Raw genomic sequence first — 63,055 nt, forward strand, 5'->3', positions numbered from 1 at the left:
GAAAACATGCTGTATTTATAGCAGGCCAGTGATGAGTGGTTATTGAGCACAGGTGCGACAATTGAGGGGTGGATCCAATCCAGGAGTAGGGGGAGGGTTTCTGACTAGATGACTTTTGAACAGTGCCGGAAATAAGAGTAGGGCCAAAAGTGTGACATGACGTGACGGACTGACGGACAGCCGGTGGAGGTTTTCATAGTAACTGCGACTAGCACATCTTCAGTGGTTGGAACTTGGAGCGTGGAGAAGTTTCGATCATGGCGTCGAACAGGATGCCTACTGGGTGAGAAGTAGTACTGCCCAAAGCTCATGAGTGCAGTAAGAGCATCAGAGGCGGGTAACCTGAACAGGATAGGAAAGTGCCAGGAGTTCATATTATCTGCCCTGGCTGGGTAACTACCTTACATGACTGATATTATCTGTATTGACATGGCTGATTATGTGCCTGATCTCCTGTAATATCATGCAATAACTTTTGAACTTTGAATGAACTTTCACATCATCATCACCCCTCACCCCGAATGCTTCAGAATACCTCCTCCGCACTTGTAACCGACATCCGTTGGACTTTACGCTAAAGCAAGATTATGTATTGATTTAGATTTAGATATCTATCTATATCTATGTACATTTTTATATATTGACTTAGTGAGTTTTAATATAGATAGATAGATACTGTAGATAGAGAGAGTATCTTTCAAAAATATTCCAAATGTTTCCATTTTTTCAAGATCTTTTGAAAACAGCAGATCTATAAGCTCACAACACGTCACATTGCAAAATAGCAGATCTATAAGCTCACAGCATGTCACATCGCTACACGTTATGAGCTTGTCAATTGGCTATTTTCAAATAGCTGATGTATAATAGGTTTAAAACATATCATGATTAAGGCCAAGCATAATTGCGACCGTTAGGTCGCAGTTACTATCAAAACCTCCACCGGCTGTCTGTCAGTCAGTCTGTCTGTCACGACACACTTTTCCTCTACTCATATCTCTGCCACCGTTGCCCCTATCCATGCCAAACTTTGCACACACAATCCTTGGCTGCCAAACCACAACCTCCACCCCTCATTTCTCACATGCCCCTCTTGTAGCGCCACCATGAGGCCGATTCTTGCAAAACACATTTTTGGACACTGCTCCTACACATTTTGCCCTAAAATCACGCAAAGTGGTATATACAGTATGTCTAGAGTCATGTCATCAACATGTATCTGTCCCATTTAGCGCCACCATCAGGCCGATTTTAGCAAAACACATTTTTGGACACTGCTCCTACAGATTTTGCCCTAAAATCACGCAAAGCGGTACACAGTATGTCTACAGTCCTGTCATCAACATGGATCTGTCCCATTTAGCGCCACCATGTGTATACATGTGACCTGAAGGTCGCTTATCTCCCGATTAGGGAATCTTACTGGTATTTCTAGAAATTGCTACAAAACCTGTGGATAGCCTGCATTTGGGGCACAAACTAGAAGTTGAAGGGTAAACGTTGATGGTCTGACCAAGTTCAAAACTTCAAATCATGTATACATTTTTCAAAGAATATTTATTCTTTATTTCAAATTTTGTAAACATTCTACTGTACTTCTATACCCCCTGGAACCCCCTCAAGGATCACTGGGGGTCCCCGGACCCAACTTTGAGAACCAATAGGCCATCAGCCTATTGATTGATTGCCACCTTTACGTTACATGTTGATTGACTGACTAGTAATTGCCACATTATTACATGTACAGTAACTGCTGCTACACGGTTGTCATCCCAGTGACAAGTGATTTATTTTACAGCAATGACACATTGCCTGGGGCCTATTTTTTTTTTTCTTTTTTTCCTCTGACCAAAGATGATGACACATCTTCCTTGCAGAGTGAGTGCTGCCTGACCTCACGTAACTCTGAAAAGTCTTGCCATTGTGATGGTGTGTTTACAGTGGTGCTGGAACTATAAGTACTTTTACTCATGTAGCCTACTTTTACTACAAGTACATTTACTTAAGTACAAGTTTGAGGTGTGTTTGGGGTATTTCCAATTTTCAGTACTTTAACTTCTACTGTACTTTTACTCCGCTACAATTAGCCTATTTGAAAACTAGTCACTATTTACATTGGAGATTTTTATTGTTATTACAAAACACACCACTTCAGCCCTATTCATTTATTTTTTTAAATATTTTCATACAGTTTATACATTTGAAAATGTGTGAAATGGGACATTCTGCACAATGAGTAGGTCTACTTTCTACTTTTGGTACCCTTTAAGTACATTTTGATACCAATACTTTTGTACTCAAGTCAATTCTGGAATCCTGGACTTTAACTTGTAACAGGGTTATTCCCAAATTGCAGTAGGTACTTTTACTCAAGTAAACCATGTGAGTCCCCCACCCCTCCACCACCACCTTGCCATCATGGTGGTGTTGATCAAACAAACACAGCGGGTATGGGATGGGGACTGACTGGGGTTAACTTTCACCTCATCATCATCCAGCAGGATGGTGAAACGTGCAACATCAGATAAGCGGCCAGCCAATGGGAACCCCCGGGCGCGTGGCATCAATTTGCCCTCGACCAATTGCTTTAAAACGACGTCGGAAGAGGATAGAGAGTCAGAGTAGAACGGAGCTTTCGGGTAGAGGAGGCTGAGCCTAAAACCAGAAGAGAAGCCACTACCAGCAGACAGCCAGCCAGCCGATCGGTGCTCGAACTGAACATCACGAGCGTTGAATTAAAAACCTCTCCGTTTCTCCTATTACTCTCACACGGTCGGTGGCCGCTTCGGACCGGGGACTCTCTAAGAACTCCGTGCGTAATCGTCTGAAAGCCGGATCGACGCGTAAAAATACGGTGAGTGATGTTTAAAAAGTGTACATTTTGTACAGATGTTTGTCTATTTGCTAGCAGCGACCGCATGCATATAGGGTCGTTGTTGGGTGGAAACCTTGTATGTCCAAAACCCGTTTCTCTACTAATATATAATACATACCGTATAGACCTATATATATTTTTTTTAATAAACGATTTGAAACTGAACATAAAATAGCCAATCTGCAAGCACACAAATCGCGAGGCGTTGTGTGCTTGCAGATTGGCTATTTTCACTACTTTTGTGCGATCACTAGCTCTTGTATGATGAATTAATGGCTTTAATTTACGAAAACACATTTTAAACTTGGAGATAAGAGGTTGATGCCCGACAGGGACGATATGTAACAGACTCGCTGTATGTTATGTATGTGTATGGCAGCAGCCGGTTAACCCTCCCTTCCTCTCGCTCTTTTTCTTTTTTTCCCCCCAAGTTGTGTAATGCTTGCCTGTCGCCCCCGATCTCCAAGCTCAACCCGCGTCGCTTCCTCGACGCGCGCTGGGCTTGGAGATCGGCTATTTTAGGTAGCTGGCTCTGGTTATTCGAGTTAAAGCGTAACGTTAGGTTTTACAAGGCAGCCTGAGGGCAACACATGATGGGAGGAAAAAAACCGTTGCGTTGCACTCATTGTTGAACTTGGGCGTTTTAAATCTTATGCCGTGCATGATCGCACAGGGCTTACATTATATCTCTGCAGGCTTAAATTGTATTTTTAGTTTGATATTTGTCTAATTAAACCATCTCTTCCTTTCCACCTTGTTTGCTGCTGCGCCACCAACAGTCCAGAATCTTCTTCTCTTCTCCTTTTTTTGGACGGTAAAAAAAAAAAAAAAAAAAACAGAAAATGACGGAAACCGAGGCCAGGGACCACAACGCCAACAACAAGCAGCAGCAGCAGAAGCAGCAACAGAACGGAGGAGCAGCAGTCGTCGACGCCACCGCCACCATGGTGACAAATTCAACATTGATGACGGACGACGTTTTCGACGACACCTACAAGGAGAAGCAAGGGCCCAAGCCGGCCAGGAGGCTGGTGTGGAGGAACATCATCCTGATGTCCGTCCTGCACTCCCTGGCGCTCTACGGAGTGGTGTGCGTCCCTTCGTGCATGCCTCTGACCTTAGCCTGGAGTAAGTCCAAAAGTATTATCCTAAAAAGTAGCAGCCTAAAAACCTATGCTGCGTTCTATTTGGGGCGGTTTCGAGCGGTGCTAGCTAGCCGCTCCAACAACTGACCCCTGTGTGTACGTCTGTCCATAATATCTGTACGTACTACGTACGGCTTCAACAGCTGCAATACCGCTGGGTCGCCAGCCTTCCGGTGGCGCTGTTGAGCAGCCTTGAAGTGTTGGAAGGTGTGCTGTGGTTTGGTATCTAGGCTACTGGTTCCCAAACACTGGGTCCCTTGTTTTTTGTTTCCCCACATTTAGATTTGAATTAGCCTATTATTATTTCAAAATAGTAATTTCATGAATGAAAAAAAGAGAAATCTAAGATTCCATAAAATAGAAAACAAATGTTTGAGAAGTAGCTAAAAAAAAAAGCCAATCTACAAGCTCACAAGGCGGCACAAAGTGACGTGTGAGATTGTAGATCTGCTACTTTCATTAGTCGAGTCCTTTCACAACGGACAACTCTCTTGCATCGCCCGGGCAGCCTGGGAAAAAAAGGACAGAACAGAATGTGCTGATCTAGTGTGATGATTGCAAAGTAGGTGCAGGCTTGCAGGCGTTTGGAACAGTGTTTGAATATCCATGGGCCACTACTGGGGTTGTTCGCTTGTTCAGTGCAAACGGGCTATACATTACATGCAGTTCATCTCGGTCCACCACACAAGAGGAACTAAGTCAGATGACACGGTGAACTATTTGATCTGTAATTTCATGTGATATCCTAAGTTAGCTGGGCTCTTGCCATATGAGCGCAAAAAAACTCCAGCAGATGCCCAAAACTTGCGGAATAATTCGAATTTCAGCCCAGTGAACATAGCTGGACTGCTGGGAGCATGACTCGAATTACTGAGACAGTCTGAACTTTGTTTCCATTGTGGCGCACTTGCATAATTTCCCCCCTCGTTGCAATGCTGAACTGCATATTATTTCACTGGGGCAGACAAAGCACAATCACCGTTCCAATAGACATCCCATTGTGAGCTGCATGGCACTGCAAACAGAAAGTCCTTTGCCCTCTCTCGCTTCTCACATCCTTGGCACTGCCTTCGGCCCCGCACATAGACACACATTCAGCACTTTTAGAACAAGTTGTGAGAGCCGAGTAGACGTGCGTACCTCCCACATGTGACATATCTCTGTTCGTAAATAACTCCCCAACAACACTGAGGGGAAACGGGACAGTTTGTCCAGTGGATACGACTTTGCGTACAGCCGTGTGTCCTGTCCTTGAGTGTTAGATAAGCCACTTTCGGTAACATGGGAACGTCATTATGAATGTTGCCTTTATTTCTCAAAGGCGCTTTACAATGTTGCATTGACTTCTCTCACACGCACATTCACACACCGACTGCAGAGGAAACCACGCAAGCCCCCCCCCACCTGCTCATCGGGAGCTTTTTAGGGGTTTAGTGCCTTGCTCGAGGACACTTTGGGTACACTTTATTATGTATCATTATTTTATGCTTTAACTATTGAAAAATAGCAGATATACAAGCTCACAGCGCGGCACCGAGTGCCGCGCTGCGAGCTTGTAGATCTGCTATTTTTGAAAAATCGTGAACATTTCAATTTTGACCCGATTCTTTTGAATCCATCGAAGTAAAAAAAAAAAAAAAAAAAAAACATGTTTCTATGTAAAAGAAAAGGTCCTTTTCATTTAACTGGAGCTCAGTAAGTCTGTTCTTGAGGGACTACTATGCCAGTGGTTCTCATAGTTTTCATGTGAAGGACCCCCAAAATGTTATTTATTTGGCCACGGACCCCATCACAAAATATTTAGTTCCAGGGACTCCCCAGAAGCAAAATTTGAGTTACAAATGTTCGCTTTAAAAATACATACAAGTCAAAGATTGGCGCACATTTTTATGACTTTTTCAAAAATAGCAGATCTACAAGCTCACAGCGCTGTGAGCTTGTATATCTGCTATTTTTCTATAGTTAAAGCATTCAATAATCTCAGGCCTAAATGGGTTAAAATTTGCATATTTACAAGCATTGTGAGCTCCCAAATATGCCATTTATGACAAGGGTGCATGTTTTCAGTAGTGAAAATACCCGCCCCTTTTTTCATAAACGGCATATTTAGAAGCTCACAACGCATATAGGGTTTACATTTTTCCTTTTCCTGTGACTGTCAATGGAGTGTGATATGTGCAGCGTCTTGTTACAGGGATTTCCCTGCTCATAACGGTGTCTGACCAAGCCTTTTTCCTTTTCTCCTTTTTCCAGCTGCTGTGTGCTTCGTCATCAGTGCTCTTGGCATCACGGCCGGTGCGCACAGGCTCTGGAGCCACAGGTCCTACAAGGCTACCTTACCTCTGAAGGTTTTCCTGGCCCTCGCCAACTCCATGGCCTTCCAGGTATTAGAGCAGGGTTGATTTTGACTGCAAAGTTTTATTTAGTTTTAGTTGTAGTATTTGAATAACATTTTATTTAGTTTTAGTGTAAATGTTTAGTCATACTTTTAGTCGAAATATCATGACTTTTATCTACAGTTCAGTTGATTATGTCGACAAATCTATTTTGGCGGGCCTTGATGGCGTTGCAATGCCTGGTTTTACTCTTGGTTGCTTGCTGAAAATGGCTGATCTACAACCTCACAGCTGCGATGCGCTGTGAACTTGTAGATCGGCTATTTTCAGAGCCCGAGCGCAACCAAACATAAAATGACTTGTCTTTTAGTTCTACTGGAGTTCTACTCTTCACCACTAGTCCCTCCCTATCATTTTATTCTAGTTTATTTGACGAAAATTGTCAGTATCTTAAGTCTTAGTATTAGTCACCAGTAAGACTCCCTAATCGGGAGATAAGCGACCGTAGGTGGCTTATCTCCACAAATAGGGCAAAAATTTGTTTTTCCAAAATCTTCCTGATCCATGTTGATGACATGAGTGTAGACATGCTGTGTAGTGATATTCGTGATTTCAGGGCAAAAACTGTAGGAGCAGTGTCCAAAAATGTGTTTTAAAAATCGGCCTGAAGGTGGCGCTAGAATAGGGCCATGTGAGAAATGAGGGGTGGGGTCTCCGCGTTGCCTTGGCGGACGAATAGGTACCGGCCCCGGCTCTCCCGGACGCTCCTAGGCCGAGTTAGGGCATTTTATGTGCGCTGCAGTGGCAGGGGGTCCTCCACTGGGGGCGCCACCACTTTTGCATCCGTTCTGGAGCACCAGGAGTCGGTGGTCCCCGGGAATTCCCTGTGAGCAGCCCCGTTGGGGTGGTCATTTGGTCATTTTTGCACATTTGGTCAGCTCCGGGGGTCCTTGGAGGTTGTAGTTTGGCAGGCAAGGAGTGTGTGTGTAAAATCTGGCATGGATCGGGTCAACGGGTGCGGAGATATAAGCAGGGAAAAAGTGTGACGTGTGAGCACATTTGGTCATTTTTTACATCTGGGGGTCCCCCAGGGACCTGGGGGTCCCTGGGGCTCTGGGGGTCCTTGGAGGTTGTAGTTTGGCAGTCAAGGAGTGTGTGTGCAAAATTTGGCATGGATGGGGGCAACGGTTGTGGAGATATGAGCAGGGCAAAAGTGTGACGGACTCACTGACTCACTCACAGACAGCCGGTGGAGGTTTTGGTAGTAAATGCGACCTACGGTCGCAATCACAGGCCCGCCCCCATATATCCAATCACTTATGATTATGATTTCAAAGATATCCATTTAATCCGGGTGATGTACATTTAATCCTTTTGCCTGCTTAGTGATCAGAATCTGCCTTTTGTACATCAGGATGTACATTACGATGGCCATAATGTGTTACATAATCCTCTTTCTCTTTCTGTGCGTGCGCAGAACGACATCTACGAGTGGGCCAGGGACCACCGCGTGCACCATAAGTTCTCCGAGACGGACGCCGACCCCCATAATGCCGTGCGGGGCTTCTTCTTCGCTCACGTGGGCTGGCTGCTCGTCCGAAAGCATCCCGACGTCATCGAGAAGGGCAAGAAGCTGGAGATGGTGGACCTCAAGGCAGACAAAGTGGTTATGTTTCAGAGGAGGTGAGGAAAAGGAGCTTGTTTGTTTTAACCATTTAAACCCGATATACTTTGTTGACCGGGGTCTATACTTGGGCTTACACACACGCGCGCGCGCGCACACTCCAAATATCTTCACGGTCACTAAAGATGCCCAATCTACAAGCTTTACCTGTGTCACTGAATGATGAGTGGGCCTAGCACCGCCTATAGATCTGCTCTTCTTAACAAATGTTTGTCCATTATGACATGCCCAGTAAAGGAACATTGGTGTTCATGTAGTTAAGTGGTTCTCAAACTGTCCGGGACCCTCAAAGTGACACTTATCAGCCCATGGACCCCCATTTGAAAAGATATACCAGGGACCCCCATTTCAACGACCCCCAGTTTGACATGGATTAGGCTACGGACCCCCATTCAATTATATTTCTATCTCTGAGACCCCAATTTATATTGTAACATCAATGTTAATTTAACTCTGAGACATGTACAAATGGCCTGGTCCCATTTGTACACTCTGTGAGGTGCATACCCTTACCCAAAGAGTCTATTTATTTTCTTAAATATCATTTAGCTGGGGACCCCCTTGGAACTCCCTCAAGCACCCCTGGGGGTCCCCGGACCCCACTTTTGGGAACCAATGATGAAGTTAAAGCCACGGTTTCACGTGCTATGCATTTCAAAATGTCCACTATACTTCCTGCACTTTGGCTGTGTGGAAAGTCTCCATGAAAGGTTTTTCCCAGGAGGCCAGAGAGTCGTTACGTTAAACCTGAACCAATAACGGCTCCCTGGTTATTCTTTTTAACGGCTCTGGTCTTTCATTACATGGCACGGGGACACGTCTCACGATAACTTTGTGAATGCCATCTCATACAAATTAACACATTTAGTAAACCTAATTTATTTGTTTACAATGCGTCACATTGCACATGAACACAATTAAATAAAAGCAGTCTAGACCAGTGGTTCTCAAAGTGGGTTTCAGTGACTAGGTTCCTTATGTTGTCTAAATTGAACCTTACAAGTCTGTAACTTGTAACTTTGACAGTGTACAACGGGAAACAAAAGGTTCCCTTTGTACACTGTCAAAGTTGAGGGGAGACCTTCAAATTTCAAAGTTTGAGAACCAGCTGGTCTAGACAATAGAAATAGTTGGGATTTTAGCAGAGTGATATTTAAAAGAAAAGTGCATAGGTTGAACAGGTTCAACTAGGGCTGTCACGATTATGACATTTTACATGACGATTAGTTGTCACTCAAATAATTAATTGTGTATTTGTCGTTGACAAAACGCGTCACAACGCATCGCGATGCGACGCGTTGTTGTGAGCTTGTAGATCTGCTATTTCCACTACTTTTTGAAAGTGTTTGAAACTATATTAACATTTCTCAACATGGAAACGATCATGGCGACTATGCAAAATAATTGCGATTACCTCATGTAATTGCGATTAGACGATTATGTACTAATTGTGACAGCCCTAGGTTCAACTATAAAAAGAGAAATTGCATAGGTTGAACAGGTTAAACTATAAAAAGAGAAATTGCATTGGGTTGACAAGGTTCAACTATAAAAAGAGAAATTGCATTGGGTTGAACAGGTTCAACTATTTTGCAAAATGTGCGTAGTGCAACACGCACATTATTGACAGTTCTATCTGTACTGGGCCCGGGCTGTCAGGAAGTTGTTGTCTAGGTCACAGATCCACTGATAAGGCCTTGCCTGCTGTGCCAGGCAGCACATCACACCATGCTCAGACAGTGAACAGTCATTGGCCGTTTTGTCAACAGGTCTTTTTCCTTTGGAAGCCGTCCAATGCAGTCTGCAGTTGCTATTCTCCCCAGTGAACGGGGCTGGCTGTCGACACCCCACAGCAGTTTTATCAGAGCAGTCTAGTTTAGCACGTGTAATGATTATTTATTTAACCTTTTCTATGCTTGGTAAACATTTTGTTTGACATATAAGACGACTAGGGCTGTCACAATTATTACATAATTGTCTGATCGCAATTATTTGACATAATAGCAATTATTTTTCATAATCAAAATCGTTTCCATGTTGAAAAATGCTCATATATTTTTTTTAAAAAGTCAAAAATAGTGGAAATAGCAGATCTACAAGCTCACAATGCGTCGCATCGTGACGCGTTGTGAGCTTGTAGATCGTCTATTTCCACGATCACTATCTTTTTTTAAGTATAAAGTTCAAAGTCAAATATGTCAGTCATTTCTTTGTATATTTAGGTTATGTGTCATATCTACCATGTGCAACTTCAAAGCCTAAAAGCCAAACAGAAATGTAATTGTCAACGACAAAAACACAATTATTTGAGTGACAATTAATCGTCATGTAAAATGTCATAGTCGTGACGGCCCTACATAAGACCTTAGTCCCATTTTTCTCTCTCTGTCTTCTTTTGGGATTTTAGATTTTTATGTCATTTCGCCAGACAGCTTGGTAGAATCTTTATGTTTACTCTGTAGTTGTGCCGGATTTGTGCACTTGACTTTTGATGCATGATCAGAATAAGCATTATTATCTCATCAAGGGTTTACAAGTGAAATTCTTCTTGTACACAACACATGCATGCACTTGGATGGTATATGTAGTGCTGTACATGAACATAATCATCATCTGCAGGTGTTTTCCATAAATGTGCTGCTACGAAGCGCGATTAAAAGAAATTAGCAGCAGGTGCAGACTGAACAGTTGGTGAAACGAGGAAGATGAAATCCTCATAGTTAACATAATAAAGCCACATCAGGTGAAAATACACGCAAGGTAAAAGGAAGTACTAAATACATAATCAACATGAGGGAAGGTATGGTAATCCAGCATGAGGAGACTAGACCAAAGGTCAGATCCATCTTGGTGGGCAGCAGTGGTGTACGAAATAGGATATTCTGCATAATGAGTACTTTTTGTACTTCAAGCACATTTTTATACGAATACTTTTGTACTTTAACAAAAAAATGGATTTCCGGACTTTTACTTGTAAAAGTGTTTCTATATTGCAGTATTGATACTTTTATCGAGTAAGAAACGCAAGTACTTTTTCCACCACTGATGATGAGACTAGACCAAAGGTCGGCTCCATCTTGGTTCGCAGGAAAAGAAATCTTCTTAGATACGCATGACAAAACAAAACGACGTCACAAACGTTCTGATCGGGCCAGAGATACGCAGACATGCATTGCAGAAATTCTTACTCCGAGCTAAATCTGATAACTAAAAGCCTTTTTTTTTTTTTTTCCCCTCTCTCTTTCTTTTCCACAGCCACTACAAGATGTCAGTGCTCATCCTGTGTTTCCTGGTGCCCACCGTGGTGCCCTGGTACTTTTGGGGCGAGTCCATGGCCGTGGCCTACTTTGTGCCCTGTCTCCTGAGATACACGCTGGTGCTCAACGCCACCTGGTTGGTGAACAGCGCCGCTCACATGTGGGGGAACCGGCCGTACGACCAGACCATCAACCCCAGGGAGAACGCGTTCGTTGCGTTCAGCGCCGTCGGTAAGCTACACAGCGTTGGTATAAGTAGGGCTGTCACAATTATTACATCATCGTCTAATCGCGATTATTTGACATTATCGCAATTGTTTTGTCATAATCGTCATAATCGTGAATGTTGAAAAATGTCAAAAATAGTGGAAATAGCAGATCTACATGCTCACAACGCGTGGCATCGCGACGCGTTGTGAGCATGTAGATCGGCTATTTCCACTATCAATGTTATTTTTTAAGTAGTAAGTTGTCAGATATGTCAGTAATTTCTTCGTGTATTTAGGTTTTGTGTCATATCTGCCATGTGCAAACTTCAAAGCCTAAAAGCCAAACAGAAATGTAATTGTCAATGACAAAAACACAATTAAATCGTTAATCACCAATTATTTGAGTGACAATTAATCGTCATGTAAAATGTCATATCGTGACAGCCCTAGGTATAAGGCAGTGTTTCTCAACCTTTTTTCTGCATGGGCACACTTTTCATGTCCCAAGAATCCATGGGCACACCAACATAATACGGGGGTGTAAATATCGTCACTGTCGGGAAGAAACCTTGTATCTCCAAGTTTCAAATTTGTACGTTTCTTTGCAAAGTAAAGCCCTGCTTCATCATACAAGGCTGTCGCAGAACAGTAGTTTTCACTAGTTTAAATCATTTTTAAAATTATAAATACAATACTGGCTTTCAGGCCGTTTCAAGGGGCACACTTGACCCTTCTCGGGGGCACACCGTATAAGGCAGTGTTTCTCAAACTTGCAAATTTTAAGGTTTCCCCTTAACTCTGACAGTGTACAAAAGTCTGTTACAGACTTGTATGGGTCAATTTAGATCCCACTAAAGGAACCCACAGATTCCCTGGAATCCACTTTGAGAACCACTGGTATAAGCCACGGTTTCTCAAACTTTAAAATGTCAAGGTCTCCCCTTAACTCTTGACAGTCTACACATGAAACCAAATTAACCCGTATTTGGTTCCATTTGTACACTGTCAGAGTTACAGACTCCGGACCCCCCCACCCCCCTAAACGAACCCACAGAGTTCCTGGAATCCACTTTGAGAACCACTTGTTATCAGGCAGATTGGCAGAAATCTATGCAAGACCTGCTAGTAGTAATTATTTAAATTTCAAACGTGAGCCCTATTTTATACTTGTATGTGTGGTGAGCTTGCATGCCGTGACTCGCGATGCATTGTAAACTTGTAGAACTTATTTTTTTGGGCCTATAATGACGTGCCCAAAATAAGTTGTTGCATTTAAATATTTTATTTTCAATATACATTACATTAAATTGGTGTTTAGATGAATATCCCCCCCTCGTACAAAGCTGAAGCAGTGTCCTGTCATTCATCGTGGAGCGGAACTTGCTAATCCAGTGGCTAATGTTTACTTTGTGCTGGAGGTCCTGACCTGGTGTTGGTAGGGACACAGAACAGTCAGCTTTGAAGTTATGCACGCTTAAAGGAGTAGTTCGCCCCCCAAATGACTTTTTTTCTATTGATTACTCATACCATGGAGACTTGAGTTCAATAATATTTTTGGGTATTTGTCACATTCCTAAGACAATAATTTGATTACAATAGATTTACCCCCATTGATTCCGGATGGGGACCCAAATGTATTCGGGTCCCCATCCGGAATCAATGGGGGTACATTTACTAAAAATCCAATTATTGTCTTCGGAATGCAACAAAAAACAAAAACTATTATTGAACTCAAGTCTCCATGGTATGTGTAAACAATAGAAAAAAGTCATTTTGGGGGTGAACTACTCCTTTAACTTCTGCTTACCTATTTTCCAGAGGTGGGCTCTTGAGATATCATTTTCTATTTCAATATTGGTTTTCGCTTTCCGAGGAATAAATTAAGTTTCTGTTAATTGCAAGCTCTCGAAGAACCAAATTATCAGCCACATCCTCCCATGAAGAAATGTTTACATGGAAAAAGTGACTCGGTCAGGATCGATATGACAAATGGAAATCACAATTTCCATACCCATTTCCATATGCATTTTCATAACATGTCAAGTTAACGGCTATCCTTAACCACTTAATCACCACATTCTTAGTTGACTGGAGTGCCTCATAGCACGTCTGCTAGGATTTCCTTCTACACAAATCTCGTTGCCTAAAATAGCTGATCTTTGTTGTGAGTTTGTAGATCTGCTATTTCTGCCAGATGTTGACCCCAGTATGTGACACTACGGTTCAAGTTTCAAATCGCTATTAAAAAAAAAGATCTCTTAAAGATCAGTTCTTGTATCAATTAGGTCAGAGGTTCTCAAAGTGGATTCCTGGGACTCTGTGGGTTCCTTTATGGGGGTCTAAATCGACCCATACAAGTCTGTAACTCTGACAGTGTACATTTGTACACTGTCAGAGTAATGGGGAGACCTTGAAAGTTTGAGAAACACTGAATTAGGTGTTAGTTAGACCCAAATAGTTGCAGATTCCTGTGTGTAAAAGGAAAAAAATATATAAACTTTGCAGAAAGCCAGAAAAATAACGTCTATCTGTGTTTGTTCTTACTTGCAGGAGAAGGCTTCCACAACTACCACCACACATTCCCCTATGACTATGCCACCAGCGAGTTTGGCCACAAGCTGAATCTCACCGCCGCCTTCATCGATCTCATGTGCTTCCTGGGTCTGGCGTCCGACCGGAAAAAGGTTTCGAAGGAGCTAGTCCGAGCCCGAGTCCAGAGGACTGGCGACGGGAGCCACAAAAGCGGTTGAGCTAACTCTGAAGCCACGGACTATAAAAGATACCGACCGGTCAAACCAAGAAAGAACGTAGCACGGAAATGGCAATGGCAGCAGTTTGGTAAGGCAGTGGCGGCGCAGTGTCGATCAAAACCATGGCTCATATCTTCACCTTTTTCTTTCATGAGTTTAAAACCTGTTCTTGGACTAATATTGGCTCCAAATGGTCTTTTTTTTCCACAAAGTGTGTTTACTGTAATGTCTTGAATCGACTTCACCGACTATGGGTCTCAAAGTCAGCAACTTCAGCCCAGCGAGCGAGTAAGCACAGCTTTATATTACCTGCCATAACATCCCAACAGGCCCTAGTATGAAAACCAGCAAGAACATGCCAACCAAATAGCCTGTGGCCCGTGTGTCAAAAGCAGCGATTAGAAATATTAACCTATTATTTATTCATGTGCTATTTATTCATCCCCGTTGGCACTTTGATTAGAGAATAATGTTAGTGGTGAGGTTTGTTTGTATTGTGAACACAGGCATGATTTAATCACGTGTCTGTTAAATTAGCCGTTAAAAAACTTTTCTTTTTTTTTTTGCTCTAACGTGTCAAAAAGAGATTAGTAGCGCTTTGGTGGAGATGATCTTGATATTTATAATAGGTTATAATAGGTTTTTCTTTAATTTAGTTGAAAAGCGGCAGTCTTATTGAACCATAAAGCTGCTGCTTTTCTTCTTTTTTTTTCTTTTTTTTTTTTTCGACAGCCAACAACATCCAGACAGCCAGTGTACCAACTGAGCTGTCACCATTGATCATAGCACCAGACAACACTTTAAGTGACTGCAGTCCTGCTGCACGTAATATTTTTGGCGATGACGACTACACGGTAGTCAAGCTCTGGGGAAGAAGACACTCATTAGACGGCAAACCTTTGGGCCAGAGATGACGTTCTCTGGAATGTTGGTAATTTGTGTGTGTGCTCAGTGCAATTTGCACCTCTGGTTTCTTTTTTTGAGTAGTGCCGCTTTCTTCCATGCGACTTCAGCGAAATGATCTGAAGCGCGCCGGGGTAATTCATCCACCCCTCTTTTTTCACCAAGACACCTCTGCACTGAAACACAGAAAAAAAAAACCCAACGTGGTCTCCTCGGCCTTGACGGAGAGGGGGGAGGAAAAGCAAAGAGATGTTTTTGCTTTTGTATTTTCTACTCGCGGTTTGAAAAGGAGACGGGTGTGGTTGGCTCTGTTGTCCCTCCCTCTCCCTCGAGATAAAAAAGGCCATCGAGACCTTTTTTTTTTTAATAGCAGGTGCATTTACCGTACGTGTTGTCTTATGGTATAATTGCAACATTAAGCCAGGACTCTTGCCAAAATGCCTTATGAAGGGTGTCATTTACTTTTTTCCACTTGCGTGTCCGTCAGATATCAAAGTGCAAATTCTGACTTTCAGGGGTTAAAAGCGGACATCCTGTGAGAGGATGTGGGTTGGGGGCAGGGGGAGGCATAGACACAAAGAGCATAGAACTTGGCTGTTTGTTGTTACGGTCTTTACTGTATGTCAGAAACGAGTAACTGATGGCCCTCATAACATAACATACTGCAGTGTTTCTCAAACTTTCAAATTTCAAAGTCTCCCCATAACTCTTGACAGTGTACAAATGGAACCAAATGGGCCCTAACGGGTCCATTTGGTTCCATTTGTACACTGTCAGAGTTACAGACTTTTATCTGTCCACTTAGACCCCCTAAAGGAACCCACAGAGTCCCCGGAATTCACTTTGAGAAACACTGACATACCGAATGAGAAGAATCACACGTAGAATCTGAAATTCTCCAATTGTTAAAAATTGAATTTTTTGCATAAGATTGATATTTTTCTCATGTGAGAAAAAAAAAATACAATACAAGAAAGTTCCAAACTTGTTAGTATATCATTAATGACATTTTAATATTTGTCACAGTTGCTCTCTTTTTCAGTGCAATTACTTTTTACAGTGTTAACTTCTTGAAGTTTTTGAATGCCTTAAAAAAAAACTGGCACATTTTTTTCAAGGAATGTTTTACCCACTGTATGTTCCGTGAATAAAACCAAATTTTCTATTTGTAGGAACGTAAGTTTTGCTTGTCATTTTTTTTTTGTTGGGATCTCTCTAATCTATATTACCCCCGATTTCCTAAACCGAATAAAAAAATGGATTCCGATTCCATTTTTGTACCAGTGCCTTAGTTAAACTAGCCCATGTTTATATCTGTAATTGTGTACACTATACATTTCTTTTGAAGCGTTTCTCGATCCCTTTTGGAATACAAAAATAACACGGCATGTAGGGCTGTCACGATATGACATTTTACATGACGATTAATTGTCACTCAAATAATTGGCGATTAACGATTTAATTGTGTTTTTGTCATTGACAATTACATTTCTGTTTGGCTTTTAGGCTTTGAAGTTGCACATGGCAGATATGACACAAAACCTAAATACACGAAGAAATTACTGACATATTTGACAACTTACTACTTAAAAAATAACTTTGATAGATCTACAAGCTCACAACGTGTCGCGATGCGACGCGTTGTGAGCTTGTAGATCGCTATTTCCACTATTTCGGACATTTTTCAACATTCACGATTATGACGATTATGACAAAATAATTGCGATAATGTCAAATAATCACGATTAGACCATTATGTAATAATTGTGACAGCCATGTTCCTTGCAAGTCTTATTAAGCACATAACTTGAATAGCATGACGGCATCCAAGACAGTCAAATTCCTCTAGGTGAACGGTTATCGCTGGCTGTTAGCTGTGACTGTCCCTTGACCTAGAGAAGCATTGTGTTTGATCTTATTTGTCTGGTATGCACACCCTTAAGGCTGGCTCGTTGTGTGCTTGCCTGGCATGCGGAGCTGTCTTATCAAGTGATCAGGTTATCCTACACATTACACAATGTTGTAAAACGGCTCCATGCAATGCCCACAGGCATCAGCACTTGCATTGTTCCGAGTCACCTTATCTCACCTATCTCTTATCCACTGTCTGAGCAGAGCCTCTATTGCACCATCTACTGGTGAATCTGTCTCTGACTCACTCAAATATTAATACTGGTTTAGAGTTCAGATGTATTCTTAATTTCTTTCTTGATGGATCTTTGTAAAGGCAAAAAGACATTTAATTTATTGGTTCCGCAATACATTTTTCTTTGCAGGCCTGCTATCTTTGAAAACATAGGTGTTTAGGAAAAACAATTCATCATATATTTTTTTGGGGGGGGGCCTAGCCCGCTGGCCTACTGCTCCAGGTGCATACCACTTAGGCATTGCCACATAGGCATGGATGCCTGCCGGCGTCGCCGGTTCGATTCCCCATCCGGACGACCTTTGCCGCGTGTCACTCCCCATCTCTCCCCCCATTTCCTCTCAGTCTACTGTCCTACAATAAAGGCATAAAAGCCAAAAAACATGAATCTTTAAATAGTATATACTTTTAATACTTAAAGGAGTAGTTCACCACTTTTCAACCTGTCTTCATATAATAGGTCCTCACTAATGTTCATGATAAAATATCACAATTTTTTTCTACTCAGTCCAAGTCTCCTAGGAGAGCTGTGGGAAGTTCAGAATCCATCGTCTTGTGACATCATTTTCCAAAAAGAAATTGTAATCAATATTTTTATTATCGCGAGAACAATGGCTTCCACTTTAAAATTGCAACTTTTCAGGAATAGAAAGCCTGCAGTTTCTATAAGCTGGATTGGCAATCGATGATGTCACAAGACGATGGGTTTCTGACCTGCCCACAGCCCTCCTCTGAGAAAAAAAAAAGAAAAAAGCTATTTTTGAGTGAGGACCAATTATATGAACATAGGTTGAAAAGTGGTGGAGTGCCCCTTTAACAAAACAGGGGTCATTGCTACTGTATGCTGGCTTGTGGTGGACATTTTTGTCAAAATGAAAACTTTGCCACGGACATACAAAATGAATTATCAGAAACTCAAATAGCTAGCCCTGAATGACCATCACAGGCCTAACTGAGGGTGTACACATTTGTACAGTCAGAGTTATGGGGGTCCTTTAAACATTTGAAAACCACCAATACTAGTAAGACGGTGTCACACATTCTGAAGAAAACCTGGATGTTTGACACATTTAGCAATGGGTTCAGTAATTCAGCAATTTTGATGACCTTCATTTCAGTGGGTGGGGGAATGCGTGCAAGTGGCTAAATATGTCTTTTTTAGACACAATAAGCCGTCAATTTCTTTTCTGTAGCACTACTAGCCCCCATAAGTCCCATGATCTGCCCATGAAAGATTGTGGTGCATCTTGAGAATGGGTTTATTGTGCCTAAAAATACATATTTAGCCACTTGCACGCATGCCCCCAACCACTGAAATCAAAGTCATTAAAATCGCTAAAACGATAGAAAGCAGTAGATGAAAACATTTTAACACTCATCTTTCTTTTTCTCTAATTACAATCTAAAATATGAACTCTTGTTGTAAAAAAAAAAAAACAAGTTGTCCTTTAAGGGCCGTTCATGCTGAGCACTATAACTATAAAAGTTCATAACATGTTTTAACCCATTCAGAACGGGTACACAATTTGTGTTTCATTATTTTATGCTTTAACTATTGAAAAATAGCAGATATACAAGCTCACAGCGCGGCACCGAGTGCCGCGCTGCGAGCTTGTAGATCTGCTATTTTTTAAGAATCGTGAAAATTTGAATTTTGACCCGATTCTATAAGTGTCTTTTGAATCCTTCTAAGATTTTTTGAAAACCCAATGTTTCTATGTCAGCAATCTGGCCAGCCATCGTCAAAGAAAAGGTCCTTTTCACTCAACTGGAGCTCAGTTAGTCTGTTCTTGAGAGACTACTATGTCAGTGGTGCTCAAACCTTTTCATGTGAAGGACCCCCAAAATGATATTTATTTGGCCACAGACCCACATTTCAAAATATCTAGTTCCAGGGACCACCCAGAAGCAAAATTTGAGTTACAAACGTTCGCTTTGAAAATACATATATTTGCACACATTTTCACGACTTTTAAAAAAATAGATCTACAAGCTTGCAGCGCGGCACTCGGTGCCGCGCTGTGAGCTTGTATATCTGCTATTTTTCACTGGTTAAAGCATCCAATAATTCTAGGCCTAAATGGGTCAAAATCATCAAGTGGATGGCAGTGTTGACATAAACTATTACAACAATACAATGGTGAACTATATAGTTATCATGGCCCGGTGGGAATGGCGGGGTTACTACAGGGCTAATGGGAGCAGTTGGCTCAGTGAATGGTTTGAGATCGATATGTCCTTGGCATGAGATGGTTTCTGAGCCCGCTGTGCGTGCAGGACAGAGCGTGCAGTACAGCAGTGATTTTCAAAGTGGATTCCAGCACCTCTGTGGATTCCTTTAGGGGGGGGTCTAAATTGACCCAATTCAAAGGAGCTTTATTGGCATGAGAAAACATACATTTACATTGCCAAAGCAAGTGTCACAAATAAAATAAAAACAGTTGAAAATGGGGCACATACGGTATATAATACTGTTGGAGGGGGTACAGAATTGTGTAAACACAACAGCTATGTCGCATTGTGACATTTTATATACGTATATACAGGGTATAAAGCTTTTGGAACCAATAGCATTATTTTTTCTCAAAATGCATTTAAAGGCCGCAGCTCTGTTTCATACTGTATGTGCAGTAGGTCAGATGAGCAGCTGTGCAACAAAGAAGTAAAAAAAAAACTCATCAGTAGATGAAATCATGTGGACTTACAAAGAAATAAGATATTGTTTCATACGTTTCTTAAATATTGACAAGGATAGTGATGACTTAAGTGATGTATCTAGAGAGCTCCACAATTGAGGGCCTCTAAATGTAATACATAATTGATGTTTTGTGGTATGACAAAGAGGTCGGTCAAAATCATCTCTATTCCTTGTAAGGTAGGAGGAGTGAATGTCGAGGAGTGAAAATCTTGCTGCTGTGTTCGCACATTGTTGTATTTCTCCCAGTAGGTATGGGAGTTTTTCATCATTGGTCATGTTTTCAAACTCCCTTCGGGTGTGTGTAATCTGTGGGAAGTATGTGTCTCTGATGATGACCCACACCCAAGTCTGTTATAACTCTGACAGTGTAGACAGGGGCGTCACAAGGGGGGGGAGTGGGACTGAGTTACCAGGGCCCAAGGTGGAGGGGCCTTAATTATTTTATACTTTTGCTATTGAAAAATAGCAGATCTACAAGCTCGCAGCGCGGCACTCGGTGCCGCGCTGTGAGCTTGTATATCTGCTATTTTGTCTTTTTTAAGCAAACATTTTGTAACTCAAATTTTGCTTCTGGGGGGTCCCTGGAACTAAATATTTTGAGATGGGGGTCCGTGGCCAAATACATGTCATTTTGGGGGTCCTGAAAAAAGTTTCAGCACCACTGACATAAAAACATTTTTCAACAAAAAAAACTATTCAAAGACAAATTTTCAAGATTTTTCAAAAATAGCAGATCTACAAGCTCGCAGCGCGGCACTCGGTGCCGCGCTGTGAGCTTGTATATCTGCTATTTTTCAATAGTTAAAGCATTCATGAATCTTTGTAACCCAGGGCCCAGAATTTGGTACGACACCACTGAGTGTACAAATGGAAACCAAATGAACCCGTACAGGGTTCATTTGGTTCCATAATTTGTACACTGCTGTACGGAACAGAACGGGCCAGATGCACAGCAGAGCCTTGCAGTCGCACCACCACCACAGTGTTCAGTCTGAATAACAACTGATCTCTGTAGACCCATGCAGCCTGATGGTGACATCACCCAGCCTCCTCACCATTGGCTGCTGACTGTCAGACCATCCTCTCCAAGGCATGTCACAATCCACTGTGGTCTCTCTCACACGCAAGCACACGCACATGTACACGCACACACACACTTGGTGCTGGAAGAAGCAATACCACCATGTAGAAATGATGTTACAAAGTTTGAGTAAAAGTACAAAAGTAATTTATTAGCATCAAAAGACACTTAAAGTACCATTGATTGTTTGACTGATTAGAAGTTTGCATAGGAAAGAAAAGGTACAGTTTCATGACGGTACCAAAAGTAAATGTATTCTTTATGCCAAAATATGTGTCTCAATTTATTATAAATGTCAAAATATTTCGAAAATAGACGACGGTCCAAAAGCTCACAACATGTTGCACCGTGACAAGTTCATATGTAATTGACAAGATGAGCTATTGTAGTGTTGTAAAAAAGTTCAATATGTTGCGTGTAGAAGTAAAAAGTATTGAATAATGGACATGCTCGAGTAAAGAAGATGTACCTCAATTGTATTTTAGTACAGTACTGTACTTGAGTAAATGTACTTAAGTTACTTCACACCACTGTCGCACGCTTGTGGTCCAGAGTTGGCAAACTGCTTCAGTCTAGTGAACAAACCACATCCTGCTGCCAGCCTGACTGAGCCTGCCATGTACAGTATGGCCTGTTATGAAACAAGTAACCTATGATGCAGGATTGGGTAGAGTTCGTACCCACTGCTGACATTTCAAACAATATATGGGTGCATAGAATATAATAATTATATCTATATACGGTGGCGTCAGTTCAGCAAAAGCTAGGCTATGGCAAAGATGGGAGTCCTCATGGAAAAGAGGCATTACATTTTGTATAACACGGTTCTATTGTGATAATAGCAGATCTACATGCTCACAACGCCTCGCAGTCTGAAAAAAAAAATGGAATGGTTGTTCAAGTGCAGCTAAACTTAGCATGTTAGTAAACCTGCCACAATTAACAATAATGCATTGCACCTGTGCAGCTGACCTCCGGAACCTGGGAATATACCATTTTGTGGAGAATATAATTATAATACCTTGTTAAAGTGACCATTTTGTTAAATTTGTAGTTATTTTACTGTAATTTAACAACATAGTAACCAGCACAGATAGACAAAGAGACATTCATGGATTTATATTTAAAAGTAACTTTTATTTTCCCCCCTGGACCCAGGGTATGGCAGCTGCATACCCCTGCCATACCCAATTGACGCCCCTGTCTATATATATTGAATATCTAATCTCTGCTGTCGGGCCTAAACCTCCTAACTCCAAAATGTTAATTTTCGGGAAAATGAGCTCAAGTGGAGTTAGGAGGTTTTGACCGAAGGGCTTTTTACTACTTTTCATTGGTTCAATATTACTTTAACCAACACACAGACGTAAAGGGTGCTCAATAGCACATATTTATGAAAAAAAGGAGAGGGACAATCGGGTGGAGTTTTGGTTTTGTTAGGAGGAGTTAGGAGGTTTTGTTCCAAGCACTTTTTCTTTTCATTGGTTCAATGTGTGTGTGTGTGTGTGTGTGTGTGTGTGTGTGTGTGTGTGTGTGTGTGTGTGTGTGTGTGTGTGTGTGTGTGTGTGTGTGTGTGTGTGTGTGTGTGTGTGTGGTGTTATATACAACATAATACAGACCATGACATATAACATTTGAAACATTATTTGGGGCTTTAGAAACGTAATCATCTTTATTGCGACTTTATTTGTGACTAATCCTAATCAAATCAGCTATTTTCAGCAAAGAGATTTGGTGCAGAAGGAAATACTACCCGACCTAGCAGAGCCAGGGCACCCCACTCAACTAAGAATATAAGTATTTATTTAACCATTAAGACCCAAAACAAAAACATCCTCATTGAACAGCCAACTTAACATTCAACATTCAGACATCCAAAACCAATCTGGAATCTAATCTTATCCTGCATTTCCCCCCCTCCCAAATACAGAATTTCTTACATCATTGTGGACAGTGAAAAACTACAACTCCCAGGTCACAAAGAACACACAATCGCTGTGAGGAATGCTAGTACCCAGTACCCAGTTCCCACCTCAACTTCCAGAGGTAATGCACCAATATAGCTACATGTGTGTGTGTGTGTGTGTGTGTGTGTGTGTGTGTGTGTGTGCAGCACGCACGCACGCACGCACGCTGCATGGTTACACATACTTTTTGCTAATATTTCACATTCCATCAGCATTTTATATCCAGAAATATATGCTGACGGCCAGTGACGGGGGTGGTGTTTACGAGCTCCACTATTCATCAGTCAGCAAATTGATTTGTGTAACTTTCTGTAACTTTCTGCAACTCCTTGCATGAATGCAAACTTATAGCCTATTCTATATTGCACGATTTAACCTGGCTTAATTGAATATTTTACACATTTTGCTGAGGAACGAGGAAGTGGTTCAGGGGCCTGGGCCCTGGGTACAAGGATCCACTCACATTTTATGCTTTAAAGGAGTAGTTCACCCCCAAAATGCCTTTTTTTCTATTGATTAGTCACGCCATGGAGAGTAGAGTTCAATAATATTTTTGGGTTTTTGTCACATTCCTAAGACAAAAACTTGATTCGAGTAAATTTACCCCCATTGATTCCGGATGGGGACCCGTTTCGAAACGGGTCCGCATCCGGAACGAATGGGGGTACATTTATTGTTATCACATTTTTGTTTTAGGAATGAGACAAAAACCCAAAAATATTATTGAACTCTAGTCTCCATGGCGTGACTAATCAATGGGAAAAAAGTCATTTTGGGGGTGAACTACTCCTTTGACTATTGAAAAATAGCAGATATACAAGCTCACAGCACGCTGAGAGCTTGTAGATCTGCTACTTTTGAAAAATCCCTCCCTCCACCTTGGGCCCTAGTAACTCAGCCCCCCCCCCCCCCCCCCCCCCCTCCCCCCCTTTGTGACGCCCCTGAAGTGGCTATCCCAAAGTTGTTGTTATTGTTGTTTTTCTTTAGAATAAACCTCTGGGCTATTTTGCCATTCCCCTTGGCGTTTCCTTAATCCAAAAACATCCTTCAAGGGAGCCTCCTTTAAGAACTCTAATCCTAATTTGCACACGAGAAGATGCACGAATACCAAGGAAAGGCACCTAAAGGTCACGGGGGTTATTTGGTAATAAACCTAAAAAACAAAGTTAGGTAGGGACCTCATCTGGATTAGTGATGCAAATACCCAATAATCTGATCAATCACTTGGCTGTCAATCTAGTCAGTGGTGGGGAAAGTACTAACATTTTTTTACTTAAAAGTATCAATACTGCAATGTAGAAATACTCTGTTACAAGCCAAAGTTTGAAATTCAGAATACAATTGAATAAAAGTACAAAAGTATTGGTATCAAGTACCAACAGTAGAAAATTACTCACTATAGCCTATGCAGAATGTCCTGTTTCACAAGTTTTCAAATGCGTAATCTTATTTATTTATTATTTTCATAGCAGATCTACAAGCTCGCAATTCAAATGGCCAAAATGTATTTTGGCCTGAAGTGATTAATACATGTTTTGTAATAATAATCCAAATCTACAAAGTAACTAGTTACTATAAAGCTTTCAAATAATTGTAGTGGAGAAACCTAACTTGTTTGACCTAATCTGATTACTGATAATTGTCTCATATATGACCCGATTTCAGTATCGGAATCACTTTGCAAGGAGATATATGTTTCAGTTTGCTTTGGTTTAACACTAGGAAAGACTACACAACAAATGTTAGATGGATGAGGCCTCACATTTGCCTGTAATGAAATGCTCATTAGACATACTGAAAGGTTCGTTTGAATTTAATCTTTAGAGGATGGTAGTGTTTCCTCTAACCCAATCTTAATTCCCTCTAAAACTTTAGTTCTCAAAGTGGGGCCTGGGGACCCCCAGAGGTCCTTGAGGGGGGTTCCCAGCTAAATGAGTTTCTATAGCATCAAAAATCAGTTTAACCTCTTTTTCAACCTGTATACATCAGCTATTTGAAAATCTATAGACAATCTACAAGCTCACAATGTGTCGCAAATGCGTCTCTTGGCATGAAAATGTTTTAGAAGCACTGTTCTATTTGGCCTTTTTGTTACCTAATCAAAAACGACAAAAAACAGTCATGATCCAGGAACAAACTTGTACTAATCCCCCCCTAAGCAATCCGTTAACACATCTTTTCAACATGAGGAGTATAATGTATTGCCCTAAATAAACCTTTCAGCGGGTCTTGGAAATGCAAAGAGATCAGAGTTACAGTTTCACATAAGGATTAAACAGATCTTCCTTTTTGGCTCTTCGGGAGCAAAGGGCCACCAGTTCCACCGCACCGCGGCTCAAGGCCCAGGGGTGCCCCTTTGATCACTCCAGTCCCTCCTTGGTACAATGGTTCTGATTGGCGGAGAGAGTCGGAAGGGGGAAAATCTTTAATTAAGCAGATAATCTCTTGTTGGGGACGAGCGCGGGGTCCATTTCAGGAGATCTCCCCCCCTCCTCGAAAGTGGGTTCAGACTCTTTGGGTATAGCCCTGGGTCTGAGGTTTGGTATGTTAGGTGCAGCTCAGTGTCCCGTTGACCATCAGGCTGCGAGGATAGAGTTGCTGCCGTCCATCCATCCATCCATCCATTCATTCACTCACTCCTTCATTCATTGATTCATTCCATCTATATCTACCTGTCAGGATGTTCACTCACGTGGAGACTTTCTATTACGCGTTCATTCTGTTGACTCACATGAGGTGTTGTTGTAGCTGGTAAGTTTTTTATTTTGGCATTTTAATTCCTTTATGTTTTATTTATTCCCCCCGCAGTGCATTTCACGCAATGGCAAATTTTAGAATAGACCGAAAACAAGCAAAGGGGGTTGTATAGACCTAAATATGCTCCTTTTTAAATTGTTGCATGGACCCTATTAATTTCCTCCTTATTTGATTATCATTTTAACGTTATGCATAGTATGGCAATTAGCCTAATATGACTTAATTATGATTTTATGGTACTTATAGGATGAGTTTTTATGTAGCAAACTAATAATTGAACTGTAAAATATGCTGCATTATACAGCATTTCCTGGGAAATGCTGGTTGGTTTGTAAGATCAGATAAGATAAGATCAGATCAACTTTTATTGATCCCTGTGGGTAAATGTAGGTGTCATAGCAGCAATAATAATGACACGGTAAGTAAGTAAGTAATAAGGCAGAGGTAATTATTTTCTAATACAACATGTATTACATATCTTGCACTATCATTAATAATGGTATAATTGCATAGCTGATAATTGCAATCTTTTAACCCAAGGGAAAGCATCTGTGTCATTTTAGATCTTCCCTTTGGCCATTCAAAAATAGCAGACGTGCAAGCCCGCAGCGTGTCAATTTGTGCCGCGCTGCGGGCTTGCACGTCTGCTATTTTCGAACATCTTTTAAAAATCTTGAAAGCGTGAGAACTTTACAGATTTTCTAAGGCATTTAGTAGAATGGCCTCAGGTCTTGGAAGCTTAGCTTACTGAGGCCATGGGTCATGCTATGACATCTATCAATATCTCTCTCTGTCTGCTCTGTCTGTCAGTGTTGATTGATTGATTGATTGAAGACTTTATTAGAGGTTTGCATAGGAAAAAGTACAGGACAGTACAGTTCACTGATACACGGTCAACTAAAAGGATAAATAATACCACAAGAAATCTTATGGGCTTGTTTCAATTGGGGTCACTTTTTTACAACTCATACTCAGACAACATTAAATGATTAATTAATTTTAGCAATCTGAAAAGTTTCTAGTTTTAGTCGACTAAATACCTTAGGATTTTAGTCGCCTAAATCCGCAGTTGATTGTCTACGAAAATGCAATTTGCCGGGGCTTGATGGCGTCGTAATGGATGATTTTACACTTGGTTGCATGCTGAAAATAGCCGATCTACAAGCTCACAATGCCTTGTGGACTGAAAAATGCTTTACAATGAAGAGTATATTTTTAATTTTTAGTCGACGAAATGAACATTGCTGTCTGTCTGTCTGTCTGTCTGTCTGTCTGTCTGCCTAACTATCTATCCATTAGTTGTTGTCTGCGTATGAACGTGTGTCATGTTTTTGCATTTGAAACCCATAATTGAAATCACGTGGAAAGAATAGTTTGACTCTGCACTTGGCCTCTATGGCTATTTAGGGTTTCCTTATGGTTTTTGGATGTCCGGTGATGACACAAAGTTAAATTGTTATTAACTCATACAGGGCCAGATTTCCAAAATATGAATATGAATGTGCGCTTATAACGCCAGGAAATAGCTATTTTGTATCCCCCCAGACCACCTTAACCAGACCACCTTAACGAATGCACGTTCATCATACCATACCACCAGATGACCACTAGAGACCACCATACACCATACACTGACATGGTCCCATGTTAAGCCTGTTTAAATCCACATAACAGGATGAGACGCTGACTTGGTCCTCATTGACTTAACATGGACGGGCCGCCGGTCACCATTTCAGCTCAATACTGTTCAATTCGTGCTTGATCGTCTCAAACCACCATTGGTATGGGCATCGGGACGTATATAGATGCCACACAGAAAGTTTCAGAATCAAAATCCGACCTAGTGAAGCTACGTGAGGGTCGGATGGTTGCATTGAGGCTAACGCTAGCAGAGGCCTGTTGTCAACAGGAAGCCCTGGTTTAAAGGTGTCGTCATAATCGTATCCTTTTTTTTCACGGTTTACGTGTGGACATTAGCTGAGGTAAGCTAACCATTTCGCTCCGTCTATAAACACATATTAAAAGCTTAAACAATGCTTTTATATAAAAGTCGCTCCGAGTCGCTCGGCACCAAACGCCATAGTGAACTAGTCGCTCGTAAAGTCGCCCGGCGCTAACTGAGTTAAGTGCACTAATGAGAGATGTTGGGGCGCGGACGGAGCAGACAGAGGCATTCCTCAGGCCTGTGAAGGGACACTTCATTTCCTGACTTAATAAGCTGTCTCCTTTTCCAGGTCAGTGAATAATTTCTTGATGACTGGACCCAAGGTAAGCCAGCATTCTTTTGATCTCTTATCCCCTTCTTCTACAACCCTTCCCCAAAAGAGCGAAAGAACAACCTTTATAGGATGTCCTATATATACACGTAACACAGTGGCTCTCAAACATTTTCATGTCAAGGACCCTCAAATTGGTATGCATTTGGCCGTGGACCCTGAAAATCTGAAAATCTTTTGTGTCAGGGACTCCCAAAAGAGAAGATTCATGTTAATAAAGTTACAGAATTAAAATGTTTACAAGCTCACCGCGCAGAAAATGTACTTTGTGATTTATACTTTTGAATACTTTTGGCATTTCTGAAAGCATGGACTTTTGCATGCTCAACCCATTAAAACCAGGAAAGCATCTGTAGCATTGTAGATTTCTTGCGTTGGATATTCAATAATAGCAGATATACAAGCTCACAGTGTATCGCTTCGTGCCGTGCTGCGAGCTTGTACATCTGCTATTTTTGAACAGTTTTAAAAAAATCTTCAAAAAGTGTGAGAACCACTGATTCAGAAGGCGTCTGTACAATCGCCCTCAGGTCTTAATTGGTGAAACAAAACAACCTCTATAGTACAGAGTAACTTTCAACTTGTGGTGGAGTAACACGACCAGGGTGGCGTATCCGATGTATACTCTGACTCAAGTACTACTGGGGTTGAGTACTCGGTTTGTCCACCGCCACTGTGGCCACACAATGGCGTTAATGATATATCAATGATATTCTTGGTCCTTTGTGGCTCCCCTTGTGCCTCCCGCACACTTGACCTCCGTCAGGCTCTGGCGTGTCTCAGAGGCTGGAGTGTCTAAAGAGCCATGAGAGGCGAGGAGGGTAGACGGGTATAGGCTGTAGTGGGTGGTCATCATTAGGGGAAGCAGACCCCTGTGAAAGAGGTGGTACTCCTCCATCCACCCCCCACCCCAAAAAAAAGAGAGTCCACTTGAGACGTATTAGTATGTATCGTTCACACAGTCTGAAGAAGAACCAGAATGAAGGGGCCAACGAGCGGAGGGAGAGAGAGGGTGATCTGTTGTTTTGTTTTTCTCTCTTCTGGTGAATCAGGTTTAAGAGAAGAAATGTTTGGCGAAAGCAATTCATATGTTGGTAGTAGTGGAAGCAGGACTCTTTTTTTATTGCAAAGTAAACCATTATTTGGGAATTTGGTTCCATTTTGTACACTCCCCGCAGTTATAGATCTATAAGGGGCCTTTTCCACTGCTAAAGAACCGGTTCGGGTACTTTCTCCCGCAACTCTCCTGGAACCTTGGTTCGTTCTTGCGAACCAACTTTTACGGTTCGGAACCAACTCGGTTCTCTGGTGGAAAGGCTCACCTCTGGTTCATCCCAAAGGAGGGAGAGAGAACCCGAACCGGTTCTTTGCTGGTCGAAAAGCGCCCTCATAGACCTATAGGGTCCATTTGGAACCCCCCCAAGGATCCCTAAGGTTCCCCCTGATCCCACTTTTGAGAACCGCTTGATCAAGCAGTAACAGCAGCGGTTATTGTTGAACCATGTAAGACCTGAAAAATACCTACAAATGTCTTCTAAATCCTTTTCTGAAAAACTTATGTTTCTTTATCTGTAGTGCTCAAAGTTTTTAATGCCAAGGACGCCTAGAATTATGTACTGTATTTGACCGCAGACCCTCATCTCAAAATATTTTGTTCCAGGTACCCCCCAGAAGCAAAGATTTAAGTCAGAAATGTTCGCTTTAAAAGAATATATATTCAAAGATTTGCACAGATTGTCTCGTTTTTGGCAATGTTTAGGCCATTGACGACTCATGTTATACTTGACATTACTACCAACCATTACCCAAAGCGTGCCGTCGTGTTATGATTATGGGACTTTAGGGGTCATCAACAAGGACAAATGTGTGCAAGACGTGGCCTTGTCCGTGTTGTTTTAATACATAACATTATATCATCGTTGTCGGGTGGAAACCTCGTATCTCCAAGTTTCAAAAGTGTACGTTCTTTCGCAAAGCAAAGCCCTGCTTCATCATACAAGGCCGTCACATATCGTCGTTGTCGGGTTTCCACCCGACAACGACGATATGTTCTTGTTTTGATCATAGGACCCGATTGCTGAATGTCAGTCTCCACATTCTCATCAGAATATGTATGACACTGATTTACTATGACACTATGGTACATTAGGAGTCCACAAGGGCAGTGGTTGTCTTGTCAGACGCTTTATTTCCAAGGACCGTCCATAACAAATGGAATTTGTTCACTAGTTACAGGCCTGTAATTATGGTCCTTTAGGGCTAGACAAATGAGTTTGTCAACTCATTTTGTTTGTCCCTGGCAAAGTACAATTTTCAATACTGTTACTCCTACTCCACTACATCTCAGAGGCAAATATTGTACTTTTTATCAATTATCTATTTTAAAAAAAAAATTGAAAACTTTAGTTATTTTGTAGATTTTGATTATTATTACAAAACATACATTACCCACTTCAGCCCTATATACATTTTGACCATTTGAAAACAGCCGATCTACAAGCTCACAATGCGTCGCATCGCGATGCATTGGTCTACTATTTTCAAAAGACTTTTTAATACATGTTATACATTTGAAAACTTGTGAAATGGGACATTCTGCATAATGAGCACGTTATACTTTTGGTACATTTTGATGCCAATACTTTTACTCAAGTGCATTTTGACTTGTAACAGAGTAATTATACATTGCAGTATTGATACTTTTACTTAAGAAAAACATTTGAGTACTTTTTCCACCACTGACCCATGGCCTTGACCTTTATCATCTGATTGACCCAGTACATACATGTGTTGAATCAGTCTCATACTAACTGATACATTTGACGCCATGACAATCAACTACTTTATCAGATAGACTGACGTCTTTGCTCAATGCTACAAGATGCATGATCTATTCCTGCTCATTCTGTTCTTGTCCTTGTCCTCATGTCTTCTGGTCACGTCATCATGTGTCCAATACTGTATCATAATTTCTCTATGGGTAATAAACTTCAGAACTTGTCGTGTGATACTGCCCAGTGTGACACTTGTTCTGAACTCAACTGAAACGTCACTCACCACCCTTAGTTAGAGAGAGAGACCCATAGGGACAGCATGGTAGGAACTGGCTGAACTATAGGCCTACCTTTATAAATAATTGGTTGATTGAATGATTGATTGATTGATTGATTGATTGATTGATTGATTGATTGATTGACTGACTGTCAAAACCTTCATAGTCTGTTACATGACCATATATTTGAACACATTTGTATCTGTCAAAAGGGTATACAAACAAGCTTGAGCATTGTAGTCCTTTGAGTGCCTGTGTGTGTGTGTGTGTGTGTGTGTGTGTGTGTGTGTGTGTGTGTGTGTGTGTGTGTGTGCGCGCGCGCGTGTGTGTGCATGCGTGTGTGTGCGTGTGTGTGTGTTTGTGTGTGTGCGTGCGTGTCACTGAGGTGTGTCCTCCCCAGGGAGAAGAGCATCCCTGAGAGTGTTCAGCTGACCTTTGAACTTCATAGACTTTGACAAAAATTGGGTGCGTTCGGAAACCCGCACCGGGTGTGTGCTCGGTGTAGTGAGTGCAGTGGGCGTGTCGTTGTATAGTGCGTTCAGTGTGGCTTATTTACGAACGACCAGTTTTAAGAGGCAGCTGTGTGCTTTTTAAGTAGCCTAAACTTTCTGAAAAGCAGCAGTTGCTAAGTATGCTAACGTAACGTTGCTATTGAAAGGAGATGTAATTCATAACATTGGCACACCTGCTGTTAGTTTACACGTTAATGTGTGTGAAACTATCAAGGCCAAACGACCAATTAAGCTGCAAATGCTGCATTTTGCGGTAATTTCCTCCATTGTTCACAGCTGAGAAGCGTTCGAGACATGGCTATGAAAACCAACCAATCAGAACACCGAACCACCGCACCACACCGCCTAACCCCATCTTCTGAGTAGGGTTGGTGAGTGCGTGCACTCAACACACCAGTGCGCCGCGCACTGGATTTCCGAACGACAACGCACCAAGTGCACCGAATAAACGAACGACAACATGGCACACCAGTGCGTTGAGTGCGCATTTCCGAACGCGCCTCTGAAGACTGTTTTCATCCTGACCTGACTAGTGTAGTGATGGAAAACATTTTTATTAGGCTATTAAGCGTATCTTTTAGTATTTGGCCTAAAGACGAATTAGGAGCCACTAAACTGTATGTAGGAGCCATTATGTGACTTTTGTATAACGTCTTGTGTTTTTATTATTCACTTGTTCTTAGTGGAACTGCTCTGGCACTAGGTTCACCGTAGCTGGGGTGCTTATAATAGAGTATATGACGTCACTCGCTCATCCCCCGGTTCCACGGAAGTACTTTCTCTATGGAGAATAACAGTGAGTCATCTTAAAATCGTCCCGTATAAGCATTGTGGTCCAAAAATAAATAAATGGTCTCCGCGATATTGTCGGGGAGGTGGCTCTGTATGGTTTATGATAGTCACTCACTCATATTTGATACAGTCTGTTTCTAGCGAAATTGGAACTAATTCGGCGACAGTAACATTAGTGTTTTATCACCATCAGTTGATTCTTCATATCCATGTGAGTCAAACCGCTGAGATCATTTGTTTATGTTTGGAACACAGTTCTTATATGACGCGATATGAAAAAGTCTATGGGAATTCAGAATGGGGGGAAAAAAACATCAAACTTCGTAGTTCTATTAGTGGTGGTATTCACCTGGTCACCTGTGAACAGAGAGATGTGGTGAGCTTTTGAGTGACAATTTTACTTGTTTCGAGGAATAATAACCTAAATGAGTAACCAAAATGTGTTATGCATCCTGAGCCTACAATGTTTTCTTCCATGTTTAGCTCCTTTTTTTTTTACTGCTTATTCGTAGCCAGAATAAAGGGGTTCCAAGCGGTTCCCAGAAAAAGGATTGATAGTTAGGAACCAAAATGGACCCATATGGGGCTATAACTCTGTCAGAGTTACGGGGGTCTCTGGCCTTATACTGTATACCAAACTATTTCCTTGGAATTAAAAGGTTTGAGAACCACTGTACCAAAGCCAAAGACTAAAAGGTATCGGGACTAGTGGAGAAGAGATCCAGTAGAACTAAAAGACGAGCCATTTCATGTTTGGTTGTGCTCTGAACAGCGCTCTGAAAATAGCAGAACTGCAAGCTCACAATGCGCCGCACTGCGAGCTTGTATTTCTGCTATTTTCAGCATGCAACCGAGTGTAAACTCAGGCATCACAACGCCATCAAGGCCCGGCCAAAATACATTTTTGTCGCCCAAAAAAAAAAAACCTGTAGATTTAGTTGACTAAAATCGTATCATATTTAGTCGACCTAAACTAGTGAAAATAGCCAATCTACATGCTATTTTCACAAGAGAACCGTCTTATACAAAATGTAATGGCTCAACTCTTAGTGCTCGTCAGGGTGGGGGGTCCCCTGTTAAAATATCAGTGATGCTATAGCCCTGCGTCCTGAGTCCCTGACTCATATTTTAATAAAGGACTCATTAAACTAAGCATCCCTGCATCCCCAGGATGCATACAACTCTATCCTTCCTGCTATCAATCATTTGTGGAGTCTCCACAGCTGTGCGTTCTGGCATTATTGAAGAGATGATTGAGATTGTCTTGTAATTCCATGCTTCTGTCCTTTATCAACTACATACAAGTAGCTATTTGCCACTATTTGTTTAAATTAAAGTCCTTTGTGATGTTTTCGCCGTTGATACATAAAGCGTGTGTCGTCGCGGGACCCATAACATAATTCTGGGACCCATTTGAATGACCACCTGTGGGTCCCGGGACCCATTACATTGGAAACCTAGCAACATCACTGAAATATGATTATTTTGGGGGGTCGCGGGCTGAGAAGGTTGAGAACCACTGATCTAAACGCCTTCCTCCTCCTCTGTGGCGTGCCGTGTGCCAGGCGTACCTGATCTACTCCAGCAGCGTGGCGGCGGGGGCACAGAGCGGCATCGAGGAGTGCAAGCACCAGTTTGCGTGGGACCGCTGGAACTGCCCCGAGAGAGCCCTGCAGCTGTCCACACACAGCAGCCTGCGCAGCGGTGAGAGAGAGCACACCTCCACGACCACATCAGTCACATTATTCTGACTTTTATTTAGGGATGCACCGATATATCGGCCACACATCGGTATCGGCCGATGTTTGGCGTTGTCGGTCAATATCGGTATCGGCAAATAAAGCTGACACTAAACGATGGCAGTAACTGATATTTATCTGTTGTTGATAAGCATACATGTTGATGTGTTGGTTATTTGCAGCCTACAGATATCTTTATCAGCTATCAGATAAATTGTTATTTCGGTATCGGCCAAGAATTTCCTTATCGGTGCATCCCTATTTTTATTCTTTTTATTGTCCATAGCAGTGGTCCCAAACTAGTGAAAATAGCAGATCTACAAGCGCACAAAGCTTGTTCATATTTTCATATTTTTTTTAAAGGTAATGAAAATCTACAAGCTCACAATGATCTACAATGTAGATCATTGTGAGCTTGTAGATTTTCATTACCTTTAAACAAATATGAAAAGAAAAGAAAGTGGGATTTTTACTTGAGTCGCGACCCATGAAAATTGCTCCGTGGCGCACAAATGGGTCCCAGCCGACTGACCCACTGTTTGGGAAACTAGGGCATAGCAGGGTTTTGTGGTGCCACCATTCGAAAGCCCATTCATCTTTCTCATAGAGATTTATATGAATTATTTCAAGCCTGTAACCAAGCCATCCAGGCTCCTAGTGGTGAATCATGAGCATAAAACACTTGATTCTGTGTGAAAAATATATATTTTTGAAAACCGCAAAACAAAGGCTGCCAAACCACAACCTCCATCCTTCATTTCTCACATGGCCCTCTTCTATAGCGCCACTATGAGGCAGATTCTTGCAAAACACATTTATGGACACTGCTCCTACACATTTTGCCCTAAAACCACGCAAATCGGTACACAGTACGTCTAGACTCATGTCATCAACATGGATCTGTCACATTTAGCGCCACCATCAGGCAGATCTTTTCAAACACTTTTTGGACACTGCTCCTACAGATTTTGCCCTAAAATCACGCAAAGCAGTACACAACATGTCTACAGTAATGTCATCAACATGGATCTGTCCCATTTAGCGCCACCATCAGGCCGATTTTTACATGCAGGTCGCTTATCTCCTGATTTAGGGAGTCTTACTGGTTAAATATTCAAAAAAAATTTTTTACACAGAATCAAATTTTTATAGAGCCTGGGTGGCTTGTTTCCAGACATGACATAATTTATTTAAATATTTTCTGAAATCTCGTGCACCATTTTCTTCTCTACATATCTTGCGTGGAACATATAACTGAATGACAAACTACTGTAAAAATGTGTTTATTCTGTGTCATTCCCCGGGCCAGGGAGGGGGGGTGCGAGGCTTAGGGACTGAGAAGACTGAGATGTTTGTTTAGCGAGGAGCAGATTCATCATCCTTGGTTCTTTCAGGGATAGTTACTGTGGCCTTGGTGGCAGTTAGGCTGAACAAACACACTAATCCAGTTCACTGCACGGCTCTCCTGTCGGAGGCCTGCGAAAACATGAGGAGCCCACATCTAGACACGCAGTGGTGGAAAAAGTACTCACATGTTGAACTTGAAGTTACAGGTAAAAGTCAAGAATTCAAAATGTACTTGAGTAAAAGTGCAAAAGTTTTGGCATGAAGATGTACTTGAATGCCAAAAGTAAAATGAAGAATGTCCTGTCTAAATTGTTTGAAAGTCATTCGAAAATAGCAGATCTACAAGCTCGCGATGCGTTGTGACCTTGTAGATTGGCTATTTTCAAATAGCTGAGTTTAAATAGGGTTCAAGTGGTAAATGTATGTTTTGTAATGATAATCAAAATCTACAAAGTAACGTAACTAGAGTTTTCAAATACATGTGGTGGAGTAAAGGTACAATATTTGGTTCTGAGATGTAGTAATTGTCAAGTAACCACTAGTCCTTGACCGTTCAAGTTATGTGCAGAGTTTGGTTTTGGTGCACAGTATATGAGGGATTGAATGTAGGAGTCTCAGAAGTCATGGAGGACCCAGACGGATCAGTGATGTCAGTCATCTCCAAATTTGGGCACTGTTTCAACAGTGTTACCACGGCGGAGATTCATATCAATTTGGGGGTCCTTAACATGAAAATGATTGAGAACTACTGCACTACATGAGAATCAATCAAACAATCAATCAATCAATCAATCAATCAATCAATCAATCAATCAATCAATCAACTTAAAGTCACAACACAATTACAGGTAACAGTGAGGTGAAACTCTTGCTTATGCAGGCTTCTACATTTGCAGCTCGAAGGAGCAAAAAGAATATAATTAGCAGTAAAGAATGTAAAATAGGATGAGCACAAAAAGTTTGTATCCTGTAATAATTAAAATTGGTCCTATAACACATGCAGTGCATTCAGTATAGTGCTTGTCAGTATCATGTTGCTTAGATTAGAAGACCTTTAAAAGTGCATCAGTAAAGTACAAACCAGTTAAGCACAGGCGACAGCCTTAGGCTTTCTTCAGCAGCCTGATAGCTGCTAGAAACATTTGCAAAACATTTGCATATCAGCATATTTTCCTATGAGACACAAGTTGCGATAATGGTTTGTGTTATGGGGTTGATGATGTCATGTCATGCAAAAGATATGGTTCATAATACTTTGATGTTGTAGATAGACGGAGAGATAATGAATAATTCAAATAAAAATAATTATAATTAAAAAGAATTGTGTGTGCTATATTCTATATGGAAAGTATAGGAATATGAGGCATTACTTAATTACTTACATCAAGTCTCTATGACAAATCCTAATGACCCTTTCACTTTACTACTATACTTTATAGTGACACACATACTGTATGTATACATACCGGTATTACACAATTATACCCCAATGCATAACATACTATGAATGATCTGCAAGGAGAAAGGAATATTAACGTGCATCTCCCTTGGTCTTTAATAGGATGGAAATGGGGGATGCTTGCCAATAGCTGTACCTGCTCTGATGTTTAGTTTATTGTGGTAATTCTATTTGTGTTTTTTTCCCCCTCATGGATTCTTTGTATTTATTCACTTTTTTATTGTATTTATTTGGTCATATGCTGTTGTCAGCATATCTACAAGCTCACAACGCGTCGCTTCGCGCAGCGTTGTGAGCTTGTAGATCGGCGATTTTCTCTACTTGTTTTCTATTTTATGTAATTTCTTCGATCTTTCATTCATTTATTAACCAAAAATTAGCCACAAATGGGTCCCGACCCACTGTTTGGGGTGAACGGGTACACATTATTGTGTATCGTTATTTTATGCTTTAACCAGTGAAAAATAGCAGATATACAAGCTCACAGCGCGGCACCGAGTGCCGCGCTGCGAGCTTGTAGATCTGCTATTTTTGAAAAATCATGAAAATTAGAATTTTGACCCCATTCTATAAGCGTCTTTTGAATCATTCTAAGATTTTTTGAAAAACCCATGTTTCTATGTCAGCAATCTCTCAGTCTCTGGCCATCTTCAAAGAAAAGGTCCTTTTCATTTAACTGGAGCTCAGTTAGTCTGTTCTTGAGAGACTACTATGTCAGTGGTTCTCAAACCTTTTCATGTGAAGGACCCCCAAACTGATATTTATTTGGCCACGGACCCGCATCTCAAAATATCTAGTTCCAGGGACCACCCAGAAGCAAAATTTGAGTTACAAACGTTCGCTTTATTATACATACATACATACATATATTCAAAGATTTGCACAAATTTTCACAACTTTTTCAAAAATAGCAGAGCTTGCAGCGCGGCACTCGGTGCCGCGCTGTGAGCTTGTATATCTGCTATTTTTCAATAGCTAAAGCATTCAATAATTCTAGGCCTGAATGGGTTAAATAAAAGGTTATATTTATATCTGTTTCCAGCGAACCGGGAAACAGCGTTCGTCCACGCCATCAGCTCGGCCGGGGTGATGTACACTCTGACCAGGAACTGCAGCCTCGGAGACTTTGACAACTGTGGCTGCGATGACACCCGGAACGGCCAGCGGGGTGAGGAGGAGAACCACCGCAGACGTTGTTTTTAAGTTGCTAGATAACATTCTGATCATGCCTGTTCAATGTCTGTTGTTTTAAAGTTAGGCTAAGTGATTTCATTTAAGTTTCACTTTGACTTTTCATGTAGGTGACAGGCGGGGGGGGGGGGCCTTCCTCCAATCATGATCAAGTGTGGGCGGGCCTTGGTGCGCGTAAGGCGCACCCACTCGACCATGATTGGAGGAAGGCCCCAGTCTATCCCGATTGGAGGGAAACCTGTCTGTGCTTTTTTTCTCCTCACAGGGGATAAGGCCAAATTTGGACCAAACACTCTATAGTAACTAGTACTTATCAAAACATAGACCCATTTTGTTATTATTTGAATGAAATGAAATCACTTACCCTACCTTTAACAGTTCACAGTGGTGGACATTATTTGTGTGTTTTGTTTTGTTCAGGGACATGCTGGGCCCCTGATTCAGCCCGGGAAAAAGAGTTGTAGAGGCCCTCATTGCGCGCTATAGAGAGAGATCTCTCTCTATAGCGCTGCTGCTACTCAAAGATTTGCCAATTCAGACCATGACAAGAGACAAGCCAGTGGGCCAAAACCTTTGGAAAGTGGGCCAAAACCAGTGGAAACCTTATATGTCCAAAACCGTTTGTTTGGTATTTATCATTTAAAAAATGATTTAAACTAGTGAAAACAGGCGATCTACAAGCACACAACGCCTCGCACCGCGAGGCGTTGTGTGCTTGTAGATCTGCTGTTTTCACTACTTTTGTGCAACAGCCTTGTATGATGAAGCAGGGCTCTGCTTTGCGAAAAAATTTACAAATTTGAAACTTGGAGATACGAGGTTTCTGCCCGACAGTGACGATTTACTTTGTTTTTCCTAATGGCCGGCCTGGACCGTCCGGGAATGAACCGGCCGTTCGGGAGTTGTCCCGCTTTTCCCAATGGCCAGAACGTCTTTAATTAAAAAAAATATCATACTTTTGTCTCAAGGCAAGGCAAAGCAAAGCAAGGCAAGGCATTCTATGTGTATGGCGCATTTCAACAACAAGGCACTTCAACCTGGAGAAAAAGGGGGAAAGGTTGCCTACATTATGAATGAATCTCCTAAAGCCCTATTTCAAACAGTGAAAATAGCAGATAATACAGGCTCACTATCTTATTATGCCATGATAGGGATAGACAGTAGGCTGACATGAAATGCAGGGAGAGAGATGGGGAGTGACATGCAGCAAAGGCCGTCCGGATCGGGACTCGAACCAGCGACACGCTGTCAGGCTTTACTGAGCCTACGGTAGGCGTCTGGATCACTGTGCCAGCAGCCCAGAACCATTGCATTATGCATGCAATGTTTGTTCTGTCTGAGCTTGTAGATCTGCTGTTGGTATCTTTGTTTTGGAAAATGTCTAATGTCTAAAAGTACCGGTACTCCAGTACTTTAACTTGAGTACAAATCTGACTGAGCAACTTTCACTTATAGTTGAGTAGTAATATTTTACCTGGAGTATCCCTGCAAGCCAAATGACGTCATGATGACGTTATGATAACGTCCTCTGGTGACTCCAGTGACGTTCAGAACTAGGCCAGATCACAGCCCATATGGGGATGATCTTGATGTCACTACCAGGACGTCATATGGATTTATGGATTATTGTTATTGTTTGTAATGTTAGTATGAGCACGTAAGGTTATATTCTGGGACATATCTGACTAGTTATGATATTTATCTGGCCTCGATCGGACCCTTTCTGATTAATCCAGGACGTCCGTTTTCGTGGGCAGGATTTATGTTCGTTGAAATCGGGTGATATTCTTGGCCAGATCTGACTAGTCATGGTTTTACTTGATCTGGCCCCAATCGAGACGTCACTGATTGGTCCAGGTCCTGACCGTGCCTGCTGGGTATAGTATCTATACTGGGGCTTGAGTACACTCATTAATAAGACCTCCTCATCATGACTACTTCTTCATGCACGCTGAGAGAATATCAGCTCTTACGGTTCTTTTCTACTTCCCCAGGCGGTCACGGGTGGCTGTGGGGAGGCTGCAGTGACAACGTGGGCTTCGGCGAGGTGATCTCCAAGCAGTTTGTGGACGCCTTGGAGACCGGGCAAGACGCGCGGGCCGCCATGAATCTCCACAACAACGAAGCCGGACGCAAGGTACTGCACTCTGGGGCCAGAGCCCGAGGCTTTGGGCCCCCCATGGGGCCTGAGACTGTGCACCCCCCCCCCCCACACACACACACACCCACACACACACACACACACACACACACACACACACACACACACACACACACACACACACTGACATAAAGGACCTTGTCATCTTGTACAGCAGGGTTCCCCAATAGGCGGCCGGCGGGCCATTTGCGGCCCGTGGGGGGCTACTGTCTGGCCCACACCACCCTAGTAATAATGGTGGTATAAGAGCAGCAACAACACTAGTATATCATCGTTGTTGGGTGGAAACCTTGTATGTCCAAAACCGTTCATTTTGTATTTATCATCTAAAAAATTTACTAAACTAGTGAAAACAGCCGATCTACAAGCACACAACGCCTCGCATCGCGAGGCGTTGTGTGCTTGTAGATCTGCTGTTTTCACTAGTTTTGTGCGACGATCTTGTATGATGAAGCAGGGCTTTGCTTTACCAAAAAAATACACATTTGAAACTTGGAGATACAAGGTTTCTGCCCGACAGTGACGATATCTGAACTGTCACTGGAGTAGCGGGAACGCCACCGTCGCCCCCTGCAATGTTGTGGCCCTCTGCTTGGTACCCTAGACATAATTCGGACCTTAGGGAAAACTAATTGGGGAACCCTGACGTACAGTGTAAAAAGGATGGGGTCTTCAACAGCTATATGCAGTATAGAACCTGAAATGTAAGACTTTGGAACAGTCAACAGGCACTCTTTTATTAAGGGCCTCCCCAGACTGATACAGGCCCGTTCGGCAATCCAGCCTTGACTGTACAGAATTTGGGATTCATTTTAGAGCTGATCCAGATAACCACACAGTATTCATATCTGTAGGAATCTTCTACCAGTGGAGTAACTGTGAGGTCTCTTGAAGAACTCTTGCGGTGGGGAGCCTGGCTGAGAGTTTGCGACTCTCTCTCTCTCTCTCTCTCTCTCTCTCTCTCTCTCTCTCTCTCTCTCTCTCTCTCTCTCTCGGCCCCTTGGCTGAATCCACAATGTAAAGTACCTTTTGAATCATTTTTGAATCACTGCAGTGAGTGTGCCACCCAGGCGTCCCTTTCACCTCTCCCTACAAGTGAGGTGAACACTCGTCCACCAATAACAACAGTGTGCTCGGTGTACCAGAAGAGGCCTATTTACCGGCCGGTGAATGCCCTTTATGACAATATACTTCAACTTGAGAAATCTCAGGATCGCTGGTGCGAGCTTAACGAGAGCTCCTGGGGAGCCATCCATTGCACGGCGTTCTGTATTATGCTGCGTTCTTCTTCTTCTTTTAAGTCGTTTAGACCGGGTTCGCATTATTGGCTATTATTATTTTATGCTTTAACTATTGAAAAATAGCAGATCTACAAGCTCACAGCGTGGCAGCGACGCGTGTCTTTTGAATCCTTCTAAGGTTTTTTTTAAAAACCTATGTTTCTATGTCAGTGGTTCTCAAACCTTTTCATGTGAAGGACCCCCAAAATGATATGTATTTGGCCACGGACCCCCATCTCAAAATATCTAGTTCCAGGGACCCCCAGAAGCAAAATCTGAGTTACAAATGTTCACTTTAAAAATACATATATTCAAATATTTGCACACATTTTCACGACTTATTAAAAAATAGCAGATCTACAAGCTTGCAGCGCGGCAATCGGTGCTGCGCTGTGAGCTTGTATATCTGCTATTTTTCAATAGTTAAATCGTTCAATAATTCTTGGCCTAATTGGGTTAAATAAAGTGTTTAGTTTTATTCTTACAATACGGATCCCACATTTATGTTGGGGTCTTTGTTGGGCCCCTGGAGGAGTCTGAGTGGACCACAGGCGTGCAGCTGAAGTGTGCTTTGTTTACCCAGCCCGGGTGCCCTCCTGTTGGGCTTCAGGATCCCCATGGCACCTGGAGCATCATTGTAACAGAAAAGATGGGGAGAGAAAGAGACGGGGCGGGGAAGAAGAAAAAAAAAACCTTTTACGTTTGTCCACTCAGTGGGACTCTCCATTGGGTCTTCTCCCGCGGCAGAAAACACGTTGATAATGGGCGCGCTAAATAAATACTCCCTTTTTCTTCCGGGAGACAATGGTACTCGATGTGAAACTTTTGATTCAGCCTCATCTCGACAGAAAGTGTCCCCCCCCTCCCCCTCCCCCTCCCCCTCCACCGCAAAGGAATAACGCTCCTTTTCATACTGACAGCTGTTTTGTGTCGGGCAAAGTCAGGAAACGCCGTGGACGCAACAATAGCTGGCCAAGAGAATTCCGGAATGTAAGACCTTGAACCTCATATTTCTGTCCTCAAAAGTATGTGTATTCATCCTTTTTAGGCTCTAAGTGGAACACCCAGCAGCGTACGATTAGTGAATTTGACAACACATCAATCAAACGGACAAAGCACATCTTGGCCTTTCTGTGCAGAATGTGATGGTCTTCTTCAAACGGCGTGAACTGCCAATGGCCAAGTATACCAGAATCAGGGACGTGCAGAGAACGTTAGAGAGGCAGGGGCTGACATTTCTAAAAGGGCCTTTTGGGGAAAATAGCGAAAATAGCAGACCTCCAAGCTCACAGCGCGTCGCGCTGCGACGCGCTGTGAGCTTGGTGGTCGGCTATTTTTGGTGGTTGATACCACACTGAACTAAGCTTTGGTTTTAGCGCCCCCCATAGCTGGAATGAGTTACAATGCACTTTAAAACTTGAATCTATGGTTTCATTGGAAAAATTTAAAAATTTGCTGTCTAATCATGTTGTTTTACATTGTCATTGCTTTCATTAAGATGTGCTATGTGCTATTGTTTATTACTGCTCTTACTGCTTCTTTAATTTACTCATTATATTGTGCTTGTTTTTACAAATCATACTATGTCTTATCTTGCTGTTCTTATCTTGTTATTATTATTGTTGTAGTTGTTTGTAATCTCGGCATCGTTGAAAATGAGGGCTTGCCCTCAATTGTATCCCCGAGAAATTAAATAAAGGTTGAAATGAAAAAAAAAAAATCAAGTCAATACTGGAGATGTGCCGTATGGCATGGATTATTAGGGCAATTCTTTCAACATAAGACGCTGCAAAGTTCAGAGGAGTTTGGACAAGGAAATTCTCTCTTGAATGCTGCATTTGCATTTCTTTCACCTTTGTGAAAAAACTGCATTCATGGTCTGGAGAGGGCACTTTTTACAGACGGATAAAAGGGCAGGCCCCCTTTGATGTCTATACTGTATGTGTGCAACGTGCCTGACCAGAATGAAACAAACCTTGTCCATATATTTCTGTTCCTCCCAACCTTCCAGGCCGTGAAAGGGACCATGCAGCGGACGTGCAAGTGCCACGGCGTGTCGGGTAGCTGCACCACGCAGACCTGCTGGCTGCAGCTGCCCGAGTTCCGCGAGGTGGGCAACTACCTGAAGGAGAAGTACCACCGGGCACTGAAGGTGGACCTCCTCCGCGGCGCGGGCAACAGCGCGGCCAGCCGGGGCGCCATCGCCGAGACCTTCAGCCTCATCTCCCGCAAGGAGCTGGTCCACCTGGAGGACTCCCCCGACTACTGCCTGGAGAACCGGACGCTGGGCCTGCCCGGCACGGAGGGCCGCGAGTGCCTCAAGAAGGGCAAGGGCCTGAGCAAGTGGGAGAAGCGCAGCTGCAAGCGGCTGTGCGGGGAGTGCGGCCTGGCGGTGGAGGAGCGCAGCGCCGAGATGGTGTCGAGCTGCAACTGCAAGTTCCACTGGTGCTGTGCGGTGAGGTGCGAGCAGTGCAGCAAGAAGGTGACCAAGTACTTCTGCGTGAAGAGAGGGGGTCCGAAGGGGAGGAACGAGAGCTCCGGCAGCCGCAAGAAGACCCTCAGGCTGAGGAAGAAGCACTGAGCCGCTGTGATATCTTCTTCGTTGTCTTGATTCCACATCACTTTTACTGCCATGATGTGCCTTGGCAAGCGCCTTGTCCGTCTGTTGTGTTTTGGACACACATTTTCAAATCGTCTTAACTAGACTCAGTTTTGTGTAATGGCAGCGCGGGGTGCGTAACACTACATTATAGAGTACACGGTTTTGGTTATGTTTTAGAATGTTGTTCTGAATATATTTAAAACTATATTTTTTTACTCTTTTTGAAAAGTCATTGACCATCTAAAAGGATATTTATCAAACTTGGATTTCTCCACGCCACATTTTATTTATTCTCATGCAGTAAAAAAAAAAGATAGGCTTCTCAATAGATCTCCTCAAGATCATTGGCATAATTGGTTTCTAAAATGGTCCTTGAGTACACTGACATCTGTTTAGCATCGCTGCATGTCAAACTGTACCTTTGAGTTTGTTTGTTTTTAAACTGGTTTTCGGTCCTCCGCAACCCTTCGTCTTTCCCTGACTATCTCGGCCCCATGGATGTATTTAATTGTATATACAAAAATAAGCACTTTGTACTGTATATTGTTAATTTATTGCACAGTTGTTCCTAGTTTTTGCTTTAGTTTTTTTTTTCTATAAAAAATAATAATAATAAAGAGGAACAATAAACACTTTTGATGTAATACGTCCTTTGGCTGTAAGAGAATGAAGCAATAATAGCCACAAGAGGCATGTGGTTACCAGGTATTTTATAACGGCTGAGAGGCGTGGTGAGATACCCCTCTCAGCCGTTATAAAATACAGGTAACCACATGCCTCGCGTGGCTTATTGCTTTTCTAAAACGGTTACAATAATGGCAACATGAAAAATCATCGACATGTACCAATTAAAACTGTTCTATTTCACTAATAATTCACTACAGTAGTAGTTCCCAGCTTTTTGCCAACAACACAGGTGCAGATAATTGGTGCACTGTGGAACACTGTGGAAAGAAATAACGCACCTGGGTTTGATATAAACTGATTCAAGGTGTGGGTTATAGTCTCATATACCACAGCAATTAAGGGAAACCAGCCAATCGGAATCAAGGAATGGAACTAGCAGTTTTAGAAGAACAGTTTTTACATTTGAAGAGCTTCAGTCGACCTCATCATCCTTTAACACGGTGGATTTCAAAGTTGGGTCCGGGGACCCCAGGCTAAATTATTTATAGTCAATAGGAACCAACTGGACCCTTACCGGTTCCAAAGGCAGAGAATGTACAAACAGAACCAAGTTCCATTCGTACATTCTCAAGAGTTATGTTGGACTGTGGCCTCTAAATGCGTACCAAACTACGGGTCATTGAAATAAAAAACAGTTTTGGAACCAGTGCTCTTTAACAGATTCTCATAGAGACAGTAATCACTGACGGGACCCACAGTAAACAATACAGACACAGTACCTTCTTCCTCGCATTGATCCCATTAGGGACAGGGATTCCCCTCGGGGGCAAAGCAACAAGAAAAAAACTCTTTTCGCCTCTGCCTTGTCCATCGTGCCTTTCTCAATTTCGCCTCTTCAAATACCTCCCTTTCTCTCCCTCATCTTTGTAATCCTCAAAGAGCCCCCGTCCCCCCCCCCCCTCTCACATCCCCACCCCCCACCCCCACCTAACTCCCCTAGCGTCTTGGAAGTTTCTTTACTGTTTAATACTAGTTTAATTAACTTTGTCCAGACAGGGTTGGGGGTGGGTGGGTTGGAGGGGGGTGGGGGTGTATGTAGGAGGACATGAGGCAAGTTGCCCCCTAAAAAAAAGAAGAAAAAAAAAATCATCCCTTCTCTAATTTTGTATGCTAATCTCCTTTTTCACGCAAAAAAACCCCCATGCCTCAGGAGTGTTGGGGAGGGGGTTAGAAGTGTTGGGAAAACTTTCCGGGGTTGCCTCGAGCGGGGAAGGCTTCCTGCGGCTGTTTTATTTCGTCGGGCCCACCTATTTGGATCCTTTCACTCCACTAGAGCCTTCCTTTGCTCGATTTAACAATGAATGGCCCAAGCTAATCAGCTCTCTCGGAAATGCACCGCTGTCGAAGGAGGGAAGGTAATCCCCTCTCCTACTCCTCGCTCTCAATGGGGCCGTCGCCTCGCAGAGGACTTTGGGAAAAGGCCTCGCGCAGATTCACACTGTTCCCTCAATGGAGGTTAGTGCAAGTATTGTGCCCAAAACAAGTGGGTTTTATAAACAAATGCCCTAGCTTGCCAGGATATCCACCGGGCCGCCCCACACCTGCGAGGGAGAAGTGCCAGTGCATGGAGCCCAGGGGTGTCGCACCAAATTCTGGGCCCTTGGTACAAGGATTCACTGCGGGCCCCCCATGAATGGTCTTCATAGGGGGAGGGGGTTTAACCCATTTAGACTGGGAACGCATTATTAGTGCCGCGCTGCGAGCTTGTAGATCTGCTATTTTTGAGAAATCTTGAACATGTTTGCAAGTCTTTGAATATTTCAAATCCTTCTATGTCAGTGGTGCTCTTTTCATGTGAAGAACCCCCCCAAAATGATATGTATTTGTCCACACACCCCCATCTAAAAATATTTAGTTCCAGGGACACCCCAGAAGCAAAATACAAATGTTCGATTAAAAAATAGATATATTCAAAGATTTGCACACTTTTTTTCACGACTTTTCAAAAATAGCAGATCTACAAGCTCCCAGCGTGGCACTCGGTGCCGCGCTGGGAGCTTGTATATCTGCTGTTTTTTCAATAGCTAAAGTATAAAATAATGAAGGCCCCTCCACCTTGGGCCCCAGTAACTCAGTCCCACTCCCCCCCCCCCCCCCCCCCCTTGTGACGCCCCTGGTTGGGCCACAGCAGCACATGTTCAGCCGAAAGCAACGGGCCCTCCAGATGAGATGGCACATGAAAGAGGAGATTAGCCGTCTCCATTGATAGAGCGGCGGGGTGGGGGGGGCATTCATTTCTTCACCTTCCTCTTTTTCACTTAATAAAGTGCCAAGGAAACACCTTGTTGACATCTTATTTACCAAATAATGATCATAATCAAAAGTCCCCCCTTTCTGAGGTGACCCCATGGCTGGTGGAGGGGCGGGTTGGGGGGGGACAAGGCTCATGCCTTGGCCTAGTTCTGCTGTGTAGCAACAGCAATGAAACCAGCACACTGAAGGAATCCGCACTGCGCTTAAAGAGGCGGAATAATGCAGAGGATTTATTCTTCAACCACTTGAAGCTGTTCTTGGGGCAAGCATTTGGCAAAAATGGCAGATCGCTCACAAGCTCACAGAATGTCCTGTTGCGGACATGTTGTGAGCTTGTATATCTTACCGTTTTCAGCAAAGATATTTGGTGTAAATAAATCAGCAAACCTGGTATAGAGCCTTGGTGAACTCAAATGAGACAAGTGACAAATGAGTATAATGGTTTAAGATATACAAATCTTACTCAAGTTTTACTGTATACTTATAGGTAAAATGCATTTAGTTTCACATTGAACTAATGGTTAATAATAGGAGTTAGAGACCACAATGTATATGAAAGTAATTTTGTGTAATTTAAACTAGGTTAATTGTGTACCTGGTACATTATAGTGTCAATGTACCGATTATTATTTTGTATAGAATATTATTTTTAGACTGATGCTAGGTTCTTGGTTTACTTCTGAAGCACAACACTGTCTCTATCTACATTCTATGCAGGGACATGCAGAGAATGTTAAGGCTACTTTTAACCAAACCGATTCGGCCGCGAATCGGCGGCGGAAGGCGGCGGATAGCGTCTGTTGCCGAACGGGAGCTCATCGTCGGGTTTTCGGCAGCGGGTCGGGAACGTTATCGACCGAAAACTGGAAAACTGGACATGCTCAGTTTTGTTGAGTCGCCCCTCGCCGTCGGTAAGATTGAGTAGTCGGGGGACTTAATGATATCTCGCGCTAATCAGTCTAAAAGCGCGAAATTTTGCACAGATGTAGCTCAGGGCATGTTCTAATGATTTAGCTAGGGCGCCCGAGTCGGCGACCTTCGGGGTCGCCACAGCGGCCAAATCAAGTTGGGCTCACATTGACTTTCTATACAGGAGGAAAATAATTTTCTGGGTATTGAAGTAGTATCTGAGGGGTCTAACTAGGGGTTTGTCATCATGCTGAATCCATTGCAAGCATTTGTTTTGCACAAAAAACATTCCTTGGGCTAGAAATGACATCAGAAAACGATGCAGGTATGGGTGAGCATTCATGTTAGTCGGAGGCCTTAGGGTTTTTTTCTCGTGCTAATCAGTCTAAAAGCGCCACATTTTGCACAGATGTAGCCCAAGGCATGCTCTAATGATTTAGCTAGGGTGCCCGAGTCGGCGACTTTCGGGGTCGCCACAGCTCCAGAAAACACGCAAAAAACTCTGAAAAGTGATGACTCATCACTTTTCATCACTAAACCATCGTTTTCTTGGGCCATTTGTAGCCCAAGGAATGTTTTTTGTGCAAAACAAATGCTTGCAATGGATTCAGCATCATTACAAACCCCTAGTTAGACCCCTCAAATCCAACTTAAATACCCAGAAAAAAAGTGTTTTTCTGGGTATTTTCCTCCTGTATAGAAAGTCGATGGGAGCCCAACTTGATTTGGCCGCTGTGACGACCCCGAAGGTCGCCGACTCGGGCGCCCTAGCTAAATCATTAGAGCATACCCTGGGCTACATCTGTGCAGAATTTCGCGCTTTTAGACTAATTAGCGCGAGATTAACATGTCATCTCCCATAGGCCCCCGACTAGAGGGAGTTGTAGAATAGTTGCTACTGCTGCAAAACCAAGCCAAAATAAGCCAGAGACATTTTCCCGTTGCATACTTTTACTAAATACGATATTCTCAATCTCCACTCTCAATTCCTATTCCAATCTGATCCAAAGCAAAGCTAGTAGTAGGCTAGTAATAGTGCAGCAGCTGCCCGTGTTGTTGTTTTTTTTTTCTTCTCCTCTGCACGGAGAACAGTCACGTACGTACAGAGTGCCTCCGGGTTCGGTTGCCAGATTCTGTGAGTGAAATAAGCGACCAGGTCTAGCCCAAAAGCCGCGACCAGTTTCACCTCTGAGCTCTATTACATTAATTATTTTATAAAATAATGTTGAAAGCAAGGCCAAATAAGCAACTACACTTCAGAAACAAGCCCAAACAAAAGCAACCACAACTAGTAACATTATAGGAAAACAGGATCAACGTTGCTTATAACGAGCAGACCTGGTACCACTGCCATACAGTAACTACAGTCGGCGCCGTCTGAAAAAATAAATAAGTGCTTAGTTTTTTGCAGTTCTTTGCAGTTCTTTGCAGTCTGTATACAGTCAGAAGGAGTCTCCTGTAGGCTGTTTGGTGTGGAGACACCTTTAGAGGCAGGGGCTGAAATTTGTAAAAGGGCCTTTTGGTGAAAATATTGAAAATAGCAGACCTCCAAGCTCACAACGCGTCACACTGCGACACGTTGTGAGCTTGGAGGTTGGCTATTTTCGGTGCTTTTCTCGCTGATCTAGGCATAATCAAGTAAATACTGGAGATGTGGCTTACGGTATGGATTTCTACACAGAGAGGGCAATTCTTTCAACATAATATGCTGCATTCAAGTTCAGGAGAGTTTGGACAAGGCAATTCTCTTGAATGCTGCATGCCTTCAGGTATGTCATGGAAAGAGGGCATTTGCATTTCTTTCACCACAGTAAAAACTGCATTCATGGTCTGGAGAGGGCACTTTTTAGAGGCGGATAAAAGGGCAGGGGGCTCAAGCCCCCTTTGATGTATGTGTGCACGTGCCTGATTCTATGTGCCGTATAAATGTGATTGCCTTGCTTTTCGTAAGTCACTCTGGATAAGAGCATCTGCTAAATCCACAAACACATTAATTGTAATCACATCTTTTTCAATAAACATGTTTATTGCTATGACACGTTATCATTTAGATATAACTTATCTTAATTTAGTTAGATAAGTAATTCATCGTCGCAAACATTTGACATTGAGCAATGAACTGCCCATAATATCCAGAGACACAATGATAGTCCCACAGCCACCACTATCTCACATAGTTACATAGAGTGAGCAGTGGTGTAAAGTAACTAAGTACGGTACATTTACTTAAGTAATGTATTTAAAAACAACTTCAAGATATTTGTACTTTACAGTTTACTTCTACTCCACTACATCTCAGAGGCAAATATTGTGCTTTTACTCCACTACGTTTATTTGAAAACTTAAGTTACTAGTTACTTTGCAGATATAAATTAGAATAGCCTGTTATAAAACATACATTAGAAAATAGCTGAACTACAAGCTCACAACGTGTTGCATCGTGACGCGTTGTAGATCTGCTATTTTCAAGCATTTTCGTCATTTTTCTTTTGTTACTTTAAGTACATTTTGATGCCAACACTTTCATACTTTCACTCAAGTACATTTTGAGTTCCAGACTTTTACTTGTAACAGAGCATCTCTATATTGCAGTATTGATTATTTTACTTAAGTAAAATATGTGAGTACTTTTTCCACCACTGACAGTGAGTAGACTCAGGGACGTGCAGAGAATGTTGAAGAGGCAGGGTCTGACATTTCTAAAAGGGCCTTTTGGTGGAAATATTGAAAATAGCTCACAACGCGTTGCAGCGCGACGCGTTGTGAGCGTGGAGGTCGGCTATTTTCGGTACTTGATACCACACTAAACTAAGCATAATCAAGTCAATACTGGAGGTGTGGCGTACAGCATGGATATCTACACAGAAAGGACAATTCTTTCAATATAAGATGCTGCATTCAAGTTCAGGAGAGTTTGGACAATTAAGGCAATTCTTCGGAATGCTGCCTTCAGGTATGGCATGGAAAGAGGGCATTTCTTTCCCCATAGTAAAAACTGCATTCATGGTCTGGAGAGGGAACTTTTTAACAGACAGATAAAAGGGCAGCGGCTCAAGCCCCCTTTGATGTCTATATGTGTGCACGTCCCACTGTGTCTGCCCCACCACCACTATCTCAGCACAGTGGAACACACAGAACCTGATGTTCCACAACCACTAACTGCTGATACAGCACTTACGTGTGTCCCACGTGGTCTCGTGCCTCCCTCGTGTTCACGTTTTGGCCACTTAAAATCCAACAGACAGACACACCTGCAGTGTGACACTGTGTGCACTGCAGCCAGGATCAATGCTTTTATCAGGGAACAAACAGAGATAAAAAAGGAGGGTCAATTTCAAAACCTGTTCCATGTTTAAATAGTTTTACATATCATAGTTGTCGGGTGGAAACCTTGTACGTCCAAAACCGTTTGTTTTGTATTTATCATTTTAAAAGTGATTTAAACTAGTGAAAACAGCCGATCTACAAGCACACAACGCCTCGCACCGCAAGGCATTGTGTGCTTGTAGATCTGCTGTTTTCACTACTTTTGTGCAACGGCCTTGTATGGTGAAGCAGGGCTTTACTTTGCAAAAAAATGTACAAATTTGAAACTTAGAGATACAAGGTTTCTGCCCGACAGTGACGATATACATTATGAGCTCTAATGCCAGGCTTGTATAGAGTACATAAGGTCAGCTCCTACGCTTTAGGTAGTAGGCTGCTCAGATTATTTTACTTACTTGAGTAAAAGTACAGAAGTATTGGCATCAAAATATACCAAAGTGCCTAAAGTAAAAAGTACTCATTATATGCTGAATGTGCCATTAAAGAAGTTATTTCAAAAGTTGGAAAGATTCGTGAAAATCTTTCGAAAATAGGTTGGTATAGGTTAATGGGTGTTTTGTAATAATAATAATTTAAATATATAGATGAACTTGAATTTGTAATTGTAATTGTTTTGGAGTAAAAGCCTCTGTGCTATAGTGGAGTAAAAGTATGAACTATGAAGCATTGAAAAATATGGACAACTGTAACTGTAAGTACAGTGCTTGTGTAAATGTACCTACAGTAGTTATTTACCACCTCTGGCTGCAGGTTCACCCTGCGAAGGGAACTGATCAAATGATGTGCACCACAATGACAGTGTTCGTGACAGTGTCATACTGCACTACAAATACAGTATGAGAAACTTTCTCTCACTTCCTTTTCCATTGTTTGTCTCAGTAGTCTCTTAAAATTCACCTCTTATTTTTCATCCCCTTTCTGTCTGGTCGGACGCTTTATTTCACACAAGATAATCTATCTAATCAACAGGCTAAAGATTTAACTCAGCCCCATTAAACATCATCACTTTATATCAGGGTGATTGACCTCTTCATCTTGAGGGTGTTTTTGGGATGAGATTGATTAGATAAAGGGTATAACGTTTATACAATCATGAATATCTTATCAATCTCATAAGGATTTATGATCTGACTAATTAGCGAGTGCAGGTGTGTGTGTGCAGAACAGAATGTTGATATGAAAACAGGAAACACTTAAACAGTAGGTAAACATATGACCTTGCATTTTCCTATGCACACACCCACAGATAGATATAGACAAACAGACATTTACAGTACACACACACGCACAGGCACCAGGGACGTGCAGAGAAAGTTAGAGAGGCAGGGTCTGACAATTCTAAAAGGGCCTTTTGGTGGTCTGCTATTTTCGAGTGCAGGTCGGCTATTTTCGGTGTTTCATACCACACTAAACTAAGCAAGTCAATACTGAAGATGTGGCGTGAAGGCATGGATTTCTACACAGAGAGGGCAATTATTTCAACATACAAGATGCTGCATTCAAGTTCAGGAGAATTTGGACAAGGCAATTCTCTTGAATGCTGCCTTCAGGTATGGCATGGAAATATACATATGCATTTCTTTCACCATAGTAAAAACTGCAATCATTGTCTGGAGAGGTCACTTTTTACAGATGGATAAAAGGGCAAGGGCTCAAGCCCCCTTTCATGTCTATGTGTGCACGTGCCTGCACACACGCGTGCACGCACGCACGCACGCGCGCACGCACGCACGCACGCACGCACGCACGCACGCACGCACGCACGCACGCACGCACGCACGCACACACACACACACACACACACACACACTGAAAGACGTTTACACTCTGCATGAACATACATAGCCTACACCCACACCTGCTCTCTCACAGTCATGTGTGTGCAACATCAAACATGAGCTGTCAATCAAACTTTATTGTCAAACTCGTTCTTCTGCTATACCACCAAAATGTGGAAAGCCTTACCGAAGGCCATAAAGGAGTGTGGATCCCTAGCATCCTTTAAAATTGCCCTGAAAAACCACTTACAGGCAGCAGCTGTTCGCAACTGGTAAAAAAACAAACCTAGCCCAGCCCTACCTTCCCTTGCCCCTTCTTTGTATATACTTACTGTTTGTTTAGACTTACTGTTTTTTTTTTCTTTTTTTTTTCTTTCATTTTCTTTTCTTTACATAATCTACTGCATAGCACTGTGTTCTATTCGTCTGTCAGTCAATGTTATATGAGATACTTAAATGGTTTCCTGTGGAAATAAGCTTAGTCTTTTCTAGGATCTCCTTTTAGTAGACCTTGTACCAGTGAACTGTACCGTCATGAAACTGTACCTTTTCCTATGCAAACTTCAAATAAAGTCTTCAATCAATCAATTAAAAAAGCAGTATTTTCTAAAATACAGTGAAATGTATACAGGTCAGCCCCGCGGATAGTGAACAATAAAACAAGACAAGCTGGAGTACTAAAGTACTAAACTAACCTAAAAAGTCAATAATCAACCACTAAAGCATGTGCAAGTACAGTATGTTGTTTAATTTTCAGCCCCCAATAATACATAGAAATTTCCATTTTAGGTGTCCAACTGTCCATACACTGTATAAGTGTAGTCATGTCCATGTATAGTGACGGTGTGTGTGTGTGTGTGTGTGTGTGTGTGTGTGTGTGTGTGTGTGTGTGTGTGTGTGTGTGTGTGTGTGTGTGTGTACGTTAGGGCTGTCACAATTATTACATAATCGTCTAATCGCAAATATTTGACATAATCGCAAATATTTTGTCATAATCGTCATAATCGTGAATGTTGAAAAATGTTCATACATTTACATACATTTACAGAAATAGTGGAAATAGCAGATCTACAAGCTCACAACGCGTCGCATGTTATTTTTTAAGTAGAAAGTTGTCAAATTATTCAGTAATTTCTTTGTACATGTGTCACATATACCATGTGCAACTTCAAAGCCTAAAAGCCGAACAGAAATGTAATTACCAACGACAAAAACACAATTAAATCATTAATCGCAATTATTTGAGTGACAATTGATCGTCTTGTAAAATGTCATATCGTGACAGCCCTAGTGTACGTGTACATGTGTGCGTGTGCATGCATGCGACTGCCCATCTCCATGCCCGTACCTATTTTCAAAAGACTTATTATACATTTGAAAACGTGTGAAATGGGACATCATGATTCCTTTCTACTTTTGTTACTTTAAGCAGGGACGTGCAGAGAATGTTAGAGGCAGGGGCTGACATTTCTAAAAGGGCCTTTTGGTGAAACTATTGAAAATAGCAGACCTCCAAGCTTACAACGTGTCGCAGCGCGACGCGTTGTAAGCTTGGAGGTCGGATATTTTCGGTATATACCACTCTAAACTAAGCATAATTGAATACCGGAGATGTGGTTTACGGCATGTATTTCTACACAGAGAGGGCAATTCCTTCAACATAAGATTTTGCATTCAAGTTCAGGAGAGTTTGGACAAGGCAATTCTTTTGAATGCTGCCTTCAGGTATGGCATATGGGATTTGCATTTCTTTCACCATAGTGAAAACTACATTCATGGTCTGGAGAGCCGAGGACACTGTTTACAGATGGGTAAAAGGGCAGCCCCCTTTGATGTCTATGACTGCACGCCGCCTGACTTACATTTTGATGACTTTTTCTCAAGTACATTTTGAATTCCGGACTTTTACTCTTAACAGAGCATTTTCTACATTGCAGTATCGATACTTCTACGTTAACCTCCCCTACCAGGCTTTGGCTTTCTGGGGGAAAGCCTGGTGTTCGTTCACTACAGGCCGTTTGGTTTCCGCCTAGAGCACGGAAACCACTAGAAGAAGCGGCGTCGCTTTGATTTGGTTCCCTCCGTTTGTTTCCCCAATCCCTATTAAAATGCTCGAGTAGCCTAGTGTAGTCTTGCCAGTCGCTAAAAGTTGGACTAAAAGATGCATATACCAAACAAATTTTTCAAAAGCAAAACTACTCCGCATCAAGGAGTTTATTAGGTAGGCCCTAAAAGTGTGTCCTTGAGCGCAGGGGAATATTTTGGGTTAAAACTGAATCCGGTTTGATCTTTCCGGCAAATTGTAGTCCTTTGAGTACTACAACATGACGTTTTGTGGTTTCCACTCCAGACCGGTTACAAACCCGAAAAGTGAAGTGATCCCAGACTACTTCTACGTAAGTAAGAAAATGTGAGACTACCGCCGCCCCCACCTCAGAGAGTGACACGACCTCCGACCGCGGGGTCTGAACTTCCGTCTCCCCTCCATGTGAAACCTCTGGGGGTCAGGGTGGGGAGGGGGGGCCCCGGTGCTGCCAGGTCCAGTTTGTACTGAAGCATGAAGGCCAGGGTGCTGGAGAGAGAGAGCTGACACTATTAAGGAAGAGAGGGGTGAAGATTAGGCCGCCAAAGGGCAGGACTTTCTCTCACGGTGCTCCGAGTGTCCCGTCTCGCTTCTGTAGACTTTGAACGTGTTTCACGTTCAAGGGACCCCTGAATTGATGAGTATTTTGGCCGCAGATGACCCCCATCTGGAAACGTGTTTTTATTTTTTTGTGCGTGTGTCGGGAGCATATCTTGCAAACCGCTGGACTGATTAGGGCATTAAAGACTTGTGATTGTTGCAAGTCGACTCGACTCACTAAAAAGTTGAGTTGAAGTCGACTGTATTGTTTGACGATGTCGTCAAACTGTGCATGAACGGGGGGACAAAACCGGAAACCCTGTGCTCAATTCCATTGAAAAAGTTGGAAAATGAGAGTATCATTCTGTCCTTGACAATAAGCAATCCTACTGATTGAATGCGCACACACACACACACACACACAGACACACACACACACACACAGACACACACACACACACACACACACACACACACACACACACACACACACACACACACACACACATGGAGCAAAAATAATGATAGAAAGAAATACATTTTTAGCTTGTTTTTTTACTTTTTTCAACTTTTTGACTTTCCCTGGTGGAAGTCGACTTGTCGACTTTTTGGTTAATGTCCTAGTACTGATCAGCCTCATGTTTTGACAACATGATGTCACAAAATGTTTCATAATGGAAGTCAAAGGGGCTCTAATCAGGCTGAAACCTTGCCCAGATTACCAACATCATACCATCATAAAACTTATATTTTATTATGATGTACCCCACATAAAACATATGTTTGTTTGTTTTTTGCTTGGAGTCTATGACCGGTCTATATGACATCAGCACTATGATTGAGCCAATCTATCTATCTATTTATCTAGTCAATCAATCTATCCATTGTCCACCAATATACAAATTAAAGTTATAAAACATTTCAGAAAACTTGCTCATCACACTCCCCAGATCATAACACAAGATTATGGATTACGTTTCAGTGCAATCCAACCGGGTGTGGACGAGCAAAAAAACACACAAGGCACACAGACAGATAACTTCCACGTAAATATAATGTCATGTATAATTGTGGCCCTTAAAGTGGGGTCCATGGACTCCTTGGGGGGAGGAGAGGTTCCAAATGGACAGGTCTATAACTCTGAGAGTAGAGAGCGTTGTGGGGGTTCTTGAAATTAAAAGGTTTGAGATGATTCAAGATTCCAAAGATTTATTGTCGGCTGGATGTACAAGTGGAGTACAGTAGCCTACATGCACTGTGATAAAATATAGTTTGGGGTGCTTCACAACGCAATAAAAACAATAACAATACACAACGTATCATTAACAGAACCACTTGTTATGTAGATATGTAATATCGTTACTGACATGCAGGCAGAAACCTCTTTTCTCCGTTTCATTTGTTAATGAACGCCCACTTGATCATACTACCGCGTCACACAAAAGCATCAAAAGTAGCACATCCACGAGCTTGTAGATCTGCTACTTTTGAATTTGAATCCTGAAAGATTAAAAAAAGAGTTACAAACAAAATGATGCAATAAATGAAAAGTGAGGACATTTTTTCGGACTGTCAATGCTGTGGTGTAGAACAGGCTATATAGCCTGGCCTAATAGGATTTGTGGCTTAAAGCTTGGGGACACACAACACCCCTGAGGGTCCGGGGGTCACTCTGGAGGTGACAGAGACCACCTGAAGATCCCCCTGCCTGCCTGGGAACCACTGGCCATCCTGCACCGTCAAACCCTCCAGCGTTCATTCAGCACACATTTTGGAACCAAAGTGTGGCTGCGTTTTTTGGTCGCAAACATTTTATACATTTGAGTTAAAGGGGAAAATCGAAAAACCCAGGCCTATAGCATGTGATCACGAACGTTAGTCAAAAATAGATTTACAAGCTCACTATACGTTGCAGAACGCAATGCTTTCGTGAGCTTGTAGATCGGCTACTTCTGGCAAAGAGATTTTTGGTGTAGAGGAGAAAAAAGGTGCAGACCTATTATAGAGCTCTGGGTAGTGGGTACCCTGGTCAAGTAAGTACTAGTAAGACACCCAAGGGTGGAATGCGACCTCAGGGTGACATGCAACCTCGCCCTAAAGGGCGAGGTCGCGCCAATTCTTGACAATCTGGCCAACCACAGCGTTTCTCTGACGATTCTAGTTGTTGTCATTCTGGGGGGAGTTTGTTCATGTTTTTGTGAGGGTATCAACCCTAGGAGCTCAGCACACTCACAGAATCATGGCACACTCACAGAATCAATGTTATGCCCATACATGGAGTTCCCTGACTATGTTATGTCAAAACATGCCCATATGTGGACATTACCAAATATGGGCATTTCCAGATATGTCCTATATTATATTATATTGATAACATTGGGACAGGGATCTCCATATATGGGCATGAAACATATGTTAATTAGTAAAGCCAAGCTTAGGTTTGATGCCTTGGGATTTCTATATTTGGACATAAGTGTGTACCCAATAGGTCATCATCTGGAAAGGTAGGGTGTAAATCAGAGTAAAGCAGGCTTTTGAGCTAGTTAGGGTCAGAGATTGATGACATCAGAAATCCCCATATATGGGCATAAAGGGATTTTGCTTTTGGGAATGCCCATCTATGGCATTTTTATTTTATTTTATCCTTTATTAATAAAAATACATGTATGTATCCATATACATATGGAGTTCAATATTGATGTTTTTGGAGAAGGTATGTTGTAAATGTATGCTACTTAGTAAGGGGCCTCGGGTTAGATACTCTTTGTATGGCCTCTGGAGGTCCTTGGCGTCGGTTAGTAGTATGCCCAGCACATAAGATGTGGGACGTCACAAAGCCTGCGGCCATGTATCATTTTCCATCAGGCCTGTTGGTTTTCATGCTCCAGTGCGGCGTTCATGCGCTGCAAGTCAATGGCAGACTTGGCAGTCAGACAGACAGCCATTGACTCCGGCCTAACAATGGCTACTTTCTATGACGGTAGTCCCATATGACATGATGGACTGGACTATCTCCATATATAGTGTTATCCACATTTCGTGTAGCTGCCCTGTACAGGAAGTGATGTCACAACTCGCTGACATCACACTGACATCACAGAGGCTTCGGAAGGACGGTCACGAGGCTTCGGACACTCAAGCGACACGATTCTTCAGAGTATATGCGACCTTCGGTCGCAATAAAGGGTGTAAATGGTTAACACAGACACAATGTGTGTAATATGTCTCTGTTGTAAACAATTCATAAACTGATTTGGAAGGAAAATATAAGAAATGTGAAGGTCTCTGCATATAGAGACCTGGTGGTACCGTTACACTCATCTGTTAAAACAAGTAAAGCACTGCTTCATCATATGGCCGTCGCACAAAAGTAGTGAAAACAGCTGATCTACAAGCACAGTGCGAGGCGTTGTGTGCTAGATTGGCTGTTTTCACTAGTTTAAATCATTTTAAAAATGATAAATACAAAACAAGGTTTCCACCCAACAACAACGATATTCATGTTGAATGTATAAGTATTGTATTGTAGAGATTAACTGACGCGACTTTGGGTACTAAAGAAAACCACTATATAAATCTGATGTATGATACCCGAGTGCAGTTGCTTGTCAGCGACCAGGAAACATTTTTTCTTTTCTGTGTTAATGCCTATACCAGGGTTCCCCAATTAGTTTTCCCCAAGGGCCGAATTATGTCTAGGGTACCAAGCTGAGGGCCACAACATTGCAGGGGCCGATGGTGGCGTTCCCACTACTCCAGAGACAGTTTTCGCCGTTGTCGGGTGAAAATCTTGTATGTCCAAAACCGTTCGTTTTGAATTTATCATTTTAAAAATGATTTAAACTAGTGAAAACAGCCGATCTACAAGCACACAACGCCTCACGGTGCGAGGCTTTGTGTGCTTGTAGATCTGCTGTTTTCACTACTTTTGTGCGACGGCCTTGAATGATTCGCGAAAGAACGTACACATTTGGAGATACGAGATTTCCACCCGACAACGACGATATACTAGTGTTGTTGCTGCTCTTATACCACCATTATTACTGGGGTTGGTGGGGGCCAGACAGTAGCCCCCCGCGGGCCGCCTATTGGGGAACCCTGGCCTATACTATCTCCTGGAAGCATTCTTAGATTTTTTTTCCTGTCAGTATTAAGGAGAGAGCAGTGATGTGTGCCTGCGTGGTATCAGCAGGATAGTAACAGGATAGAGACGTTTTAAGCCGTCCTGACACTATAGTGGGGGGGTTTTGGGGGGGGGGGCGTCCCGGGGGTCCCAGGGTAGATATCTGCAGAGAGAATGGGGAGAGGATATAGCATCAGCTCAACTCACATGGACGGTACAGGAAACACCTCTCCAGGGGTCTGTAACCAAGGATTGGAACACTGTGCACGCATGGGGTCCCCCCAAGGGGGGGTCTGTAACCAGGGCACAATTGTCAGAGGTTCTTGGGGGTCTCCCGGGTGGATGGCGTTTAGCTTTGTCGTTGTTTTGTTTTGGAGGTGTGTGTGTGTGTGTGTGTGTGTGTGTGTGCGTGCGTGTGCGTGTGTGTGTGTGTAATAGCATCCTTAAGAAGTTTCTTAAGTACCAACGCCTTAAGGATGCTATTTTACAGCTTGGTTACAAATGTAAACTGCCTGCGTTCATATTTGGAAGCCTCGGTAATGTCCATAAATCAGTTGTGAAAGGCCTGCAGATTGCAGGAATGCCCAAGGAATGCATACAATACATTAAACAAGATGGGCTGCACATCTTATGTCAACAATTGAAGATACGTCTTCAGTACACTGTTTCTATTTTAAGCAATGTCCATGGGCTGATGAAAGAGAATCCATTTTCCCCAATATTTGTTTGATTTGTCCTCTTGTAGTCTGAGTATAAAAGTTAGCCTTTCCATAGTGTATATTTTCCTTTATGATAGCAATCCAATCTTCTTTATAGTTGGATCTTCTCTTCTGGGGGTCCCTGACACGTAACATTTACAGACGGAGGGCCCGCGGCCAAATACAAATCAATGTTGGGGTCCTTGACCTGAAATAGTTTGAGAACTACAGTATCAGTGGATCTGACCACGCAGAGCAATGTGCACACTGCGGTGCAGGGGTTCTCCAGTGATCAATAAACAGCTGTGTAATGCTACCATGACATGACCACCACCTTCAAATATTTACTCAATGATTTCCACAGTATTTGAATTGTTTCAACTGCTCTTGACTTGACACCCATCACGCCCCCAACCCCCAGCGCCCACCCCCAATACAAATACACAGGCACGTGGACACATACAGTATAGACATCAAAGGGGGCTTGAGCCCCTGCCCTTTTATCCGTCTGTAAAAGGTGCCCTCTCCAGACCATGAATGCAATTTCTACTATGGTGAAAGAAATGCAAATGCCCTCTTTCCATGCCATACCTGGAGGTACCATTCAAGAGAATTGGCTTGTTCAAACTCTCCTAAACTTGAATGCTTATGTTGAAACAATTGTCCTCTCTTTTGATTATGCTAAGTTCAGTTGTATCACGCTCCAAAAATAGCAAACCTTCAAGCTCACAACGTGCCGCGTTGCGACGCGTTGTGAGCTTGGAGGTCTGCTATTTTCGATATTTCTACCAAAAGGCCGTTTTAGACATTTCAGCCCCTGCCTCTTTAACATTCTCTGCATGTCCCTGCAAATACAACAAAAACATAAGAGCCAACATTTTCATCTTAACAATGTCTGATGGAAAAATTTTATGAATATGTTTAACATCGTCCACAAAATGATTATTAATATTGATTGATCGTTTTTTCAAAAAATGTCAGTGAATGACAGTCTTCAAGTCTGTGTGTGTGCGTGTGTGTGTGTGTGTGTGTGTGTGTGTGTGTGTGTGTGTGTGTGTGTGTGTGTGTGTGTGTGTGTGTGTGTGTGTGTGTGTGTGTGTGTGCGCGCGCGTGTGTGTGTGTGTGTGTTGTTCAATTCACAATTAAAATCTAAGCTATCGGTCTTGACAGCAGTGAGATGGATGCAGTCTTACCTGGTGGGGAGGGAACAGGTGGTGGAGGTGAACGGTACCCTACACTGGGAGGGGGCCTAGTAAGCTGTGGTGTTTCTCAAGGTAGCATACTGGGGCCTCTTTTGCCCCTCTTTGACTACGGAGTCCACATATGGTATTGTGATTCGTGACGCCCCAGCAGCCCTAAAAACTACGCTCCAAACAGCCCTATCAGACTCACTTCACCGCTACTCACCAGTTAAGAGTGGGGTGGCTCAGAGTAGATTTTTATCTTTTGCATATACTTCTCTGTAACTTTGTAAATATCCTTATACTGCTGTGCTGCCTCTGGGCAACTGATTTCCCCCTTGGGATAATAAAGGTATCTATCTATCTATCTATGACAGAGTAGGCCTACATCATCTTGCAATGGGCCTGGTGTACAACACTACACCCACTAAGGATGTCCACAATTACAGCACCAGAGGCAGCACCACAGATCATGTTCAACCCAGAGTCAATTCAAACCAAGGGTCAAACTCGTTCTTCTGCTATAGCCTACGGTGCCTATACCAAAATGTGGAACGCCTTACCGAAGGCCTTAAAGGAGTGTAAATCCCATAACATCCTTTAAAATCGCACTGAAAAACCACCTACTGGCGGCAGCCACTCGTAATGGGTAAAAACAAACCTAGCCCAGCCTTACCCTCCCCTGACCCTTCTATTGTAAATATCTACTGTAGCCTATATATTTTCCTGCACTGTTTTTTTCTTTCTTTTTTTCTGACCATACTGCATAGTACTGTGTTCTATCCGTCTGTCATTCAATGTTATATGAGATGCTTAAGTGGATTCCTGTGTAAATAAGTCAAGTGCTTTCTATAGGATCTTCTTTTAGTTGACCTTGTACCAGTGAAATGTACCGTCATGAAACTGTACCTTTTTCTATGCAAACTTCTAATAAAGTCTTCAATCAATCAATCAAAGGTCAAAGGTAAATAGCCCTACTATTTAAGTAAAGTAAAAGTATTCTACCTTGAAATTGTAGGACTGCTCAATAACAGTAGTAGGCCTAGATATATTTGTGTGTGTGTGTGTGTGTGTGTGTGTGTGTGTGTGTGTGTGTGTGTGTGTGTGTGTGCGCGCGCGCGCGTGTGCGTGCGTGTTTTGTCGCTATTTTCTTATTTATTTATTTTTTGTCGCATAAGCCAATCATTTGAGGAGACTCTTTGTGTCTCCATAGGGAACAAAGAAGGCATTTTTGTGTCTCCGGAGAAAATTAACTGC

At 42.4% G+C, this 63,055-nt stretch overlaps 2 protein-coding genes across 2 annotated transcripts; both read left to right on the plus strand.

The window, feature by feature from the left end:
• Positions 1-2,605: 2,605 nt before the first annotated feature.
• scdb (stearoyl-CoA desaturase b) lies at positions 2,606-16,334 on the plus strand. The gene is made up of 6 exons (XM_080740492.1): positions 2,606-2,854; positions 3,655-4,003; positions 6,274-6,404; positions 7,834-8,039; positions 11,296-11,528; positions 14,057-16,334. Exons 2-6 carry the CDS (start codon positions 3,718-3,720, stop codon positions 14,254-14,256), a joined length of 1,056 nt encoding a protein of 351 aa, XP_080596618.1. The 5' UTR covers positions 2,606-2,854; positions 3,655-3,717; the 3' UTR covers positions 14,257-16,334.
• Positions 16,335-25,731: 9,397 nt separating this feature from the next.
• Positions 25,732-44,198, plus strand: wnt8b (wingless-type MMTV integration site family, member 8b; the record flags this gene model as incomplete). The annotated part of the gene is made up of 6 exons (XM_080739750.1): positions 25,732-25,802; positions 28,043-28,076; positions 34,006-34,144; positions 38,028-38,153; positions 40,171-40,313; positions 43,629-44,198. 6 exons carry the CDS (start codon positions 25,732-25,734, stop codon positions 44,196-44,198), a joined length of 1,083 nt encoding a protein of 360 aa, XP_080595876.1.
• Between the last annotated feature and the right edge of the window lie 18,857 nt (positions 44,199-63,055).

This window comes from Nannobrachium achirus (genome assembly GCF_963921795.1).
Source record: "Nannobrachium achirus genome assembly, chromosome: 13".
Classification (NCBI taxonomy): Eukaryota; Metazoa; Chordata; class Actinopteri; order Myctophiformes; family Myctophidae; genus Nannobrachium; species Nannobrachium achirus.

Bases quoted from the DNA above. Each gene is read 5' to 3' on its own strand.
- scdb (XM_080740492.1), top strand. From the start codon at position 3,718: ATGACGGAAACCGAGGCCAGGGACCACAACGCCAACAACAAGCAGCAG. The intron at 6,405-7,833 runs GTATTAGAGCAG...GTGCGTGCGCAG, and splicing joins CCAACTCCATGGCCTTCCAG to AACGACATCTACGAGTGGGC. The intron at 11,529-14,056 runs GTAAGCTACACA...TCTTACTTGCAG, and splicing joins CGTTGCGTTCAGCGCCGTCG to GAGAAGGCTTCCACAACTAC.